At 35.0% G+C, this 55,580-nt stretch overlaps 1 protein-coding gene across 1 annotated transcript; it reads left to right on the top strand.

Moving 5' to 3' along the window:
• Positions 1-27,242: 27,242 nt before the first annotated feature.
• On the top strand, positions 27,243-40,701 carry LOC129741929 (uncharacterized). The gene is made up of 2 exons (XM_055733745.1): positions 27,243-27,290; positions 40,046-40,701. The coding sequence occupies exons 1-2, from the start codon at positions 27,288-27,290 to the stop codon at positions 40,661-40,663; spliced, it is 621 nt and encodes a 206-aa protein (XP_055589720.1). The 5' UTR covers positions 27,243-27,287; the 3' UTR covers positions 40,664-40,701.
• The last annotated feature ends 14,879 nt before the right edge of the window (positions 40,702-55,580 follow it).

Raw genomic sequence — 55,580 nt, 5'->3', positions numbered from 1 at the left:
AAAATATTTGATAAATGTTAGCAATGTTGTGTTTACTTTAAATTTGATTTGGATGTATAATTCCAGGATTTTTTTGTTCAATGTATAACTTGTAAGTAAATATTTCTCCTCATGTCTTAACAGATATGAACATGTTGAAACCCGAAAATCACAGTTAAATCGTTATTAAAATATGTAAGCAAGATAATCCAGTTCATTTATTTGCTTTTGTTGATTAAAATTATCAAGGATTGCTGATACTTTTCAAAAATTAAACACACTTTTTTACCTTGATAAAAAACATTGAAAGAAGGTTATTTATGGTGTAATCAAATGACTAGAACAGGTGCCTTTCGTGCTGAGAATTAAGAGATCAAAACTAGCCTTAAAGAACACATCGTTCAGTGTAAAAATTATTTATTGTTTCTAAATTTGTTACGATACTTTCAATTTTGTAACTGGTTAATTACATAAGGATATATGTAGCAACACAAACAGATTGCATATACCATATTATCTTATCGAAAAATATTGTTAAATTATAATTAAAAAATGTTGATGTGGTTGATGCATCTTCATTAGGTTCAGCCGTTTTAAGAGTTGAAAAGCTAAAATTTGGCATGGGTGTTCATTAGGGCCAAGAATGATGAAAAAATTGCAGATTTTCGGATGACCCCTTGTGAAGGGGCTTGTCCATACAACACAAATACCGTTTGAGCGATAATGACGAACACGTTGGGATAAAAATTTGCTCACTAGGGTTTTGAGAGACGTGTAATCGATTTCAGGTATTTGGGTCTGGGATCGGCTTAAGCAGTGATCGGTAACCTGCGGCTCTTTGGGTGCTCAATACATGACAATTTTGAAAATCTTTATAATTTTCCAGAATAAACAGATAGAACATAAGTTTTTCTTCAGGTCAGATAAAGATTTTTTTCAGGATTTAAAAAAACTTCAAGAATTACTATAGAACAACATTGCAATGCATTGTAGTGCCCAATCCCATCTTAAAGCGCAGTTAACTAAAATTGTCATAAAACCGCATCGAATAGTTATTTTTACTATTTTCTTCCACTTAATGACTAAAAAGATTAGATAAATAAATAAATAAATAATTAAAAATAGAAAATCGCCCATTTTACTAAAAATTTTCATTTTTGAAATCTAAGAAAAGAAAGTTTCATCCAGCTTTTCGTTCTGAAAAAATTTATACCGTCAAACAGCGGGGTTCGATGCAACATTTGTATACCACAGCACTGATATAATTTTTAATTTTATGTAACGTAATTAAGTTAAATTAATGCAGAATGATGATGACAAATTTGTGTCATCTTTAGCTAGTACTTTTAAGTTTTTCATTTTCATTTCATTCAACATTTAAAAAAAATCCTTCAATCATTGTACAAATTTTAACATTTTTCGATACCGTAAAAAGCTTTACCCAGTATGACGGATTGGTTTAATGATATCACTTACAAACTTTTCACTGGTTTAATGATCCTATTCCAACACTATTAGTGTAAATATATTTTTCAAACAGTCACCAAATTTTTTTAAGTAAATATGATTATTATTCAGTTACCTGCCAGGGATAAGATGCAACAAAATGCATATCAAAGAGACACCTTGTAAATCTCGTTTTCATCTGCTCGAATATGATTGTTTTGCATAACGCCTTTGTCAACATTGAAATTTCATTCATCCAAACATTTGTTTTTATGATTTCAGCTAGTAATATTTTTTACCCCTAAATGTATGCAATACCTTTTTTTCAGGAAAACTGTAAAATTAAGTTTCAACAGAACCAGAATATACTGCAAATGATGTTTTTATGCATAATGGTTTTTATTGCATCAAAAATTTATTAAAAACTATACATTTACATACGTTTTCATTAGATTTTTACTAAAATCAAAGTTTGAAACCAATAATTTTTTTAAATATCTACGTCAAATTGATTTCTAACTAACTTTAAAACTTTTAATGCATGCACTTTCAATTGCCTGAAATGTAACAAAGATAATGGATTGAAATTGAAAAAAAAATAAAGCAAAGTTGGTTAAAATTTGCCTTGAAATATTTTGTTTGAAAGATAAAATATTTTCTGTCAAAATGTTTTTTTTTTTGTAAAACAAAAGTTGTTAAAAATAAAAAAAATACAACAACTGTAAATTTTAACCGAATAAAATAGGTTTTAGAAAGTTAACAGCAACTTGTCTAAAGAACTGCACCTGTTAGTTTGAAACCAAGTTGAGATTTGGAAGAATTCGACGAAAATTTACGACATTACGTTTTTTTTCAAAATATCTTCACACAAGAAGTATAAATATTTAGCGCACGATTTGACCACCGTATTTTGTTTATTTGACCGGAGAGTAAGTTTTCTACCTTGTAGAAATGAAGTCAAGCAAATTTGTAGGCCAGCTCGACGAAACAGTCGGAAAAAACATAACTTTTTTATCACTTTCTCTATTCAAATCTTCGGATAGAGCTTGAAAAACCTCTCCCATTCACCTCACTTCATGAAATCAACCATCTTCACTTTTATTCGAAATCAAGCTAATCTTTGTATCCTCTAAGACTTCTTAAACAATTTATTATGTGAATTTTGGTCAAATAGATGAGTTCCAGCTGTTTTTGGGTCTTCTTTGGATCTTTTCTGGATTTTTCTCGATTCTACCCAAAAAAAATTGTCAATGAGCTTTAGTATAGGACGCTATCTCAAAAAGCATTTTACATATTGTTACCCAATTTTTTTCAGGTACACATTACATTACTAGCTAGCTTCATTGAAAAACTCATCAATTTTTATCCATGCATTCAAAAGTTATTCACAAAACAAAGTGTTGCATTTTTTCGAATACACTCCTAATGTTGCCTTAAATTTAACAAATTTAATAAAAATAATGAAATTTAAAAAAAAATACGCAAAGTTGAATAACACTTGCCATTAAATATTTTGTTTAATGGATCAAATGTTTTTTTTACAATATTATTTTTTTTTGTAAAACAAAAATTGTCTAAAATCATAAAATACAACTACTGTGAATTTTTCAACGAATAAAATGGGTTCAATAAGGTTGCCAGAATTTTCCCAGCACATCTCCGGGCCGGACAAATCCGGGCTATTTTATTTTAGAACCTAGCAAACACCCGGCAGTTTATTTCAAATTTATCGACCAAAAATGCGGGCAATATCTCGGCAAATTTGCTTGTAATCCAAGAACTACTCAACAAAAATTAAGAAAAAACCATGAAAACAATTTTTCATCATTAGCAGATTTTTAATCGTGTTTAAGGCTTCCAAAAAACATTTCATGATTATTTTTATAAAACTTGCTCAAAAAATTTCGTTTTAAACGTATAAACAAAACAAAATTGCCACAGAATTTGTTTTTTTGTTTGATTTGGCAAACAAAGTGAATAAATCCGGGCATTTTCAACAAAATTCGGGCTACCGGGCCGGACCGTGCTTTTCCCAAATTTTGTACCAAATATCCCGGCAAACTCGGATAAAACCGGGCAATCTGGCAACCTTATTCTGGAGAGAAACAGTAACTTGTCAAAAGCACTGCACCATCGTCAGTTTGGAATCAAAATGAGATTTCACTTAATGCTATTGAAAGCTTGAACATTTTTTCGTTGGAGGTCCAAAAAATATTTCAAAACAAAAATTGAATAAAAAAAGCATTGTTTAGCACCTAGTTATTTGGTGTCTGAACTGCTGAGATGATGAAGTTGAGTTTTATTTTTCTGAAATTGAGTATTTCAATATAAATTTGCTTTACCAGCGTTCTGATAAAATATGAACAACAAATTATGGTTTATGATAGTTTTTACTAAGATAACCGAAAGCAGATAACAATTTTTTTTTGTAGAGAAATGAATCCAACTTAGATGAAATTTCAGGGACTAGATAAGAGAAAATCGATGTTGAAAAAACATGCGAAAAAAAATCGCCTTGTCTCCCGGTAGGACTTGAACCCACATCTTGCGCCTCTCCGGGGCCCATGTATTAACATTCTACTACAGGAGACCAACCTGGCGTATGAATATTATACTGGTTGAGTGTCGATGTCTATCGGAATGAAGGGAATAGTTCTCCCATGTGATCATAATCATTTTTCTTGGTCTATTTCTATTCCCATCATTTCATCTTACGGTAGTTGGAATCAAGTTTGGACATTTTTAAGCACGGTGTTGCGGACCACTGAACATGCGTAATGAGCGAGACGTGAGTTCCGAGCGATCTCACCACGAATTGGAAATGTCAGCGCGGCGGATCTTCGAATAGCATATACAACTGTCAACAGGAGCATAAAAAGTAGCTAACGAGTTTATGATCAGTTGTACTCAAGAGGAAGTCAGTGAATTGTAGTTTGAAGTTGTAAGAATTTATTACCATAAAATTGAACCATATTATTAAGCTTTTCTATCTAAATATTAGGGCCTAGACGTGGAAGATTTGTAGTGTCAGTTAGGTGTAAATTTATAAACATCTTTCCCCAACTGGTAAGAACTCTGGATTCTGTCGTTATAGTGCTTGCAATCAACTGTTGTATTTCGATAGATACTCAACTGCTGCAGCTGAACAAGGGTTTGCTCACTAACAGTACGACAAAATATTTACAATAGCCAGAAAAACACTAAAATGTACGTATACACTGTAAATCCTCGGTCCGACCCTAAATTAATTAATAATCTAATATATTTTAGTTTTGAAGCTATTGCTGTCAGAAATACAGTGATTTTTCTTTGTCCAATCCGGAACACACGGCAAGATTTGCATTGCCTTCTCATATCCTGCACGGGTTGTCAGTTATGATGAGAAATGATGCGTTTGCCGTATTTGGATATCCAGCCAATTTCGGTGTTTGGCACCGCCTTAGACCAAGAAAAATGATTATGATCACATGGGAGAACTATTCCCTTCATTCCGATAGACATCGACACTCAACCAGTATAATATTCATACGCCAGGTTGGTCTCCTGTAGTAGAATGTTAATACATGGGCCCCGGAGAGGCGCAAGATGTGGGTTCAAGTCCTACCGGGAAACAAAGCGAATTTTTTTCGCATGTTTTTTCAACATCGATTTTCTCTTATCTAGTCCCTGAAATTTCATCTAAGTTGGATTCATTTCTCTACAAAAAAAAAAAGTTTCGCTGACTGAATGTTTGAGTCAAGACCCATCTCTGGGTCGCAGTTTAAAAAAAGCAGATAACAATTTTTATGGGCATTAATATTTTTCAAGAGAACTTTTTGTTTTCTATATTTCTAATATTGAATTCCATCTCTTCCATTTATCTTTTGATTCCTTGAAAACGTTTCACAAATGTTCTAAAATTCAAGTTGTTCATCTTTCTTTTGATCTGGAACATGAACTTGGAATTCTCTGGTTCAAAAATTTCAGGTTTTGGATGAAAATATTTCTGTAAACCAGAAACTGAGCGCTGGACCTAGCTAAGGAATCTCATTTGGAATGTGTTTGATTATTTATAGTTTTTTTCATACTGGGGTGCAACTTTACTACTATGCATTTTTTTAACATAAAAAACGTAAAAAAACAGAATCAGAGACTTATTTGTATTGAAATTAAATTTTGAGCTCGGGATAAGAACTCATAAATTTTTATATAAAAAAGATCAATTAATTCAAGAAACATTTGAGTCTCAGAAGTTGAGACATTATTTTGGTGATTGAATTTGACTCTAGAAGAAATAACTCGAAAGAGTTACGATTTCAAGAAAACTGAGGATTTAAACCCAGATTTTTATAATTTGAAAACAGAATCTAAGAGACAGATATTTTTTTATAAGTAGAACCGATTTGAGATTCAAGATTCACTGCCTAATACGATTTTTGCAAAGAAATTTTATACCTATCTGTATTATCAAACAACGTATGAAGATCGATCGAACTGTGCCAAATTGTGGCTCTTTTTCAAGTTGATATTCCGTATGATGGGTAATATGAATTGAAATTTGTAGATTTATATATTCTGAAAACGAAAACATTTTTATCGATCTTATTAAAATGGTAGAGTTTTATGCGCAAAACGTAAGATTTTTTCTTCTGGATTAATTATTGTTGTTATTATAAATCTAATTATTCGGGATATTATTTCAGTACAGAATCTCGTTTTGGTTCATTGTATAATCATGTACTTCTTGCATCCGCTTGCCAATTAAACATCGAAAACGTAAGGCGTATCATGTGAAAAAAGTAATAAATTGAATTTATTTTTGCGATAAGGATAAATTGAAGTGGCTCTTTCTAACTCAGAAATTTTCCATATTTTCAATTTCTGGATCTTCAGTCCGAAAAGGATTGAAAAACTGGTTTTTCATGTTTCTTCTTAACAAAATGTCTTAATATCCCATACAATCTTCAGGCTCGTTGAGTGACCCCTTCCCGTGATCCGATCTAGTCCAAACTTGGCATGACATCTTGTACTAGGTCTAGGATCAATTTTAGCCTATGGCGCAAAACTTTTTAAAAAATCGAGTCATTTGAGGCACTCCAGGGGCCATTGATTGTTTTAACGATATTTAACGATAATTGAAATGAAAATTTGCACATGATAGTTTATAAAAACGAGCAATTTATTTAAGGAGTCAAGTTGGGGGTGAGTGGTTAGCAAAAGCGGTCGTCTATATCAATTGTTCACTGTTTCTTTTTTTCGATATTGGCGTGATCATGTATCAGATTGAGATGAAATGTTTTACAAGAGATTTTTGAGGAACAGGCAAGCGATTTCAGGTCTCCAATTTTGGATCGAGGGACGGTCAAAGGGGTCGTCCATTTAAATGGTTCATTGTTTTTGCAATAATTTAATTGTTATGCATCCGAACAAGACGAAAATTCACACGGCTGTTTTTTCGACGATCAATAAACTTCTAACTTTGAATTTCAGTTTGATAGACTAGGACACAAATTTCTTATCACATATTAAAAGTAAACAGCAAAAAGGGGGAGATCAGCTAGTCATCTATAAAAAGAAACATGACGTGACATTGACCGCTTCTCAAAGGGTCAATAAAATTCTTTAGTAGAGGTCCATCCTCTACACCCATAGAAGAGGTTGCAAAAATCCAATGCCTATTTAGCACATCTCTGTGCCGATAATGCGCTGAAATGTGCACTGTGCCGAAGATGATATGTTTGAAAAACCGTAACTGGCATAAGGACTCGGCTCCCAACTAAAATGATGCATGACCACTACATTCAAGCAAAACAAGAAAAACATTTTATGGGATTTCGTTCCTATTGGATAATTCATCCCAGAAACAAGAAAATAAATATTTAAACCACAACGCCCGTAGGGAGAATCGAACTCTGATCATGGTCTTGCCAGCCCGACATCTTAACCAGTGTCCTATTAAAGCTTCATGAAGGAAGAGGGATATTTTTCATAGGCATTCTGCCACCGATCAATCACAAAAGAAACGCACGACAGTGGCTTCCCGGCGTTTGGCCTCCTTTCAAGGTATTCATTTGTCTTGCGATGGAAACGGGAAAGGGAACGGGAGTGGAGGAAACGGGAAACCCATTGAATGAGAACTGTGCTTTGCTTACTGCCTGCTATTACATACACACGCTACATATACACAGCTGCTAAAGCCGGGCAGCTTGGCCGGTGCTTGTTTGCCGGTGAATTGAAGGAATATATTCTTGTTGCTTTTGCTACATACACACGCACAGCTTAGCCGTGGTTGTTTGCCGGCAAATTGAATTGAAGGAATGTTTTTTTTGTTGTTGCTTTTACTGCATACACACGCACAGCTCGGCCGTGGTTGTTTGCCGGTGGATTGAAGGGATTGAATTAGAAGGATGTTTTTGTTGTTGCTTTTGCTACATTCACACGCACAGTGCTCGGTTAGCTGGCTGCCTGGTGTTGGCCGGTATTTATTTCCATCCTTCTTCGTCTTGTGATGCAATAGGGAGGGACGTGAAAGCGTTTTTATTTTGTTTCTTTCAGACATACGCAATTCGGTTAACTTGGGAGATTAATGCCGGTGGGAGCAAATCGAATCAGCGCCGATCGCGTTATCTTCTTGTACCAATGATGCTATGTAATTGACTACACGCCATTGGCACAGAGGCTGAATTTTGGGTGTAGTATAAATTAATGAAGCCTCCAAAACAGGAAACAGTCTAAACAACCGCCAAAGTTCGGCAAGAAACACCATCAATATGAGACCCCGACAAGCAGAGGAGAAAAAAAAACAAGACAACATATCACTCAGAGTCGTAGCCTTTTGGTAAAATACCACCCATTTTGACCCACGATGGATGCGTTCAGCTCGATCGAATATCGAGATCCATATCACTGTGCATCGGTAACGCTCCAATAGCAAATTGAAGTTGAGTAAAAGTTCGATAAAATTTAGAAGAAAATATCTACCTTTATAACGTTGCGTCCGAACAATACCGCTATGAGTTCAATAGCACATAAAAGTTGGTACCAATTTGATGAAGAAGAATCTCACGAACACAAAAAAATACAACATTCATGAACCAATCCGCAATTCATGGGGACCGCTGCAATTTCAAAGTGGTGGTGGCGGTCTAAAACGTAGTTTGAAATCGTTCTTCGGTTAATGTCCGGATACCTATAGCAATAGCTCATATGTGAAAGAATTGCGAACCGAATTGATTTATTTCATGTATCTTTCAGCGGGATGATTACCTATTTCATTTCTTTCTCAAGTTTTTAAAGTGGCATTCATAAATTACGAAACGCAAAAACAAGCTCTTTGACTTCGCCCTCCCTATGTATGTTACGATTCATAACGCTGGAGCTTTCCCTTTCTATGAAAATAACTTAAATAAAGGGTGATACGGTCAAAATTTGGTCAAGGGAAAACGCGTGTAAATCGGTGAAATCGTTTATTTAAAAAATCAAATTAAATTTCTTTTTCAAGTTTAATTAGTATAAAACTCAGGAAAATATCCAGTTAGGCTTCCGCTTTTCCAAATCCGAATCGCCGGGCCTTACACTTAACCCCTGCCATCAGTTTTTGTACGGCCACCTTGTCCACCTTCTTCGCCGCAGAAAGCCAGTTTGCCTTGAACTGCTGCTCGTCCTTAGCAGTTTTTTTGATCTTCTTTAGGTTCCGCTTGACAATAGCCCAGTATTTCTCAGTTGGGCGGAGCTCTGGCGTGTTGGGAGGGTTCTTGTCCTTGGGAACCACCTGCACGTTGTTGGCGGCGTACCACTCCAAGGCCTTTTTACCGTAATGGCAAGATGCCAAATCTGGCCAAAATATAACGGAACTACCGTGTTTCTTCAGGAAAGGCAGCAGACGTTTATTCAAACACTCTTTCACGTAAATTTCTTGGTTGACAGTCCAGAAAGCTATGAAAATGCTGCTTTTAAAGCCACAGGTACAGATGGCTTGCCAAACCAGATATTTCTTCGCAAACTTTGACAGTTTCATGTGCTTGAAAATATCTGCTACCTTTCCCCTTCCTTTTGCCGTATAAAACTCCTGTCCCGGAAGCTGCTTGTAGTCGGCTTTGACGTAGGTTTCGTCGTCCATTACCACACCCAAAATTCAGCCTCTGTGCCAATGGCGTGTAGTCAATTTCATAGCATCATTGGTACAAGAAGATAACGCGACCGGCACTGATTCGATTTGCGCCCACCGGCATTAACCTCCCAGCGCAACCGAATTGCGTATGTCTGAATGAAACAAAATAAAAACGTTTTCGCGTCCCTCCCCATCGCATCACAAGCCGAAGAAGGATGGAAATAAATACCGGCCAACACCAGGCAGCCAGCGAACCGAGCACTGTGCGTGTGAATGTAGCAAAAGCAACAACAAAAACATCCTTCTAATTCAATCAACCGGCAAACACGGCTAAGCTGTGCGTGTGTATGTAGCAAAAGCAACAACAAAAACATTCCTTCAATTCATCGGCAAACAACACCGGCCAAGCTGCCCGGCTTTAGCAGCTGTGTATATGTAGCGTGTGTATGTAATAGCAGGCAGTAAGCAAAGCACAGTTCTCATTCAATGGGTTTCCCGTTCCTTCACTCCCGTTCCCTTTCCCGTTTCCATCTTAAGGCAAAGGAATGCATTGAAAGGAGGCCAAACGCCGGGAAACCGCTGTTGTACGTTTTTTGTGATTGATCGGTAACAGAAACCCTATGACAAATATACCTCGTCCTGCATGATGCTCGAATAGTACACTGGTTAGAATGTCGGACTGGCAAGACGATACAATAGGTGATGTGAGTTCGATTCTCACTACAGCGCTGTGGTTTTAACTTTTATTTTCTTGTTTCTGGGATGAATTATCCAATAGGAAGGAAATCCCATAAAATGTTTTTCTTGTTTCGCTTGAATGTAGTGGTCATCATTTTGGTTGGGAGCCGAGTCCTTATGCCAGTTACGGTTTTTCAAACATACCGTCTTCGGCACAGTGCACATTTCAGAGCATTATCGGCACAGAGATTTGCTAAAAAGGCATTGGGTTTTTGCAACCTCTTCTATGGGTGCACGCAGTCAAACTTCGTCAGCATCGTCGTGTACAGCCTCCGGGATCGCGCTTTGGCTGTCGAATTTTGTTTATAATCGCGATTTGAAGTCACTACCTTCTTGTAAGTCGATAGTCCGGCTCGTTTTTGGCTCGATGCACGGTTGTAGACGATACACCCAGCTTATTTGCGGCATCTCGGAGAGAGAGGTTGGGTTTTCGCTTGAAACTACCGGCAACTCTCTTTGTCGTCTCAGCGGCTTCCGGTTTTCGATTTCCCCCTGATCCAGACTTCCTGGCTGTCGACAAACGTTCCCCAAACACTTTAATTACATTTGTACACCCATAGAAGAGGTTGCAAAAATCCAATGCCTATTTAGCACATCTCTGTGCCGAAAATGCGCTGAAATGTGCACTGTGCCGAAGATGATATGTTTGAAAAACCGTAACTGGCATAAGGACTCGGCTCCCAACTTAAATGATGCATGACCACTACATTCAAGCGAAACAAGAAAAACATTTTATGGGATTTCGTTCCTATTGGATAATTCATCCCAGAAACAAGAAAATAAAAATCTAAACCTCAGCGCCCGTAGGGAGAATAGAACTCTAATCACCAATCTTATGATCTTGTCAGACCGACATCTTAACCAGTGTACTATTTGAGCTTCATGCAGGAAGAGGGATATTTGTCATAGGCATTCTGTCACCGATCAATCACAAAAGAAACGCACGACAGTGGCTTCCCGGCGTTTGGCCTCCTTTCAAGGTATTCATTTGTCTTGCGATGGAAACGGGAGTGAAGGAAACGGGAAACCCATTTAATGAGAACTGTGCTTTGCTGACTGCCTGCTATTACATACACACGCTACATATACACAGCTGCTAAAGCCGGGCAGCTTGGCCGGTGCTTGTTTGCCGGTAAATTGAAGGAATATATTCTTGTTGCTTTTGCTACATACACACGCACAACTTAGCCGTGGTTGTTTGCCGGCGGATTGAATCGAAGGAATATTTTTGTTGTTGCTTTTGCTACCAGGTTCAACAAAACGCACTCTTTTAGACGCGCGCGGCACACGCAAACCATTCCTCTCGAGCGAAACACTTCTTCGTTTGCGTTCTGGCCGTTGACGCGCTCTCGCTCGAAACAAAAACACGCGCGCTCAATCTTTTCCCCTCGTTCTCGTCGACGAGATGCACTGTCCGAAATCTGCGCGAGCGGCCGAGTCAAACAGGCACGGCTAGCTCGCGCGCGTCCTAATCGAGCGGCGGGTGAGGCCTCTCTTTTGGCTCAAAGAACAGGACGCAGCGGCTCACAATGCAGCGCGCGGCGGCTCTCCGATTGGTCCGAGGCGGCCCTCTTTTCGTCACCGGGCGGCGCGCACGGGCTCGAGTGAGGGCCTTGTGTTTCGTTCGTGTTTCTGTTTGCAGTGCCGATTGAGAAATCTGTGTGTATGATTTTATCAACAGGATAGTTGAAACATATGTAAGCGCGCAATGGGATTTGGCGGAGGGTTATAAGAATTAATGTAGGAGGTTAACGTTACCCATTAGTAACAGTTACCAGCACTAGTAACTATGAAAAATTTACCATGCAATAGTAAAATTTCGCGAAAAACGCCAAATCAAAGAGCTTTACACAAGGATTGTTAAAATGAATGTTAAAAATGTTCTAGCCACTAGTAATAGTTACCAGCACTAGTAACTATGAAAAATTTACCATGCAATAGTAAAATTTCGCGAAAAACGCCAAATCAAAGAGCTTCACACAACGATTGTTAAAATGAATGTTAAAAATGTTCTAGCCACTAGTAATAGTTACCAGCAATAGTAACTATGAAAAATTTACCATGCAATAGTAAAATTTCGCGAAAAACGTCAAATCAAAGAGCTTCACACAAGGATTGTTAAAATGAATGTTAAAAATGTTCTAGCCACTAGTAATAGTTACCAGCACTAGTAACTATGGAAAATTTACCATGCAATAGTAAAATTTCGCGAAAAACGCCAAATCAAAAAGCCTTACACAAGGATTGTTAAAATGAATGTTAAAAATATTCTCGCCACTAGTAATAGTTACCAGCACTAGTAACTATGAAAAATTTACCATGAACTATTAAAATTTCGCGAAAAACGCCAAATCAAAGAGCTTTACATCAGAATTGTTAAAATGAATGTTAAAAATATTCTCGCCACTAGTAATAGTTACCAGCACTAGCAGGGCCGTAGGAAGAACCGACTCATGGGGGGGGGTTTTGGTGACTAACTTTTACCTATGATGTTTTGTCTTTCACGAAATTAAAACAAATTATTTTTATTATATACATTATACATAATAGTTTTCATATGAAATTAGAACTTAAGAGAAGACACGAATGCCACATGGATGGTTAAGTGTCATTTGTAAAACTTTAAAAAAAGTATTTCTTTTTTCATCGATGGTTAATTTTTTTGAATTTGTTTAAAAGTCTGGTAGATTAAAGTTATTTGATTTGAGCATAAAATAAGTTCTTTTTAGGTTAGCTTTCAATTTCTTTAAAAAAAATGAGTATAGAATAAGTTTCTCTACTCAAATCTAACAAGCTCAATCTTCTTAACTTTTTTTGCAAATTCTAAGGTTCTAACCTTTGATGAAAATAAATCAAATTTTCCAAAAAAAATAGTAAGAGAAAAAAAAATCTAATCAAATTGGCTTGATGCAAACTTGAACTAAATTTATGATTTTATTTTGAAATTTTGCTATAAAAAAAGCTTCAATATTAATAATGTTTAACAATACACCGAAAAAATAAAAAAAATCCTGTGGATGATTTTTTAAAATATAATTTGGGATATTTTGCATGAATCAAATTTAGAACATTAACTCAAATTCTACTTTGTATTTGTGATTTTCAGCTCAATTGTGTGTACAAATTTATTCTGATTAAAAACTTTGGACATTGAATTGACAAGCAAATTTTTAATTTAATGTTCTCTTAAATTTCTCACCAATTTTATGTTTATTGAAAAACTCATTCACTAGCTAAATCTTTTTCTCAATTTTAAATATGAATTCTAAACCTGAATTTGAAAATTGAACTTTGAATCTATTTCCGAATTTCAATACGATTTTCGCAATGTACAAAAAATACGATTTCCGAATCTAAATTCCAGATCAAAATTTCATGAGCCAAATCTTAGAGCCCTCATTCATGAATCTATTATTTAAATTCTGTTATGCTGGTTTAATCTTAAATCATTATTTCAATTATTTATTTTTAATCTGTTTAGTGAATCTGATTTAAAATGTGAATTTTGAATGATGAATCAGAATCTGGTATTCAATTTAGGATCGCCACTTAGAAGCTATAAATGTTTAAATTTTGTGTTAGAATAAAGTTTAAGAACTTTGAATTTGAATATAAAACAAATACCAAATAATAGACCCTCTTTTTCCATATTCGGAAAACTATTATTAAAATATTGAAAATGCATTTGATTTTCGCAAAACATATGAAATGAAAAACCGAATTCGAACAAGGATTTCAAAGCAGCTTTTCATTCCTTATTTCTTATGATTATTCGAACTGAAAATCAAGAATCCTAAACTTGATACAAAATCAGGAGCTGGGAACACTGCCTACGTGAAAGTTTCATCTTTAATTGTGTTGTAAAATTTTTGTAAATTTTATCCGAAAATGTGTAGTTTGATCTTTTGTGTATCGCTAAAAATGACCAGATTTAAGTTCTTAATCGAGAGGAAGTGGAAATACTTCAGTCAGGAACGTAAATGAGGTGAAAACTTAAAAAAAGTGACTGATGCAAGAAACTAGCGCTACGCCCCCCGGATCCCGAACCGATGTAGGAATGCTGTTCTCCTGGACAAGGCACTGCAGTTCATCTGCAAGTGGGGCTCAAAACATTGCTCAGGATAAGTATTTATACATATTTTACAAACAAATAGAAGATTTTACATCCATTCAATATTCCATTCAAATCAGGAAAAACATCAAACAACATTTGACATTCATATTATTTCATCCTTTCTTGCATGCAAGTTACTTTTTTAAGCTTTTAGAAAAGCTCATAAAAATTCCACAACCAGATGGTGCTAGTGTACGTAGGACTGAGAAAGCGTTGTTATCGTTTCCAAAGATGATAATTTTTACTTGAAATTTAAATGCTATTCCCTGTCATATATATTGTATACGGATCATACATTGATTTGAAAATAGTAACAGAACAACACATTTGGAATTGTTAATATTTCCTATAATTCAAGTTGAATCCCTTCAAATTAGCGAGTCGTAGCTTCAAGATAGTCTCCAGTTATGTTCTATCGAACATGACAGTTTTCGAAAAATGGACGAAATCTTGTCAGAGTAAAATTCATTTTAAACGCACTTTTTAAATATATTATACTGATATGAACCGGTTATATTCTTTTGCTCCTTAATTTCATTGAATGTTGTACAAATTTGTTTTAAAGTTGACGTTAGTTTTGATAGTTGAAATTAATGCATTAATAAATTCACTAATTTATCAATGAGTTCAAGTATTCAAAATGTTTTTCTATTGCTAATAATATTCAAAACTAGTACCTGATAGTTACCCATTAATTTTTTGTTGTAACAGTACACCGATTCTTTTTTACCTTCTTTTTAAATGAGAATTTTCTCCTTATTTTATCACTTAAGTTTAATCAGTACACGGCAGTTTCAAAAATGTAATTCAAATGATGAATATTTTATCACAGTTATTGCATTCGGTGGATGAAATGCAAATTCTAAACAATCAATGATTTTCTTCTGCCATTTTCAATTGTTTATAGCTCTTAGCTGGCAACCATTCTACACGCAATGTAAACTAATGGTTTATCAACGCCTTTTTATAAACTTGTTTAATCTTAAAGCTTTTATTGTTTTTTTTTTCTTTAAACTTGGTCATATTCATGCAGTTTGAATTCTATCGAATTTATCGACGTAGGTAAAAAAAAGGGGGAAAATCCAAGCTTGCATCGGGAAGTATTGATTGATTCAAGAAATTGATTGTTTGAAATAATTTTTCTGAGTAACCTTTTCGATAATTACGTCGCCTCATAGTAAATATATTTTTTTCATTTTCACGATGTTTTGTTGTGATTTCTCTTCAAACTAGTTAGTAGCACTATATTGAGAAATTAATAAAACGATTAAAGTTAATTATTCCATACGAGATTGCAAATTCCCTTTAACTTTCTTCAAATATTACCCACTTTCTATAACCTAGAAAATAAATCAGAATTATTGATAGAAATCATAATTTAGTATGTTCAAAACAATAAATTGTTAATTTGTTTTTAACACAAACTTTAGATAATTCGTAATTCCTTTCAATGCTCAAAACTCATTCTATTATAATTGTTTTTAAGGAAGCACATTGACGGAAAAAGAGCAAGCTTATCAACGATAAACATAACTGAAATTTTAAAGATTATTAGCTTATTTGGAAATCTTATTGTGCTATTCGAAAAAAAATCTAAAACTTTGGCCACAAAGATAGAAAAAGAAGTTTCTATAGAAAATTATAGCAGAATGGAAAGTGTATGAACATTTATGTGCGCACCATTTACCTAAATTGGTTCTGATAATTCGGGTTTTTAGTTTAAGTAATCAAAACGTTTTTCACAATCAGATAGTTTATGAAAAGGCGTTGAAAGGATTAAGATAATGAAAAAAGGGGCTAGTAAGCTAGGAATTACTTTTAGCAGTAGAGGAATATGACTGAATAATAATTTTTAGAATAGGATCAAAAACTAAATCGCACTAGTCAAAAGTGTTTCCTGATCATAAAATCCCACCCACCCTCCGAAACCAAAATTATTTGCTAGGATGCAGAGGTAACCTCGGTCCTATAGCACAAATTTACTTCTTTCATCCTTTTCTCTATTTTTCCAACCTATCCATTGACTACTAGGACGTGGCCGGCGCCGTTATTGATGGTCAAAGAGAGAGTATCAGTTTTGCGCATTGAGAATGTGTTGCTTATCCCAAGCATCATTCTTTTGACCTTTGCGCAAAACTGATAGCCTCGGTCAATCACGGAGTAGCAACCATTGGCGATGTGGAACTATTTCTACTGAGCCACGCCTGCGATCATGGGATTCGAAATGCATTTGATTCAATATCAACCATATCAATGAAGAGTATCAATGAAATTTATTAAGGCAATCAAATGAAATTTTTTAATTTTAATTTATTACAAAAAAATAAATAAAGCATTTCGGGTTCAATGATCAATGGTGGATGTGAGTAGTCAATCAAGCTAAGCTAAGCTAAGCTAAGCTAATCCTAAACTTGATACAAAATCAGAAATACGAAATATGTAGAAATACAATTTTGGTTACAGGAATACGGAACCAGAACCTCCAAAATGGGTTTAGTTTAAAATTTAATATTCAGACCTGAATTTTTATGATAAGGATGCCAAATTGCACAGTTTTAACCGGATTGTACCGGATATTTAATATCAAATTTTGGAGAAAAGTCCGGTCCGACCCGGTTGCCCAGATTTCATTGGAAAAGCCCGGATTTTACCCGGGTTTGTTCTCATTCTCATTCTTAAATCAAACTCAAAAAAAGAAAAACAAATTGTGTTGTAATTTTTTTTTTATTTATGCGTCCAATATTTTTGCAGCAAGGTTCAAAAAACTATCATGAAAGGTTTTTGAAGTTTTTTTTTAGATTTTTGATGAGCAATTCCTAGGTTTTGACTAAAATTTCCCGGTTTTGCATGGATTTGGTCGACAATTTTGAAATCAAATACCCGGATTTTGACAGGTTTTATATAAAATAGCCTGGATTTGTCCGGCCCGGACACGTGCTGAAAAAATCTGACAACCTTATAACCCATGAACAAGTGAGAAAATTTTGAAAAACTGTTGCAGAGTTTTGAACTTGAAATGGGTTTTTGAGGTTGTCATTTTAGTTTTTTTTTTTTTTTTTTTTTTTTTTTTTTTTTTTTTTTTTTTTTTTTTTTTTTTTTTTTTTGTAGCGGCCCACCACACTCCCCCACACCAAAAAGCTCTATTGAGCCCCCTGGTAATGGACGCTACTGTTCTCAGCACGTCTGGCAGCACAAAATAACAAACAAAATAACTAATACGCGACGCGGGCAAAACATTACTCATGCTGAGAACTCAAAGTTTATAATCTAATGCGGGAAATGCGGCGATACATTAAACTAATTTACACTATGAATCTCAATGGAAAAAGATTTCCTTTTAAGAGATTCATGTTTGAGATAAAAAAAAAACTAAAGTTTATGTAAGAAGTAATACTAAAATTAATAGAATAAGTTATGACTAAAAACAAACAAAAATTAACGCTACAAAGCTACAAAAATACTCAAGGCTTACTTTGTTCGACTTGTTTTACGGACTTAATTTATCTTTGAACATTTGAAGCAATTTGACTTTGAAAATGGATCGAGAATTGATTTCTTTTAACTCATTGGGCAAGGCATTGTATTTTGTTGGTCCAATAAACGAAATCCTTTTCTGTCCTAAGGAAGTTAATGATCGACAGCGTTGAAGAAGATTTAAGTATCTAGTGTTATGTGTTCTTATTCCTGTTGTGAAACGAAGGTTTTGAATGGTAGTTGATGAATGCAGGTTATCAAATACATACAATATAGTTTGGAAATCACAAAGATCGGATAAAGGTAAGATATTATGAAATCTGGATGAATATATAAGTCTAGTTGGATGCAGCAAAGGAAGATTGTAAATATTTTTTAAGCATCTATTTTGCAGAGTTTGAAGTTTATGTAAATATGATTGAGATGCTCGTCCCCAGACTTTTTTAGTTCAGATAGTTACTCTTAAATATCTTTGATCTATTATCATGATTTGATTATGAATTCAAAATTTTGAGTGTAGAGTAGAATACCTCGCCTTCTTTTTTGGACCCTCATGGGGGGGGTCTAACCCCCAAAACCCCCCCCCCCGTTCCTACGGCCATGAGCACTAGTAACTATGAAAAGTTTACCATGGAAAAGTAAAATTACGCGAAAAACGCCAAATCAAAAAGCTTTACACAAGGATTGTTGAAATGAATGTTAAAATTATTCTGGCCACTAGTAATAGTTACCAGCACTAGTAACTATGAAAAATTTACCATGCAATAGTAAAATTGCGCGGAAAACGCCAAATCAAAGAGCTTTACGAAAGGATTGTTAAAATGAATGTTAAAAATATTCTCGCCACTAGTTATAGTTACCACCACTAGTAACTATGAAAAATTTACCATGAACGAGTAAAATTTCGCAAAACATGCCAAATCAAAGAGCCTTACGCGTAGAATGTCGAAATGAATGTTGGAATATCCTAGCAAATAGTTATAGTTATCAGCACTAGTAACTATGAAAAATTGCTAAGTAAAATTTCGCAAAAAACGCGAAATTTTAATATTGCATGGTGAATTTTTCATAGTTACTAGTGCTGGTAACTATTACTAGTGGCTAGAATATTTTTAACATTCATTTTAACAATCCTTGTGTAAAGCTCTTTTATTTGGCGTTTTTCGCGAAATTTTACTATTTCATGGTAAATTTTTCATAGTTACTAGTGCTGGTAACTATTACTGGTGGCGAGAATATTTTTAACATTCATTTTAACAATCCTTGTGTAAGGCTTTTTGATTTGGCGTTTTTCGCGAAATTTTACTATTTCATGGTAAATTTTTCATAGTTACTAGTGCTGGTAACTGTTACTAGTGACAAGTATATTTTTAACATTCATTTTAACAATCTATGTGTAAAGCTCTTTGATTTGGCGTTTTTCGCGAAATTTTACTATTTCATGGTAAATTTTTCATAGTTACTAGTGCTGGTAACTATTTCTAGTGGCTAGAACATTTTTAACATTCACTTTAACAATCCTTGTGTAAAGCTCTTTCATTAGGCATTTTTTGCGAAATTTTACTATTGCATGGTAAATTTTCCATAGTTATTAGTGCTGGTAACTATTACTAGTGGCGAGAATATTTTTAACATTCATTTTAACAATCCTTGTGTAAGGCTTTTTGATTTGGCGTTTTTCGCGAAATTTTACTATTGCATGGTAAATTTTCCATAGTTACTAGTGCTAGTTACTATTACTAGTATGTATTTTAAAACTTCTAACATGGATTGTTATAACCCTCCACCCAAGGCTATTGCTTGCTTCTATCTGTTTTACCATATCTATTGATTTAATTATTCGCACAGATTATTCCGTCGGCCCTTAATAACGAAAACACGGCGAACACACCGTTTGCTAAAGAGAGCCGCGCGCGCCGTCCGGTGAGCCGCCGTGTCCTCTCGGTAGATGCTCGGTGTTCCTACACGCACGCGGCAGAAAAACGCAAACGCAGTTTCCGAACCGCTCGCGCTCTCGAATAGGCGCGCGCGAATTCGCTCTGCTCAAAAATTTTCAATCTGCGTTTTGGTCGCAAATTTCTCGAGAGAATTTCGAGCAATCAAATGTGCCCGTGAACCGAGAACGAAAGAGCTGCGTTTTATTTGCTCTTTCTCATTGGACGCACTCCTGCGTGTTGAACCCTGTTTGCTACACACGCACAGTGCTCGGTTCGCTGGCTGCTGGCGAATTGAATTGAAGGAATGTTTTTTTTTGTTGCTTTTACTGCATACACACGCACAGCTCGGCCGTGGTCGTTTGCCGGTGGATTGAAGGGATTGAATTAGAAGGATGTTTTTGTTGTTGCTTTTGCTACATTCACACGCACAGTGCTCGGTTCGCTGGCTGCCTGGTGTTGGCCGGTATTTATTTCCATCCTTCTTCGTCTTGTGATGCGATAGGGAGGGACGTGAAAACGTTTTTATTTTGTTTCTTTCAGACATACGCAATTCGGTTAACTTGGGAGATTAATGCCGGTGGGAGCAAATCGAATCAGCACCGATCGCGTTATCTTCTTGTACCAATGATGCTATGTAATTGACTACACGCCATTGGCACAGAGGCTGAATTTTGGGTGTACGGTTGATTTGGCAACTTTTAGCGATTTTGCCAGCTTTGCGTGCGAGTAGCTCAGATTTTCGCGATGCGCGAGCATAATTTCATACGCTGTTCTTCTTCCTTGGATGGCATTTTGACAACTGAAGAGTGAATTCCAAAATAAAAATAGGAGCAACATTTTACACACACACACCTTCAAAATGAGGGGTGTTCAGGTTTTTTGAATGCAAAATTGAAAGAAATACGTCAAGTTGATATTGACCTAATTTTGACCGTATCACCCTTTATGCATTGTTGAAATTTTGATAATTCTAGTTGGTCGAGAATCAATCATATATATGATTGAATACAAGTGGATTATTGTTGGGAAGACCATACTTTTTTCTCCGTGTTCTTTGAATCCAAACAATTGTTTATGACTGTGATGCAACAAGAAGCCGTCATGGTGGCGAACGTTCAACGTTAAGAGACTATTGGGTCGATTCACGATGACGTAATTCCCTTTTGTGGTTTATAAAATTTTACGAACGAGAAGTGGGGGGCGGCGAAATTTTTTGTGTAGCTGCACGGTCAAGAACTTTAACTTAAAACTTAGTTTAAGGATAGCCAAAAAAACGAAGCCCAAATTCGTGAACTTAGTTTAGCGCATTTTTGATGAAAATCTCTTTGAGAATGTACAAAAAGTTGAAAATTCTTAAAGAATTCGAAAAGAAGGATTATTGAAATGTTTAAACCTCTTTTGAAAACCCTTTTTTCTAAGGACGTGAGCCACAAAATCCAAATTGACTAGATAACGTACAAAGTTTATGAGTTGGCTCAAAACTGAAATTTCATTATTCATTTAGTTATTTTAATGCAATTTCAGATGAGGAAATAAAAAAAAGATTTGTGTATGATCGAACAGTTCCTAAAACCTGGCTCGCGAACGTTTCGGCAAAACTCCATATATAGGATTTATGTTCGTCTCTATCGCATTAGAAGATAGAGCCTTGGCGTAGCTTAACATCCGTTTCTACCATTTTCAATTAAATAATATGAAAATATTGCAAGTGTTAATGAAATAAAGCTAAACACATTAATATGCGCATTTAACCCGCCAGTTCAGGAAATCGGCTATTTTAACTTCTTTTATTATAAAATTATTTTCACAAAAACTGTAAGAGATTTTAACAGAAAAATTGCTCTAACGTATATTAAACAGATTTCCGCTCATGTGTATACCCAGCCAACATAAAATCGTAAAAGAAACCATCGCCCAACTCTTATATGGGTATAACTCAAATCGGATTCGTAAATGTGTACACCTAACATTCGATCATATCGTATATTCATCGTAGAAGATGTTAAAACGAAATGAAATGCGATTTAGTTTCGATATGTTGAATGAAGTCGTATTTAATACGACCGATGTCAGTTGAAATCTTACAACAATCGTGTAAGATTTCTACGTTACATTTTATTCGTCCATAAATTCCTTTGGTATCGAAATCGCACTTGATTACATATATAATCGTAAAGAATCTCACATAAGCTTCGTTTATCATCACTTTCGTGTATTGCAAACGATCATCACATAAAAGGACAAATCAATGTCGTTTAGTGTCACATAATGAGTAGTAGCGTTTGAGCGTGCAATCATCATCGCACAAAGTGATTAAAATTAGTTTGTTTGTTTTTCGACTTTTTCGGTCGGTTGTTCGGGTTCGGAGAAGGATGATTTGCACCGATTTACAAATCATTTCCATCCGAAAGATACCCTCAAGTTTTGTGGGACTAAACGTTTCGAATCAACCAACTGACAGGTAATTTGGTAGAATATTTAAGGACATTAAAAAAAGTAAATAACAGGATTTTTGTTTCAGCACTCGTTATAAGCAAGCAAGATTTTACACCGGGAGCTGCAGCCGGTCGGTTCTCATAACTATTGATATCTGCTTCCATCCCACAGCTGCTTGCTTTATCTGAATCTGGCTAAGGTTGCTGCATTCGGAATTAGGGAATTCTGAGATGTGCTACACCCGGAAATGGTCTCTATCAAGAAAAAGAAAATCCTGTCGAACGGGTTCCACACTGCTGGTTCAACAGACAACTAAACTGTTCGAAGAATGTCCGAATAGTTATCAACATAAGGATCCAACGGTAAGCAATTTGCGGTTGATTGAAATTGCAGTTTAATATATGCCCTTTTCTCTCCTCCCCCTAGGATGTCGAGTGCAATAATGTCTTTCCGGCCCCGTTTGAAGAAGATATGCCAAGGTCGGACAAACCTTGAAAAAATCAATCGTAGTGTGTGCAAGGCTATCACCATCGAACGAGATGATACACTATATTTAAGGTAAATGTATGCATATTTGCACTCAATACAATAAAAATGAATAAATTATTTAAATCATTTGTTTTTATTATTTATAATCTGAAAATCGAAAAAAAAATGGAGTCATTTGAATTTTGGTGAGTATCGTATTTTAATCACAATACTACACATAACATGCTACATACAGAGGTTCGCAAAATCGTTTTTTGCTCCACATCGTACAAGATTACATCACACCTCGCATAAAGTGTCTCTTAAACAATGAATCGAAGGTCAAATTACTTCACATCGTACAAGAGTATCGAACACCTCCTATAGAGTGTGACTTAAGTTGTCAATCGATGTTCAAATCTCTGAACATCGTATAAGACTGTTAAACACTTCTCATAAAGGGTGACTTAAATCGTCAATTTAGCATCAGATCGTTTCAAGTCGTAAAAGTATAAAACACACATCGCATTAAGTGTGGTTGGAACTGCCAATCGTCCCAGCATCGTAAATGTGAATGAATCGATTCTTATAATGTAACGTACAACATGCCGCCAGTGCTACATAAAGTACCAAAGTATTTCGAACATCGTAGTAACATCATACATGATGTTGTCGAAGTCGTAAATCAGAAAATAACTTTTTTGTTTCGATTATAGTCGTTTTACCATCTTTATGGCATCCGCGACTTTATCAACGTAACAGTTGACGGATCGTTATTGAGAAACTATCCGATACAACTGTGTTCGATGTTTACTCTTGGGCTCGAACTCGCGGACATCGGCTCAGGAGACAACAGACTTGCCAACTGAGCTATATCACAAGCCCATCAGAAAATAACGAAAACATTTATGTATATCGCCTCCACTTTTGGTAGGTATATGCTTTTTTCTAACGTAATATACGATGATTATTGTCGACATAGATGTACGTATATCTTATGATATACCTACCAAATTGTTGGCTGGGTATAGTTGTCAGACTCCTACCTATTGGAATATGGGAGAAAATGGGTGCTTTCCTTAATATGCGCATATAGCCCGCCTCTCCCCTACATTCTTAAAAACGTTGAAAATTGTATCAGAAAGACTTTTTATGGCAAAAAGCGGTATGGTAGGATCCCGGAAGAATAAGCCGTTAATGTGCGTGTGTTCAAATTCAAAACATTAGATTTTATTTCAACAGAGCAACACCTCCCTATGTAACTGCTCGGCTCTCATGTGTATTTGGAGATTAGGCCCTGAGAGATGAAGGAGTATGAGTGCAAAACTGATCGATTTTGAGTTTATAATGCCAATTAATGCCTTAATACTTTAAACCATATTTGGAAATTTAGTACTTTACCGAAATATTTTTACGTTCGAAAGAAAAATACAAATTTTCTATAAAAAATTGGAAAATGGACAGATACAGCAACTTAAAAGCGTGTTTTCTCGAAATTTGCATTTATGGACCTTAACTGGACAAATCCAAGCTATTTTTTTAAACTTGGCAAAACCGGGAAAATGATTTAAAAATTATCGATAAAAATTCCGGGCAATATTCTAATAAATTTGGTTAAAACCCGAGAGTTTCAACAAAACAAAACTTGAAAAAAAAATTGTTTTCGTCAAAACTTTTTAGCAGATTTTAAATTGTATTTTAGGCTTCCGTATAACTTTTCATGATTATAATAAATAAATAAATAAATAAAATTTATAACACAATTTGTTTTCTTTTGTTTGGTTTGATAAATAAGGCAAATTTCAAATCCTTCTCTGTTCACTCGGAGTTGGAAAATTGCGAGGGGGAGGGGAGGGAGGGGGGGACAGTAAAAAAAAATAATGCGAAAAACAAATAAATTGGAATAAATTGCACGAAATCTTGTATGCAACAATATGGCATACTATATCTATCATTGCACAAAACCTTTAAATCAAGTTTTTTTTTATCGAATAATTCAATAAAATCAAGAATACAAAAGGTCAAATAACTCTTATCTTCCAAACATTCTTTTTTGGTCTTGTAATCTTTCGGATACTTGAATTTTTTTTTCGAAATTTACATTAAATACTTCAAACTTTATTTATTTCCCCCTTCGGGTTTTTTGAAAATTTCGAGGAGGGTGACAAAAGAAGAAATTGATATTTGTTCCAGCCTAAGGTGAATAAAACTGGACAAAATCCGAGATTCTTTCAATGAAATCTGGGAAACCGGCCAGACCTGACTTGTTCCAAATTTTTTAATGAATATCCGGACAAACCCGGATAAAACCGGGCAGTCTGGAAAGCTTAATTAACACCTTTGGCTCCAAGGGCCTCAGATGATAAAACTTCTATGTTGAACTATTTAACGCCGAAAATCAATTGTACTTTCGTAGAAATAAAGAGTGTTCGTTTCGCTCCGATGAACGATTTGCCAATACTTACCTCATCTTTGCAAATAAATGTATAATTTCCCTTCACAATTTGAATATCTTTATGCTTACACTTTAAGTGAAAGATTGTTCTTCAAAGTGCAAACTCAACGCCGTGTAAACTTTCCCTTCTGCACTTGTCTACAACCCAAGGTGTAATACCTTACCTTGTGTAATTATTTAACTCTGGCTTTCTCCATATCCTAATTTATGTAGGATAGTAAATTTAATTGGTGTCTTCTGCTAGTCGTAATAATAATGAATGTTATTCGTGTGTAGCGTTTTCCGAAAGTCGACCACAAACACGTGCACTTTGCTGTTGCTCCTCGGGCAGCAGCAGCGCCTCCCCATTACTGGTCTTGTTTATGTTTTGGTATCTAACCTAACCTTTGGGCTAGTCGGGCTCAGAAGTAAGGTTAGGAACTAGAACTGGAGGGATGTGCAAAGGTCATATTTTAGAGACCACAACCAGCCAGCCAGTCAGCCAGCTATTCAGTCAGCTTCTTTCGGGAACAATATGGTTTGTTGTGCAAATGCTTAGACGGTCGGACGGATTCATAGCTGACTGTTTGTTGTGGTGGAAAAGGATCTAAATATGATGCTATATTTTGGGACGATTTTGTCAACTTGTTAAGTTGAAGCACAGAGAACAGACGTACAAGCTAGCCTACGAAACTTGTGCAACTTCTCCAACGATTGTTTTGAACCAATTTCTGTTTTTTGGCTGGGCCACCAGATGTCTCCAAACACACCAAAGAGAAGTGTCAAAACCAAACTGAGAAAAAAAAACAAAATTTTGTACAGTTTTGATCAGGTCGTATGAACTGTTTGGCATGTTTAAAAAAAATGATGTTAAAGTTTCGCATTTCCGGTCGCATAATGGAAAAATATTTTAAAAGTTTATCAATGTTTTCCTCAAACTAGAAGTGCTTAATTTTAGACAACGGAATGCAAAAGTAATACTTGCAAGTAACCCGCTTTTAGATGTCTATAAACAGTTCTGATGGGTATAGGACTGATCGTCAATAATGCTCCTAATTGACTCCTAATAGCCGACTCATCCTCTGACGATAACCGTTCAAGAAGTGCAAAAACTTTTTCCAATGCTGTGAATTATTTCGACTGCATCAGAAGTGTAAAAATAAACGAATGAATTAAAGTTTATCACCGGAACTTTTTACATGGTTTGAAACCGTCGATTTTATAGCGGCATTTGTTTATTTATTGATGAGTTCTTATACGATTACGCCTTTTCGAAAATCGGGCACTTGAAAATTTGATTTGTAACTTTTGAACGGTGCAATAGATGGCACTGTTTCAAGTCAATTTTCAACGTATTTTTTGGATGTCGGCATTTGAAATTTTACACACTTTTTGAAGATTTTTTGTTCGAGCTTGTACATCTGTTCTCTGTGGTTGAAGGTTTATTATTGAGGGACAGCATCTAAATTTACTAAGTTTACTAAGTTTAACTTGAACTTTTTTCTATTATTGATAAAAATTTCAAGAATTGAAGTAATAATAGAGGTCGACATAAAAAAAATAAGTCATCAAATTGTTTTACGTTTAAACTGTGATTGTTTTTAAATATGAGGTTCTGCTGATCTAAAAAAAAACTTCTACAATCAACAAGGTGAAAAAATTGAACTGGTTATATGGTCTCATCGAAATGTTCTCATAAAAACTTCCATAAATGTTAGAGGTTATTTTGTCTGATCCACCGGATGAAAGATTGATCAACAATTATGAACCATTTACGAGGAGCTTTCACGCGTGTTCAATAACAGCTCAGGTGTATGTCCCAACACATTACGCATCAATCGAAACGACGGAATCAAATGTGAGAACACATCGCAATTGAGCTCGAACAGTGTCCAACCAATAAATCAATTACCAGGTAATTTGAGTTTTGCTACCCAATCGGAGCCGTCGACGAATGACTGTGTTTCACTATGTAAGCTCTTTGCATTCAAGAGCCTGCCAAAGTTCAATTGCAGCCGTCAAACAGTTCAATTGTATAAAAGTACTTTGAACTGAAGTAGTCTAAATCATCCGCCGATCCATCCGAAAAGTGTTGAGGATTTGTGATTTCATCGACCAGAATATATCAATCAAATACAGATCAAGCGTGCTGCATTTATCATTCCAATCAAAATGGTAAGTACCTTCACAATGCGAAAAATACTGTAAATAAAGGTTCAGAAATGATACTGTGATTAAAATTATTTTATAATTTTTTCCTTTTCTTATAAATCAGAGCTTTAGATTAGTGAACCTGCATGTAAGAGAAGCGACGTCTGAAACACAAAATTCCAATCGAAACAAAAGAACTGTCAAAACCGGTTCCAATCCATACGAGCTTTTGTCGCAGAGCTTTGAGCTTTCTCATTGAAAACTCAACCAAGGAGAGTATTGTGATTGTTGTTGTAGTTCAAACAGATAGTTTTTAAGCTCGTCATATGAATTTACATATGATTAAGTGCAATTTTTTTTACTGCTTTGGTGAATCGTGTTTCTAGTTGTTTCTGATTGTTAATCAAAAAAAAAATGGGCTAACTTTTTTAAGGACGGTATTCATCACTGTTAATGAGTCGAGGCGGTCGAACATATTGACGCCTCATCAACAGTGCTGAATACCACCGTTAAAAAAGTTAGCCCATTTTTGCAGCCTAATAACTTTTTTTATCTTAACTCTTATCGAAATACAGTCTTCGTATGAAATATTTTTCATAATTTAGGTTTTGAAAAAACCCGTTTTTGAAAGCAATCGGCAGACGGAAACCAAAGTTATTGATGAAAAACTGGTTTTTCATGTTTCTCCCGAACAAAATGTCTCGAAATCCCATTCAAATTTCAGGCTCTTTGAGCGACCCCTTCCCGTGATCCGATCTCGCCCAAATTTGGCATGAGATCTTGTACTTGGCCAAGGATCAATTTTAGCCTGCAGCGCATAACTTTTTAAAAAGTCGGGTCATTTGGGGCACTCTAATGAACATGTTATATTTTTTTCCATAATGTTTGCAAAATTTCACAGATTTTTAATATTTTTTAACAATTCTATCTGATTGACTGATTATGTGTGGATGATTGATTGATTTCTTTTGTAATGAGAATACACATATTGTATCACAAATTTTTGTTATGCTCGATTCCGTCATATATATCAAATAATTCTTTGGATTGTTTGAAATTTTTATTGTAAATTCAATTTTTGAAGAAAACTTGGTCTGAACATAGTACTTTGCACGTTTATGCATTGTTAAGATTTTGACAATTGAAATTTAGTTTTATTTGTTTGAAAAATAGGCTTCGGAAACTTTAAATATTTGATCGAAGTGGAAATTGGTTTCAGGAATATTTGCTTTTCCAACTATTTGGCCAAACGAATTCGATCAAATATCCTGTTGAGCTTTTAATAAAAATTCAACAGCAATTTTTTCATTTTTCTTCTATTTCAACCATCTTAATGACCCTCATGTTTTTGAGTCAATTATTTTCAACCAGATGTATCATCAGATCTTTTTCAAGTACCGATCTCTTTGATTTTCAAAATGACTCCAATAGCTGGAAGGACATCAGATGACTTATCGCTTCAAGGGCGTTTATCACCAAAAAGATTGAGTTCTAGTGAAATTTGGGACAAAACTTGTCGAAACAGATAAAAAGCTATTCGATATTGCTTATTAAATTTCGAATTAAATGATTGTCAATTTGAAACAAGCTGCCTTCAAAATAGTTGCTATGCTAAGGTTACCAGGTTGCTCGGTTTTATCCGGGTTTGCACGGATATTTAATATAAAATTTGGCTAAAGTCCGGTTCGGTCTTGTTGCCCGGATTTCATTGGAAAGGCCGGATTTGCCCGGGTTTTATTCTCATTTTCATTGTCAAATCAAGCTTAAAAACAAATGGTGTTGTAAATTTTTTATTTATGCGTCCGAAAGGAAATTTGTGAACCAATTTCATAAAATTAATCATGAAAGGTTTTTTGAATGCCTTAAAAAGATTTAAACAATGCTGATAAACTTGGATGAAAACAATTTTTTTACAACTTTATATTCTCAACTTTTGATTTTGCTCGGATTTTGGTCGAAAATTTTGACATCAAATGCCCGGATTTTGCCAGGTTTTTCGTTAAAATTGTCTGGATTTGTCTGGCCCAGACGGTATTGAAAAAATTGTGGCAACCTTATGCTAAGCAAAAGGATAATTTTAACCCTTAAACATACCTTATTTTTAACTACAAGAATCTTCACGGCTGGACAACTCTGGACGATTTTTTTGATTGTGAAAATAAATGGCAAACCTGAAAAGAATTTAGGAATTATTTTCAAAGATACATAGGTACAAGATGAAAATGAAGAAAATTTCTAGGAATTTGAAAATTTCATCGAATCACAGCAGCAGTGTTACAATCGTATCCAAGGATTTAACAATGACAAATTTTCATTTTTAAGTTGGCTTTGAAAAATCATTTGTGAGCGCAAATTCTAGAAATTTTCAAAGAGGTTGATATGAGTATCTTTGATTTAGCAAAGAATCTGACTAAACTTGGGTAAAATTAGGAATGTTTTTAAAATATCTGGGCATCTCGGCCAGATTTGACTTTGCTCGAATTCTTTGTGGATTTACTGGTAAACCTGGATATACCAAGAAAATCTTGAATAAACGATAATCAAAATATAAATCTATATCTACAGTGAAAAGAAACAAGGATTCATCTAAGATGTTTCACTGAAAACCATTACTTTCTGAGATTTTTGAATTGATCCAACATTAATTGAAGAAATTGACAAGTTTGTAAAATTTTCAGTTCAAGAAAGGAATTTACCGTACATATAAGAAAATTTGCTCGCCTTTTAATCCTAAATCACTCCATTTCCAAATTGATAATAATTTTTATCCTTAAATATCAGCTTGTAATTCAATAGACCATCTGTATTGAAACTCAAAACTTGACACAGAAAAGCGGGTGTATTTAGAATGGGTTTTTATTAAGAAGAATAACTATTTTACGAATACTTATTTTACGTGTCTACAAATTGGTAGGAATGTGATAGGCGTTTAATACTTACAATAGTCATCAGAATTATCTCAAAAAAAACTTTAACTTCAATTTTATTACTAATAACTTTGATTATAAAAACGTCATTACAATTTTTCTGCTAATATAAATATTCTTCAAGAAACAAATTTTATCTTCAATTTTTTTATGTGTTTCTTGTTCTTCTAAACACTCAACTTCACATCCAAAAGGTTTTTTATGAATTACACAAGGCTACAAATTTCGCATCTTTCCGTAGTGCAAAGAATTAATTAAATTAATTAAATCCAAATATGCAATTATTATTTTTGATAAGCTTTTCTTTTTTGAAATAACTTTTAAATATGCAAGAATAATTGAGAAAAATCGAAATTTGACAAAACTTTAAAACTTTACCAAATATTTTGAATAAAGTTTTAAATTTAATTATCAACTTTTTCTAAGATCGCAAGTTATTTTGACTTCAGCGAAAAAAGTTAGACAAGTTTTCCGATTAATAAGGAAATTTCAACAAATTTAAAAAAAAAGTTTCACCAAAAATTTAATTTTAGATATTTTAAAAGCAAAAATCAAATAATTTTACAGGCTTCAACAAAGAGGTATAACTAAATTAAACCTTTGTATTGTTATGATACTTGTCCAATTTAAAAAAAAAACTGTTTAATTTAATTAGATTAGAAACTTTACAAAATATTTTGAATTAAAGTTAAAATTTAATTATAAACTATCAACTTTTTTTAAGAGAGCAAGTTATTTTGACTTCTGTGAAAAAAATTAACAAGTTTTCCGTTTAATAAGGACATTTCAACAAATTTAAAAAAAGTTAAAAAAAAATGAATTAAAGATATTTTTAAAGCAACACTTAAATAATTTTGCAGGCTTCAACAAATGGGTTTAATTAAATTGAACCTTTCTATTATTATGATATAAGTCCAACTTAAATAAAAAAAAACTATTTAATTAATTTTTTTAAATTTTTCATCATCATCACGATTAAAATATTTTTCCTTCTTAATCAAATGAAGTAAACGAATTCAGAGTCATTTTTTTATTCATGTATATTTGTTAGTTCATCAGTTATCAATCATTGATTTCACTCAACATTGATTCATTTTTAAACTTATGAACTCTATATCTTAAAAACTAGAGGCGATAGACAAAATCTATGAAAAGAATCAGGAAATTCAGGAAATTTCAGTAAAATTCAAAATTTACCAAATTATCAAAAGCATACAATGCTGTTTCTTTAGTTATCTATTGAATTCTATGAATGAATTTTCGAAATCGTAAGAAGTTTTGAATGAAAATTTTTTTTTCTTTGCTTATCTGTTTGATTTTCATATTTTGTTTGTATTTTTAAAAACATCACCGAACTTTATTGTATAGTTTTTTTTTTTTTAAATTTGCTTATAAATTGTGAGTGAACTATTTTATTTTATTGTAATATTTTATGAAAAGTTTTTCTTTGTTTTTTAATTCTAAATTTTTGTTTTCTGAAAAACACTATTTCGACCTTCTGTTCTTGTCAGGATTCAGTGTTTTGATTGACAGCGAAAAATATACAGAGCTTGAATTTCTAAACTAAATATATGACAAGCATTTGAAACTTTATAAACGTTAAACTTATTTTTATAATTTTCAATCATCTTTTTGAACCGATCATGATTAAAAAATCATGATCGGTTCAAAAAGATGTTGATTTATAAAAAGTTAATTTATAAAAAGTTTCAAAATTGATTACAATTAGCAACTTTAAAGCAAAATTTCAATGTTTTTGAAGAGCTTTATTTTTCAATATTTACAACAAAACATGGAATTAAATAATTTTGAATATTAAGTCCGTCTTTTGGTGTTGTTATAATTTCTAGCCAAATTTGAATTTCGAAACCCTTACCCCCCTCAATCTCCCCCCCCCCCCTGGACGGGTCCTTTGCACGGGCCTGAATGGAAGTTACTGATTTTGAATACCTTTTTTTGTGTTCATTTCCCGGCCATTTTCTCGTTCCCGGGATTCCGAGAAATATTCAAAAATATGTCAAATGTACGCACTTCGATTGAAATATAGCTTATCGAACCTTATCTGCATACAAGTCCATATTATGTTTAAAATGTACTCTTCATAATGTTTTTTAACATATTTTTTATCTGTTTTCAACATAATAAATTAAAAACAGTCAAACAAACTATAAATAACCTGATCAGGTCAAATGAAGGATTCATTCATGCAATTATTGATTTGTAAAAAACATTTTGTTTTTATTTGTTTGATTCATCCAACTAATTTTCGTTTTTCTGAACACTTTACATCATGGGTGGCCAACATTTTCAACAGACGGGCCAAATTTCGGAGATGAGATAGGCTGTCGAACCACACCACCATTTTTTTAATATACAGAACAAATAAATGAATAACTTATATTCAAAGGTGATATAATTAAATAATTTTTGTTTTCATTTGTTTTCTTTTAAAAATATAGGTACATATGTATAAAAGACAGGTTCATGAAATTCGGTACAGTTTTTTACTGATTCTTCTTGGATTGTAAAAAAAAACTAAAAAATTATTGAGAGCTTGTTTTTTAAACCAAATTATTATATTCATTACTCAATTAGAAATATTTATCCTCTAAAAAGCAACTGAACTGTTTTGTCCGAAAAAGTTGCAAAACTGGAAAATCAGTTGAACAAAGTGAGTAAAAATTCCATCTCTATAAAAACGAATAGGAGTCTCACTTGTAAAAAGTGAAAATACGATTAATTTCATTTCCAAAATCGCTCAAAAACTTGGTACTTATCTTCATGATAAAAACCTGATTGAATTTGCTTGTAAATTATTTGCTTACAAAAATAAAATTGGCGCCCTTTTATCAATTAAGGTGCCTTTAGAAAACGCGACTCCACAGCTATTCATCCTTCTTCTCCACAAATGGTAGACCTTCAAATATAATATTTCGAGATTAACTAACACACTGAACACCAAGACTCTCAAGATTTGCTTGACATGAGAAATGGCCTGGCAGAAATGGCGTAATACTTTTGAAAAAAATGATAATTCTAAACTTTAAAATGATGAAAACAGAGAATATCTCCACCATATTATGGTCAAATTAATCTACCCGCCGAGCAGTTTGAATCTATCCGTTTAAAGCTCAACACCTTCACCTAAGCCTAAGAATTATTATTATTATTATAATTTATTTGAGACCTTTAACCACCCGGGTCATTCGGGTCTATTATCTAAGCGTAAGAAGGTTTGAATAAATTTACAAATTTGAAAATACATTACGTCTAGTTTTTTTTTGCTTCTTTTATAATACCACAGATGTTGTCAGTTTTCAGCAATTTTACCACGATTTTAACTCAAAATTTGTTGGTAATTTTGATATTAATTTTCGACTGGATGATTTTTATTTTGAAGTTTTAAAGGTTAACGGCTTAATCAGTCATATTCTTGAAAATCAAAACGAATGATTTTTACTACTGTCCAGACATTTCGGCTATTTTTTTAAGTAGCCTTCTTCAGTGGAGAATAATTGTCAGGTTCGTTTCTTCTTCTAGAGACTATTTTTACCAACAAAAATAGTCTCTAGACGAAAAACGAACCAGACAGTTATTCTCCACTGAAGAAGGCTACAAAAAATAGCCGAAACGTCTGGACAGTAGTAAAAATCATTCGTTTTGATTTTCAAGAATATGACTGATTAAGACGTTAACCTTTAAAACTTTGTTGGTAATCTTCCGAAGTTTCGTGGAACTTTTTTTAATCAAATCTTATTCTGTGATAACATTTTTGGTTCATTTCGTTCCTGAAAATTTTCAAATTTTTTAAGATGATGGAAAGTTTGAAAAAGTTTATTTGGCTTTCTTAATTTTTCCCTAAGTTTGAAAAATCTGTTCACTTGTTCATTTGAACATGGCACTTCAAAACTTAGACAAATAAATTGCTTAATTCGTAGATAGTACACCCATAGAAGAGGTTGCGAAAATCCAATGCCTATTTAGCACATTTCTGTGCCAATGATGCATGACCACCACATTCAAGCGAAACAAGAAATACATTTTATGGCATTTCATTCCTATTGGATAATTCATCCTAGAAGCAAGAAAATAAAAAAAAACCATAACGCAGTAGGGAGAGTCGAACTCAAATCACCAACCAAATCATCTTGCCAGTTCGAGATCTTAACCAGTGTACTATTTACGCTTCTTGCAGGACGAGGGATATTTGTCATTGGCTTTCTGCCAACGATCAATCACAAAATAAAACGCACAACGGTGGCTTCCCGGCGTTTGGCCTCTTCTTCTTCTTCTTCGTTTTAGTTTTTTTGGCCAGAGAATGAAACTCTATAACACCACTTTTCACTTCATTCGATTTAGCGTACGCGGTTCATAGATATGTGTACAGTGTTGCCAATTTGAAATTTTAGATTTTGAATTTCGCTTTTTCTAGAAAGCTCAGAATTTCTTTCATTCGATTTTCGTCGAAATCTCGAATCAACTCGAGAAGGCTGCTGAATTTGTCCCAATCATAATAATTCCGTAGATGATTGTACTTTATGCAGTTTAGAATAGCATGTTCACTAGTGAAAGGTACTTCACAAAGATCACAGATTGAAAACGATAGAACTTCGTTCCCTTTTTTGTTATGGTTGCATATTCCTGGTACCATTCATTAATTGAATGAAACCATTCTTTTTTCGCTATGAGTGTCTTGTCACTAAGACGTAATTTGTTTATCATAACGCATGGACTCGATAATCCTTGCTTGGCTAATTGATCCGCTTTCTCGTTCCCGACTATTTGGATGTGTGCTGGTATCCATTGAATAGTCGTTCTTTTCAACTCAGCTAGCGTTAGTATCTGGTATGTCAACTCACCGAATTCATTTAATTCAAGGTGGCTTTTCAATATCATGCATGATGCTTGTGAGTCTGTGAGAATAAGGTTTCTGGTTGTGGCTTCTAAATCTATATTTTCTAGTGCTGTTTTTATCGCAATCAGTTCAGCTGTAGTGATTGAGACTTCATTGGCCAATTGTATACTAATTTCTTTGTTGTTGTATAATTCAAAAACTCCTATTCCACACTTATCTTTGCTTTTTGAAGCATCCGTGAAAATTAAATTGTAGCAAGGGTATTGTGTGTTGAGCATGTTCGTAACTTCTTTTCTCATTACATCTGCTGACTGTTGCTTTTTTTTAATCTGTGTTTCTTTGATTTGTTCTTGGACTGTGACGGTGATTGGTTTATCATTAATTCTTCGCTGTATGTATATTTGTTGAAATTCATTTGCATTCTTAAGAAATACTTGTTCAAGGAAACTGTATTGTCTTTCCAAATTTCCTGTTCTACTTTCTAACGATTGTAGTTGTTGCGCTATTAAATCGTTTCGATAAATATGCTGTGTAATACGTTTTTTTGCAAGATAGATTCTCTTAAGGTGTAGTGGGTCTTCACCTGAGATGGCTGCCAAAGTATTTATAGGTGTCGTCTTTGAACAACCAGTCGCGATTCTGAGGCATTGTCTGTTTGTCACTTCTAGTTTGTTGATGTAAGTCTTATTTATTCCTCCGTAAAGTGTCGAGCCATAATTTAGAAAGTTTCCATATAGAGCTTTATGGTGTAGCATCATTACTCGCGGAGTAGCTCCACTTTTGATGCTTCCTATGATTTTAAGCATTTTTTGCCTTTCGTGTACTTTTTCAATAATTGTTTTTACGTGTGTGCCATATTTTAGGTTTTGGTCTAATATTATTCCCAGGTACTTATAATTCCTGACTGTTTCCAGTAATTCATCATTTATCTTAAGGTTTAGTGCTTTATCACTGTTTTTAAAAATCATTGCTTTAGTTTTTGAGCAATTGATAATTAGTCCTAGATTTGATGCTTTACTGACAAAAACATTTATTAGTTTTTGCATTTTTTCAATTGCTCGATTCTCATTTTTAAGTCTCACCAACTTGAAGAAGTCATCGGCGAATTGAAGGGTTAGTTCATTGGGGTCTAAGTTTGTTTCATGGAGGCTTGAGGTGTATATATTGAAAAGAGTTGGAGAGAGAACATCTCCTTGCGGTAATCCACTAGAAACTACGTGTTCCACTCGTCCTTCTTCCGTGTTGATAATAGTTTTTCTATTTATAAGAAAATTGTATATCCACGTAACAGTGTCTGGACTGAAGTTATTTTCTTTCATTATATCTCGTAGTTTATAGACATTGATAGAATTGAAAGCATTTTTAAAATCGAAAAATACTCCAATTACTGTCATCCCTTTTCTTTTGCTTTCCATAATGAAGTTTGTGGCATATGTAACGCAGTGTTCTGTTGACATATTTTTACGAAAACCGAAGGATGTTTCTGGGAGAATTTTAGATGTTTGTAATTTTTTGTTGATATCTTCTAGTACTGCTGTGTTCAGAGTTTTAGTAATGGTAGAAATCAGAGCGATAGGCCTATAAGATGCTACTTCTTCTGCTGGTTTTTCTGGTTTCACTATAGGAATAATTTTTATTTCTTTCAAGTGTTCTTGAAGACATCCCTTTCTCCACATTTCATTCATACAAACTACGATTTTTGCTGTAGTTTTCCAATCCAAATGTCTCAGCATATCATAGGTTAGGTAATCAGTTCCTGGAGACGATCTTGCTGGTTTTTTTCCTATTATAGATGTCCATTTAGTTGTGTTAATAATGGCGGATCTGGTTCCTTCAGCGGGAGGAATATTGTTTTCTGTTCTACTATCTCCAAAGTTTAAAACCAAGAAATTATTAGCTAGCTGTTTGTTTTGTAGGATACAGTTATTATTTGGGTTTTTAGTTGGTAAGGTTTTCAGATTTTTGACTAGTTTCCAATTGTGTCTCATGTTTTGAGGATCAATTGAAGCTGATAGTTCTTGGAGTTTTTCCCTGGTGTGTGTTATTTTTGCCTTTTGAAATTTTGCTGAGGTTTTCTTCCACTCTATTAAGTTTGTATTGTTACAACATTCATGGTATCTTTTTAGTGCATTTTGTTTTTCTGAATAGAGTTTTGTTAGATCATCGCTCCAATAGTATTTGGCTGAATGATCGCTTGTTTTTTTATTATTTGTCAGTATCATTTTAGCTTTTCCTGCTAGTTCTTGAAGATCTTCAAACTCCCGGCGTTTGGCCTCGTTTCAAGGTAGTCTTTTGTCTTGCGATGGAAACAGGAAAGGGAACGGGAGAGAAAGCAACGGGAAACCCATTGAATGAGAACTGTGCTTTGCTTACTGCCTGCTATTACATACACACGCTACATATACACAGCTGCTAAAGTCGGGCAGCTAGGCCGGTTTGCCGGTGAATTGAAGGAATGTTTTTGTTGTTGCTTTTGCTACATACACACGCACAGCTTAGCCGTGGTTGTTTGCCGGTCGATTGAATTGAAGCAATGTTTTTTTTGTTGCTTTTACTGCATACACACGCACAGCTCGGCCGTGGTTTGCCGGTGCCGGTGGATTGAATTAGAAGGATGTTTTTGTTGTTGCTTTTGCTACATTCACACGCACAGTGCTCGGTTCGCTGGCTGCCTGGTGTTGGCCGGTATTTATTTCCATCCTTCTTCGTCTTGTGATGCGATAGGGAGGGACGTGAAAGCGTTTTTATTTTGTTTCTTTCAGACATACGCAATTCGGTTAACTTGGGAGATTAATGCCGGTGGGAGCAAATCGAATCAGCACCGATCGCGTTATCTTCTTGTACCAATGATGCTATGTAATTGACTACACGCCATTGGCACAGAGGCTGAATTTTGGGTGTACACATCTGTTTGAATATACAGTTCATGTGCAAAATATTTGAAAAAATATAAAGGTTTTTCTCCGACTTTTATTACGAATTCTTGAATGATTGATACAGATTTGAATAAAAATTGAACTCCACAGGATCCAAGGAAAATCCTCAACTCTTAAATAGATCTAAGATTTTCATGTGATCATTCTGGAAAAAGCTTCGTGGGCCACAAAATAACAAGCGGGCCACATGTGGCCCGCGGGCCATGGTTTGGCCACCCATGCTTTACATAGTTGTTCTTCATTTAAAAAAACGATATCATGCTCATTTTTAAGTTTTGAAACTCATCTGGCGTTCTAAGCCAGAGGGTCACAAGAGCATACATGTTGCTTTCGAGAAAACAAAATCTACCAACCTGCTGCGTGATTTTTCATATATTTTTGAAGGGTTATGGGTTTTCGTTTAATGAACATGATATGGAAATACATATATTCTTTTTAAACTTATCTATTTGAATAAAAAAAATGCACCAAATGGTCGCCAAATTTCTACTTCCATAGGAATTGGCATATTCTCAATAAGTTTTGTATAACTGCATTTTCAAAAAGAACATTAAGAATGGTTCCGGAGGCTATCAGGCTTTTCCAGAGAAATAATTTCATACATGTCGAGAATTTCCGGGAATGAAACTATGATTCCCAGGAATCGGGAATTCCCAACCGGGAAATCCCGGGACGGACACTCTATTGATAATATAAATTATGAGCTCTTGGTTTGACAAAAGCAGTTTGTTTTTCACTCCGCTTTCGCTTCTTCTACTTCTTATATGTCTTTAGACCCAATCTTACCTTGGCACGATGGACGGTGCAGGGACGGGATTCCATTTTTTTTGGCCATATCCCGAACTAAGGCAGTCTTTCTACTGGCGGAAGCACGCATCACTTTCCGGTCCAAAGTTTTGTCCACCAGACTCGGTTTCCGGCTTGATAAACCAAGAAACACCAAAATTCAGCATTGTATATCTCAGAATTCAATGGACCAAAAGTTACAAATTTAGTATTTTTGAGCCACCAAAAGTGTTGTGTTAAATTTTGTAGAGTGTCATGATTAATTTTATATCATTTGAGTTTGTTTCGAACTGCCTTAGCAATTGACAAAACATCATTTGTCAATATTATGAAGGTGTTTTATGATCAAGAAAACTCGTTAAAACTGTCAAAATAGAGACTGATCAAATTCTAAAAAACGACGAAATCAATTTTTAAATCAAATTTAAAGCAGTTTTATAAATATCAGCAACCATGTTTCACGTTCATAGGAGTCCAGTACTGGTTTTAAAAATATGAATCATGCCACATTCGCCTCAAAATAATCGAAAAATATTGAAAGAAGTGATCAATCTTACCCAGGATTACAGTATATATGAAACATGGATCATCTTAAAATCGGACGCATTAAAACAGGTCTGTCTCGGAGCTACGAAAACGAAATGAAAATGTTTTGTATTCAAAATGTAGGTTTGTTATTGCACTTTAAAGGAAAAATAATGAAAAAAAATATATCAACTGTTAAATATTTTAGCGATATTGGCGTTAAAAAAACATCGGATTGTGAAGGATATTTCCACATAGGAGTTTTGAGGGACGCTTTCATTGCTTTCAAGTTTCGAATTTTAGGTCAGGGGTCGGTAAAGGGGTGGTCTGTATAATCTGTTTACTGTTTTTGCGATATTGTCTTGATTATTCATAGCATTGTAATGAAAATTGGCACATGAGAGTTTTAAATCTTTGTGGCAATCTGCATTTTTACGTTTGTTTTACACCCACCGTTAACTTGTACTTTTATTTCGAGTATATAACCCCATTTTTTCCATTAAAAATGTTTATAGAAAAAGTAGAGGAAAAAAGGTTTTATTTAAGAATTCCCAAAACAGTAGATACAACGATTCCAAAATAAGGTTGTAAAGAAACGAGACAATAAAACAAGAGCAGGTTAACGAATCAAATGTTATAGTTTATGACTGTAAACAGCATGAGCATTTCGAAATTAAATCAAATTTAAACAGCACAAGACATCTATTGTTCCAAAATTTAATCGTCCAATTCAATCCTTATTCAATTTAGCTCAACTTAACATCGAAGCACAACTTGACCTGGCTGTCGATGTCATTGCTGCTGCTGCTGCTAGTAGTCATCGGATGCTCTTCGACAACATCTACGAATGACGAATCAGCCAAGCGTAGAGATTTACGCCATCGTCCCTCCTCCTCATCGCCGTCCTCGAGTGGCACCAATAGCAACAGCAACGGCTATGCCTATCACTTTTCCTCGGTCCACGGAGATCACGGGGGAAGCAGTGGATCTTCGTCTGCCATGGCCTTTTCGTTTCAGCATCGGCTGCAGCACTTCACAGATGCCGCCGTCAACGACATCGAGGAAGACGACCAAACACACCGCCAAGTGGTGAATAATCAGCAACAACAACAACAACAGCAGAAGTCTCCTCTGTATCACACCGTAATCGCTCCTTCTACTTCTACGACGACAAGAGTGCAGCATCAAGGAGTCGCAGTCCCTCAACCTGCTTCCGGCATAGCATTGGCCGTGGTAGCTGTCAATTCCAAGCCTCGTTTCCCAACACGGGCACGTTCCTGGGCGATAACGGCCGCGGACAGACGCCGTACGACGGTCGATGCCACCAGTCTGAGACGATATTCAAACGGTAGCGGTGCCCATTATTGACATCTGCTGCTGTGATGGACAAGATACACACCCAGATAACTAGCCAAACTCCATTTACTTAAAACTTCACGTAGTGTAATTGTAATAAATATTAAAATTTTTGCTCAAAGAAGATAGCTATTCAAAACTTGTGATGCATTTTCATCGTTTCACCCAAAACCCTCCTTTTGATTAAGAAAATCGCTCAACGACGCTCAGCGACGAACGGTTGGTGTCGTAATTTTCGCGAAAGAGAAAGAATCGGTATCATCCATCCACCCACCAGCACCAAGTCAAGTGCTAATTTCATAAATGAGTGTGTGCGAACGTTACACTTATTACACCGGAACCGCCTCAGACTCCTTCCCCCCTCTCCCGTGCGATGAAGCTGTCGATTGACGACGATGACAATTTGTTAGTTAGCCATTTTAGTTGGCTGCTTGCAGTTCGCCGATAGAAGCAGAAGCAGCGGGAGATGTCTGTAAGTATTAGTAAGTAGGTAACTGGAGACGGAGTTGTTCGGCGAGGTGGAAAGTTTCCCTGGATGCCTCGGAAAAGTGTTGTTGATGGTGCATTGAGGCGATCGTTAAATTTTTCCCGGGAGTTTTTAGTCAGAGCTATCAAAGTTTACATTTGAAATCGAAATCTCTGAACATTCAACTTATATTTAACAAACTATTCAATGGATGCTATATTGGAATCAAAACTAAGGGTTCTAAAATTGTTTCTTAGTCTACCGTAAAGCCTGGTGCTCATTTTCAGTCCATTCAGTCAAGGGGTTGCTCGATGATGTTCAAGTTTGTATATGTAGTATTTTGGCGTTATCAATTTTTTTTATCGTATTAGGGTGATTTGCCAATCGTTGTCCCCTTACCCATTGTTGCACAGAATGACTTAAATTGCCAATATTTCAGCTGGTTTTCATTTTTTCCCAAAAATATTACTGAATCATATTAATTGGAATGTTAACTGATGAAATGAGGCTTTTTGCGATATTTTCTGTTGTAAAATATTCATCTAATGACATTTTTAATTTTCCATGTTTTTTTTCGCGCGGTTTTTGTGCTAATTGTTAACCAAAACCTTAAGATTCCTTCCACGGCAAATAAGGTTTTACGTCAGAACAAAATATTTTTCGTATCGGTTTTCTCTACAAAACGTTTGTTGGACAATTTTAACACCATGATTTTGAAAAAAAATTACGATCCAAGTATAACCAGCTAAAATATCGGATCGTGCAACAATTGGTCCGCTAAACCTCTCCTGCCTCATTGTTGTACATAAGTCCGCTGCAAGATTTGTATGGAAATTTAAATTTTATTAATTTGTATACTTCTTTAAACTTTGTTTGCTTGCTTTTAACTGCCACAAACAGCAATAAAATTTTCGGAAGCAATTAATTGAGTCCTGAGTTAGCGTAAAGTGCTTTGATTTATAAGGATTGTTTATATGGGAAATGAAAATTTTCATTCAAAAATCACCAGAGATGTACTAAAAGTTTGATAAACTTATTTTTTTCATTTTTGGAATATTTTTTGGTTCTTTTTATTCATTTCATATGAACTAAAACCAAATCTCACTTGCACCTTAGAAATTATATTCAATGTCACACAAAAAACCAAATTCAATATTTTGAAACTTTAGTGTTTTTGATTGCTTATTTGAAAATTGTTCAACCGTATGATGAAAATGGAAAAAAATCGCAATCAACTGCTTTGCATAGCCAATGAATTAGTTGAGTTATAAAATCTTCGCAAAAACATGTCATGAAATTATTGAATTCCTCCAGCAAGCACAGCCTGCTATGTTACAATACTTTCCAGTGGATTCCAATTTGTTTTTTTATTTTGAAATGGTTATAACTTTTTTCATGACATTCTTTGCTTCTTCTTATGTTGGCAAAACATGAAACTTAAGAATAGCTTAAACAACTAATCAAAGACAAACTTCATCTCAGACTTATTTGAATTTGCTGCATGATTTAATATGATTTTTTTTTCCTACATACAAATTTACATACCAAAATTTAACACGTTCATTGATTACATGCAACTGGAAAAAACTCGGATTGTCTTTTAATATAACATTTTTTTGCTGAATTAGCGGATATTTACGTAATCTAATTTTGGTGTAATTTTGGTAATTTCTGTGCTCTAATTAACTGTTTCCCACTCAGAATTTTCCCGTTTTATGCACTCTATGTAGATTTAAAACAATTTAACCTTGGTTCAAAGACACTACATATTTTCATGAATATATTGTTTCTATCTACAAATCTTAAAATTTAAGTTTTAAAATTATTTAACTCATTGAAAAAACATATGTAGGTATGAAAGTCAGGCAACTTCAAATGTCTGAAAAGTGTCAAAATCATTAAACTGCTTTGGCTTTAAGGAACTCATTTTGTATCAGATTTATTAAGAACTCCTTTACCCCGACCATTCATTCCACATTTTATTCAAAGATTCTAAAGATTCAAAAGAATTATATTTCATGTCAACAGCGGACCTCTTGATTTCGATAATAATATTGTCAAAATATTGTACAATAGCAAAACTACGATCCTAAATCCCAAAAAACTCGAAGTCGAAGGTTGGAAGACCCGAAATATTATCATATCATGTGCAATTTTTCAGAAATTCAAATCTGCCGTCGAGATTGACCAGACACTTTTGGGTGAAACTTTATTTGGCCCTTATTGTATAACATTGTTGGGAAAGATTTCAATGTGAAATTAATATTTCTTGAAGTTTGATGAAATGCTACAGAGGTTACATTCAATACAAGGTTGTACTCCATTTACCCGAAAACCATTGCCCAGAATGAAAAATCGCCAGAATTTCAATGGCCAGAAATAACCATTCCCCAGAATTTTTTTCCCCAGAAGAACCATTCCCCAGAAAAATTTTCGCCAGAATGTACCATTTCCCAGAAATTTTTTCACCGGAATGAACCATTTACTAGAAATTTTCTCGCCAAAAGAACCATTTCCCAGAAAATTGAAAACATTTATCCTTACTAGAAATTAATAAAAAAAAACGGAATTATTACAAAAAAAAATGGGGTTTCATAACTTAATTCTTTTGCGGCAAAGCCGCAACCAGCGAGGATGAAGGGGCTGAGGCGGCACAAAGCCGCCGAAGCTTCCAAATCCGAGGTGGCCGCCGACCCGCCGTCGGAAGCGGCGGCCCCATTACATTGGTCTAGGTCTGCCGGGGCTTCCTAGGTGTGCGTGAAAGCTAGGGGTGATCCCTTAGCCCCGTCCGCCACGCGACAGCGTGAAGGACAAAACTTCTTTCAAGTTCGAACGCGCAGCGTGAGGAGTCGGATACCAAAACGTTTTTTTAAAGGACCATGGTAAGCATTGAATCAATTAAAGTACCATAAACCATAAACAAAGCACAATATTGGTTCTAAAATAAATTAAGTTGAAAAATTTCAAAGTTGTAGTTTCATTTATAAAATCAATTTGAAAAAATGAATTTCGAATCATATGGAATTCACAAGAATTCATTAAAAAAAAACAAATAAAAATATAAGAGGTCATTCTGGGAAATGTTGCATTCAGGGGAAAAAAATTCTGGGAAATGGTCCATTCTGGGAAAAACATTCTGGTAAATGGTGCATTCTGGAGAATTTTTTTCTGGGAAATGGTTCATTCTGGGGTTTGATTTCGGGTATTTGTCATTCTGGGAAAAATTCATTCTGGGCAATAGTTTTCGCGTTAATGGGATACAATCCAATACAAATAATCCCGCTTTCATGAAAAAGATATTTTTCTCAGTTTACTTTTTGAACAGATTTATTACGATTAAAAATATCGGACGAAAGATCTGAAACTTTGGGAGTGCTTGAGTCCATTTTTAAGCTTCAAATTGATATTCATTATGTTAAAATCGATCGACTCTCAAATGAGTTCTAAAGTAATTATTTTGTAAAATGACTTCTTCTTCATAGGAGTAAAGGAGGGCAAAACAGATCGCGTCCTTTTACCCTTTGACCTGTAAATATTTACTTAAAAAATTATTAAATACCTTACAGCTTTGGAATGGCAATGGCATAGAATTTTATGTTGGTAGAACATATGAGGAAAAAAGCTCAAAACTGGGCAAAAAAGGTCAAATAACACTGCACTCAGGTGGCTCCGGTGAAATACAGCGGTAGATATGAGTTTCTATGAGAATTTCACGTGAAATAAATGCTATTCCACAGTTTCAAACCAGCGCGGCTTTGTGTTTTTATTTAGATTTCGGGTCTGAATTTTCTCAGTGTCGGTTTATATGGAAGACTCCCCTCAAAAGGGGGCGTCTTCAAATTGAATTTCATTTGAGGCCCTTGGAGCCAAAGGGGTATAAGTGACAAAATGGAGAAAATCGAGATAACCATCTAGAACGAATCCTTGACTGTCAATCATCATATGCTATTTTAATCATAATTTTATTTCATTATTTTGTTATGTTTAGATCTCGTTGAAAAAATCGTGCTAACTGAAATTTCCTTTTTGTTTGGAGCCAAAGGGGTATAAGTGCTGCACTTATACCCCTTTGCCTCCAAAGTCCATTAAACTGATGTACTTATACCCCTTTGCCACCAACCCTAACTTGATTTCATGAAAGTAATGTTTTTTCATCGGGACCAAAAAATTTTAAAATTAATGTAATTCACTTTTCTTTTGAATAGCTGATGATGTTTAAAAATTTACCATCAACTATGATTCATCTGATTGCATTTAGTGATAATTCTAGGAGAAAAAAAATTAATATATTTATTTATTTTTTCTATTTCAATAACAAATTAGCGGATCACAAATTCCTGATTTCTGGATATATGAAGTGTATCACGGATTAAAGGCTTATAAAGTACAAAAAAAATGTATTTGAACGAGATGATTGGGTTAATATTGAAGCGCCTATCGTTAATTTACTGTAAAAAACCAACTCAGAGTGACCGCAAGTCCCATTCCAATACCCAATTGATTGGGCAAAGACGTACAAAACACGTGGTGATTGGAATTTAGTGAAAAATACCTTTCACGAATTATTATAAATTAATCTTGATGAAAAAACGTTGTTTGGAGAGATTTAGTAGAAGTTGCCAAGACCAGGTCGATCTTCAGCCATAAAATCTCTTAACCTACTGTACCTACCAGAGTATATTTCTCATCAAAACAACAAAAAATATCTTTATACTAAAACTAATTGACTCTTGTAGCAATGAATATTTATGGTTTCTTACCCATATCAATATGATGAAAAAACCTGGATGTGAAAATTGTTGGTGGCAAAGGGGTATTAGTGAATTTATTTGGTGGCAAAGGGGTATAAGTGCATGTGTTTGGAGCCAAAGGGGTATAAGTACCAAATTTAAAAAATATGTTACGCCTCAATAAACGTCAAATAAACGTTGTTTTTTGGGAAAATGTTGTAAAATGCTTTGTTTTTATTTAGAAAAATCATTCACATGAAAAAAAATCATAAAAAATATCTATGGAATTTACTGAAACACAACGAAGTTCAAGTGCTTTTTTCTCGAAATCAGGTTTTATGCACTTATACCCCTTTGGCTCTAAGGGCCTCATTTGAACTAGAAGTTCTCATAATAAGCTTCCTAAACAAATATCAGCCTCTTTGACCACATGGCGGCAGAGCCTTAAGAAGGTTTTTAATATGTGCAACCATTGGAAAAAATCGGACAACATAAGGCACGACATAAAATTTACCTGTGCAACTATTGGGCACAGACAAGCTGTTTCGAGTGAATTCGGTTAACATGACTTTGATATAGCCTAAAAACCAAAATCATGTGCTTAGCTGTGCAACGATTGGCAAATCACCCTACTACTCATGCATACAGCAATTTTAACATGTAAACATTAACAAAAATGTGATGCAGCACACATGTTGGATATTTTTCTTTCATGTCACCTTTCAACAACAATATTGTTGTTGATCAACCTGTATACACATCTCAGGTGGCGATGGAAATCCCGTGCTATGTGTTAGTAAAAGTTTTTTTTTGTAAACAATGTAACCATGACTATTCGTGACGTCAGGTGCATTTTCAAACAAACAACCAACAGCGAAAACTATAGAGAAAAAAATCATTGCCAACTGCTGTTTACGATTCTCGCCTAAGATACATAAACATCTGTAAGACTAGCTGTTAGCCAATCGATAGAAAGTGCAGTGAACCCCTAACAATCCCTAAGGTCGGCACGCTTACCACAAAAATACTACGTTGCAGGGAAGTTCAGGAAATCTAAGGGAAAACTCCTCGGCTTAGCAAATTGGTACCCTTTATTATCTTGCAGATTCCACCCACCACTTTCTTACTTCTATCTAACCTTGAGCTGTGTTGCGGGAAAAGTAGCGGGAATGTGCTCCTTCTTCCTCCTTCGGCGTCGAGCTCGGGTTCGTTGAGGTCGGCTTAGAGGTCCGCTGGTTCTCGCAGATTGTACCCGGCCCCACCTTGGGTGCTGAACCGGGCACTGTTGGGTCTTCGACGGTAAGCGAAGCGGCGCGCGGCAATGGCGTACCTGGTCCCACCTTGGGTGCTGAACCAGGTACCGGTGTCGGTCAAACCAACGTTGTAGCGGTTGTTGGTCGACGTTATAGGGCGTCGCGCAAGACGCTCTGGGATTGAGTCAGTTTAGAGTTAAACTCGAAACAGCGGGGTCCTATTAATGTTCAGGAACCAATTAGGGGACGGTTATGGACAACGGTAAAATGGCGTAGGATTACCTGGTGTTTCCGGATAATGAATACGCCGTGGAGATTTCACGTCTATATTTTAAATCCCTGGGGAAATATGAATTCGTTACATTCAATTCTTAGTAAGACTTTAGTTAACTCACGTTTAGTATTTTGTCCGAGCTTATCAACGGGTCTTATTGCTGTTAGTCTAACCGGATCAATGAATGGCTCTACTACGCTTATCTCACGATCAGTTTACTACTAAGGAGAGTCAAATATGAGTCAATCATGTCTATTTAAGCTAATTATAACTTACAGCGTTTACCACGGTCCTATTCTGTGAATATAGCTGGATGAGGAGATAGCTCGACTGGGATAACCTCACAATCAAGTTGTGTATACTATAAACTGAATACTAATGAGTTCATTGAGAATATAAGGATCAGATAATTCTAACTTACGGCGGTAATCGCAATTTCTATCTACAGTAGATATTCGTGATATTACAGAGTATTTTCATGTAATCTAAACTGTAAGTTTAACGAGGTGATATCCGCACTACTATTGCACCACAATCCTGATGAGTTGCACATTCCGATTACGATTACGCTCTTCCGTTTTCGCCCAGTTGACGTTTACACTCTTCTTAACTTCTCGCATCGTTGCCAGCTGTATTTGATTATGGACGAGACGAGGGACCCCGTTACACCTGGAGTTCTAATATTGTCTGTCACCAATAGATTTCTTCTTGGACTCTTCTGCGGGTGGTAGTTCCTGTTCCACAATTTTAACGGGAAGAACAAAACACCACACGTTTCTGTATTTGAACTAATTAGAGGATCTCTGAATTTTTGCGTGAGATCTCTGAATGCGTTCGCGAACTAATGGCAAAGTCTATGACCATTTCCGTCTTGACCTGTTTTTACCCCATTACCGTTCATACCCTCGTCTGCGCCCCATTTCGGCTTTTTCTGCTTCTTTTATGTCTTTAGACCCAATCTTGCCTTGACTAAATCGACTGTGCGAAGAGAAAAGATCCCACTTATTTGGCCCTATCCTGAAATGAGGCAATTTTCTTACTGGGGCGTAAGCACGCATGACTTACCGGTTCACAGTTTTGTCCACCGGACCTGATTTCCGCCCAGTTTTTTTTTGTCCACGAAGCTGCTTTCCTCTCTATGCTTTCGAATTGCATTTCGGACCGCTCTAATGCTTACTACTTCCATTCTCGCCAACAGACACAGCGAAATTTTGGGGAAAGTACATCATTTGTGCACGATATTCTTCGCTTTCCGGGAAGTTGCTTCTCACTGGAACTCACGATACACAGAGTTTTTAGATGGACTGTAAACAAGAACACACAGCAGAAATCAGCTGTTTAAACTTCATCCGGAATGAGCAGGGTTGTATCAAAATCGTTCTTAGACATAATGAGACACCCTACTGCACAACTTTCTTTGAAGGTTTTGAACAAAATACACAAAATACCTAAATACGCACCGCAACATGATTTACACATTGTTTGTCAATTTTTGACTTTGCACTTCAATCAATTTTAAAACGCGTTTTCACTTAAATTTGTTGACCTGGAGTGAACAGAGCACTACCAATCAGGGCACGATGAGCGTTTTCTGCCGTATAATCTAGCAGCGAATTCAACTCGATCAAGTCAACTGAATAATAGAGCTACTGCTTGACTTGTTTCATCTGTCGATTTGGCCTATTGGTAAGGTGTCGGAAAGGTAATCAGTAGACTCGAGTTCGATTCCTGTTCGAGGGGATTTTTTTCACATACCATTCATGATTGATTTTTTTGATTGTTACATTATACGGCTAGTAGCATCAACCGTCAAACAAAACACCAGAAACATAATGTATGAGCATGTGTTAATTCTTTGAATTCTACAAACAGACCTAGATTATTTTGTTGTTGCTTTGTTTGATGAATCTATGCCTCACCGTTTAGTGCATCGATCATGAATGAGAAATGAAAAAAAATCACCTTGACCAGGAATCGAACTCGAATCTACTGATTACCTCTCCGACACCTTACCAATAAGCCAAATAGACAGATGATAAAAGTCAAGCAGTAGCTCTATCATTCAGTTGACTTTATCGAGTCGAAATCGCTGCTAGATTCCACGGCAGAAAACGCTCATCGTGCCCCGATTAATGGTGCTTATACTGCCCCCTGGGGCTCTCATTACGCCCCTACAGTGACTGGTTTTCAGCTTCCGGAAAAACATTTTAAAATGCATTTTTAAACGTTTTTATCTACTTTTTCAAGTTTAATCCAATTAGGCAATAGACTATTTGAGTGTCTGAACACGAAACAATGATAGCTGTTCTCTATGGTTAAATAAGCGTTTTACTAGAGGTGGCCATCTCCCCTATGTAAATTTTAAATTTATTTTCAATTGTAACTTTCTTCCTTCAATCTAAAACTGCATTCTGTCTTCGATGGAAATGATTTTGAAGAATACACCTGTATTAGAGTTCTTTTTATTAATTTTCATCAGTATTGACAGTTATTTTAACAACCGAGTTTAGAAGCAGGAGAAGTTGGAAGTTCGATTAACATTTCAAATTTTTCTAAATTTTTTTTTACCTTGTTGGTTTACAAAAAATCACACTGATACACACAAATACACTGACATCGTCTGAACTCGTCGAGCTGATTCGATAGGTACCTACAATGGTATATCAAAGACCCATAATTAAGGATCTCCTAAATCGACCGATAACTATACCTTTCTGTAAGAAAGGCAAAAAGATGATAAAAATTATCAAATTATCGGTCCCAAATTGCTTCCCTGGGGCATATCTGAACAAGCGGAGAGTCCAGCAAAGCTCGAAAAATATGTCTGATGGGAAAAACTATCAGGTTTGAAGTTACAGAGCGTTTGGGAAAAAACCTTGCTGGTTCTCAAAGATCCAATTCCAGCAGGGGCTCATGACCTCTGGCTTAGAAGACTTAAACACTATCCTCTAGTCCACAGTCGGCGGTTTAACGGAAATTTTAAAACCTCCTATAGAAACCCGTCAGATAATAAAAAAAATTCTTTATGTGTACTTAATTTTTAAAATCTGGTGTAATGGGTTCTGAGATATTTGTGTTGCCCGGCTTAGATTTCTTCGCGGTCCTTAATATGTTAAGATAGCATAAGCGTTTAATGTGGTTTAACCAACGTTATCTAATTTTCCAATTCCTCAAGAAAAATTTATTGTTCCGAAGGTTTTTTTTCTTTTTAATCCATAAAATATTTCCCCTTCCGGTAAACTTTTCATTATCTTTCAAGCTAAGCCCAAAAAAAAGTGGTACATATTTTGTCCTACGGCAGCACAAAACCCCTTCAAGTATGCGAAAGAATGGCCTGCCATGATCATAGTATCCTAATACCCGAACTGTAAGCATGTGCACTAAAATGCCACATTTATTTCATGAGTTTGATTACCGTCATCCCACATGCAGCTTCCCATAGATCACGTGCCACGGGAAAAGAAGGACGACCCCATGCTGCTGTAAACTAGCATGGTAGGTCGAATGACAACAGACAGAAAAAAGGGATAACAACAGCAAAAAAAAAAGAACGGGAACATTTCTGTCATGAATGACGATGACAAGCTTATGATATGTTAGTTCCGGGATGGTACAAACAACTATTACAGTTTTTTTCTTCTTTTGCTCTCTATACTTCATACTCAGATGCTTGCTACTCTCATAAAACCATTTCCTCGGATGGGTTTGGCATTTACACTCTGTAATATGCATCGATGATGGACCGGACATGAACAATGATCGGACAGTTGAATCTTATTTTTTGTCTTTATGTAACAAGAGAATTTACCCAATTTCTTGGGAATAGTTAAAACTTGTATTACTTTTCATCATCTTAGTCTTGTAACTAAGGATATTTTTCTCTATTTTATAACAGTCATACGAGAAATCTCATTCGTCGTCATTTATGTACGAACCCTTTATATGCGTGCAGTCCAGAAAGGTTGCGGTCATTGTGTTGCAAAAATGTGATGTTCAAAGCAAAAATCTACTCGTTATTTTTCGAATTGAACGATGCACGGTAGTTTATACGACAAATCAAACATAAATTTAATAATGATAGATTTTATTTAATTAAGTAAAAAGGTGTACACTTGTGAGATATAGTCATTAAACAGAAAAGTTAGGATTTTTTTTTAATTCTAAAATCATCTCAACTTTTTTTTTTTACAATTCTAAACAAATCAAACCACTACCGCCAAAAGCCCCGCGGGCGTAGAGTAGCTCGAGAGCTTACATATTTAGTACAGCGAGTCGAGTGCTGTTACATTCTGGAATTCACAGGTTTGATGTGTCTTTCCCATCCACAGAGCATCCTGGAAGCATTTCCGATCGAAAAATTTTGTGCGAGTACGTGTGTGTGTGTGTGTTTATTTGAGGAAAAATTCAATTGAGGGCGCTCGCTTGTGGTTTGTGAAGGGATTTTTTTTTATTTCCACTTCATCAGATGGTTGATGGGAAGTTGGATGTTCAACTGAGAAGAAATAAATTTCAAGGTTAAAATATTGTAAGCTTATGATCAAATAAAGAAGGAAAAAAAACCGTGCAAAGTAGATGATATAAAAGAATAAAAATCATAAATATTAGGAAAAAATATTAAGGAACGGCGAAGCCATTGGACACTAACTCAAATGTATTAATTTTATGTATCTGTTTGCAATAAATAAATAAATAAAAAAATAAAATGTTCAGAGGCCTAAAACTTTGATGAAAAAAAAATTGATAGAGTTAAAAATGACCAGAAAAAGGCAAAAAAAGCAATCATTGAAATTGTTCAACTTTGATCCATTTGTTTTCAGTATTGGAGAGACTTGGAGAAGAAGTAAGGAAAAAACACCAAAACTATCCTCAAAAATTGAAAATAAGGACCCTCAGTTAGCTTGAAAGTCATATAGATGATGGAAAAATGTATGGAGAAAAGTAGAACTAGAGAGAAAGAGAATAGAAGAGTAAAAAAAGGGGAGCTAGGGAGAAATAGGGTAAAAGAGAAAGGGAGTATTTCAAAAGGGTTAAGAATGGAGTAAGAAAGTAAGAGAGCAAGAGAGTAAGAGAGTAAGAGAGTAAGAGAATGAGAGAGTAAGAGAGTTAGAGAGTAAGAGAGTAAGAGAGTAAGAGAGTAAGAAAGTAAGAGAGTAAGAGAGTAAGAGAGTAAAAGAGTAAGAGAGTAATAGAGTAAGAAAATAAGAGAGTAAGAGAGTAAGAGAGTAAGAGAGTAAGAGAGGAATAGAGTATGAGAGTAAGAAATTAAGACAGTGAGAGAGTAAGAGAGTAATAGAGTAAGAGAGTAAGAGAGTAAGAGAGTAAGAGAGTAAGAGAGTAAGAGAGTAAGAGAGTAAGAGAGTAAGAGAGTAAGAGAGTAAGAGAGTAAGAGAGTAAGAGAGTAAGAGAGTAAGAGAGTTAGAGAGTTAGAGAGAAAGAGAGAAAGAGAGTAAGAGAGTAAGAGAGTAAGAGAGTAATAGAGTAAGAAAATAAGAGAGTAAGAGAGTAAGAGAGGAGTAGAGTAAGAGAGTAAGAAATTTAGACAGTAAAAGAGTAAGATAGTAAGATAGTAAGAGAGTAAGAGAGTAAGAGAGTAAGAGAGTAAGAGAGTAAGAGAGTAAGAGAGTAAGAGAGTAAGAGAGTAAGAGAGTAAGAGAGTAAGAGAGAAAGAGAGTAAGAGAGTAATATAGTAAGAGAGTAAGAGAGTAAGAGAGTAAGAGAGTAAGAGAGTAAAAGAATAAAAGAGTAAGAGAGCGAAAGAGTATTTTAAAACGTTTAGAAGAAGTGACAACGCAAGAGTGTAGGAGATGAAATAAAAAATCGTGTTGAGCCAGCTCTCTGGCTTTGGTGCACTAAAATAGTGATTCCACCTCAAAAGCTGAAACTTTTCAAATCAGTTTTAAGTATGAAATGCTATAGATATGATATTTAAAACACCAATCTGTTCGCTGCCTATATTTCTTGTTCTCTAACTTTTGGTCTTCATCTCTCTAGATGAAGACCAAAAGTTAGAGAACAAGAAATATAGGCAGCGAACAGATTGGTGTTTTAAATATCATATCTATAGCATTTCATACTTAAAACTGATTTGAAAAGTTTCAGCTTTTGAGGTGGAATCACTATTTTAGTGCACCAAAGCGATCGGAAAAAACAACTTAAATTGTGACAACTCGGTCACAATGTTTTCCGTTTAATTTTAGCACTTTTTATTGGCAAACCGAACATGAAACATGAAGAAGTGAATAGAAACCGTTTTCGTTGTCGTCGTAGTTTGTTGGTTACAGTCGATGGATTCCATCTTTATGAGAAAAATAATGATATAACTCCATCCATTTTTTTTGTTCGCTCTTTGTCGGCGCGCACTACAAGGGGCGATCATATGAAGTATTTTTACAACTTGATAAATGCTGTTTGAGGTTAGTGGAAAGCACACAGTCCAGTTAATCTTGAACGACGACGTTTTCCCAGACTAAAAGGAGAAGTAGTTTTTTCAGAAGCTGTGCACTACATCCTTTATAAATTAACTATTACTTAGTTCCTCAAAAGTGCCAATAATCTCAATAAAATACTTTGAAAAAAGAAGTTGAATAAAACTATATCTACCAACTTTTTTAAATTCCTCAACAAAACTTTTATGTGATATAATCTTTACAAGAACCATTCATATTCAACAGAAAAAAAAAACTCTACATTTATTATAGGGCATGCGGCAGAAGATAGAATTTATCTTACCGTAACGATGTCAATAAAATAAAAGCTATTGTCCGGGAGCCGTTCATCCTGCAGGAGCAAACTTGGCAAGGCCACTAAATTGCCGAGAAAAAAAACCATCCGAACAAGTTCGACGGCTCAATCTGAAAGAGTGCATTTCCCAGATGAATGCAGTTTTACTGGGTTTTTTTTTTATTTTCCACAATCTGCTTCCTTCCCAGGACCACTTCATAGATGTATGATAAACTATTATTGTAACGTTTTTGTTGGTCTATTACTTATTGCTATTGCGACAAGCAATGGTCTTTTAACGTAAACGACACATACACACAATGAATGGGGGAAAGCTGATCGTTTTCGATTGCATCACACTTTCTAATAAGGACGTCCACTTTTCTGACATATGTTATTCGGGACATTGCTTTGCGGTGGAAATCTGATGCATTTGCTGTTGATTATGCTGTTCGTTCAAGTAAAGAAAGAAACACTCTGCAATCAACTTAAAAGCATAGGTAGTGGAAGTGTTCTTTTCTTTTCAGGTCCTCTATTTTTGAATCGTTCTTGCAGTCGAACGTACTCAATGTTCAATTAACATATTGAAAAAGCCTTTTCTTACAATTCTTTTATATCGTTAACAATAATGATCAAAGTTGATCGTATTAATTACCGTTTGAAAAATAATTTGGATTAATTTTTATAACATATCGCTTTTTTGATATTTTTTTCTTTTTTGTGAGGTTATAACTGAAGGGTGATTCATTCCTCACACCAATTGCGATACTAAACTTAAAATTAACAAATACCGGAGAGATAAATTTAGGGTTGTTATATACTTTTCAAAAAAAGGAACATTAATAAAATACAAACAAAAAAGCGGGGCATTAAAAAAATCTTAGAAACACGAATTATTTTTTTCAGACTAATGCAGTGCGGTTGCACTGGGAGGACAATGTCAATTTTTAGAAAGCTTGTTTATGCCGATCCGGCATAGAATCTTATACCGATAATTTCATCTTCTAAGAAGTTCATTATTGGAGTAGAGTCTGATTTGTGAGTGCAAAGGTTCGGTGGAAGAAATGTGTTAAGTGTTGGAAGTTGATCCATATTTTATGGAATGCTTCAAATGTGCGTTTTATACGCTTTGTCCCGCACCAATTGAATGGCTGAAAGAAGTAAAGGGTGATACGGTCAAAATTTGGTCAAGGCAAAACGCGTGTAAATCGGTGAAATCGTTTATTTAAAAAATCAAATTAAATTTCTTTTTCAAGTTTAATTAGTATAAAATTCAGGAAAAATATTCAGTTAGGCTTCCGCTTTTCCAAATCTGAATTGCCGGGCCTTACGCTTAACCCTTGCCATCAGATTTTGTACAGCCTTCTTCGCCGCAGAAAGCCAGTTTGCCTTGAACTGCTGCTCGTCCTTAGCGGTTTTTTGGTCTTCTTTAGGTTCCGTTTGACAATAGCCCAGTATTTCTCAATTGGGCGGAGCTCTGGCGTGT

Source organism: Uranotaenia lowii, chromosome 2 (assembly GCF_029784155.1).
Source record: "Uranotaenia lowii strain MFRU-FL chromosome 2, ASM2978415v1, whole genome shotgun sequence".
Classification (NCBI taxonomy): domain Eukaryota; kingdom Metazoa; phylum Arthropoda; class Insecta; order Diptera; family Culicidae; genus Uranotaenia; species Uranotaenia lowii.
Note: the sequence above shows the minus strand (reverse complement) of the source record. Positions and strands in the feature narration are given on the sequence as shown.